The 71791-nt window shown below is 44.0% G+C and overlaps 1 protein-coding gene across 1 annotated transcript; it reads left to right on the top strand.

Annotated features, from left to right (window-relative positions):
* Window positions 1–16495: 16495 nt before the first annotated feature.
* On the top strand, window positions 16496–47306 carry ASMT (acetylserotonin O-methyltransferase). Its single transcript, XM_033950048.1, has 8 exons — window positions 16496–16567; window positions 24311–24485; window positions 26456–26585; window positions 33113–33181; window positions 36404–36522; window positions 39520–39660; window positions 42499–42621; window positions 47086–47306. Exons 1-8 carry the CDS (start codon window positions 16496–16498, stop codon window positions 47304–47306), a joined length of 1050 nt encoding a protein of 349 aa, XP_033805939.1.
* Window positions 47307–71791: the final 24485 nt, after the last annotated feature.

Raw genomic sequence — 71791 nt, 5'->3', positions numbered from 1 at the left:
CTTTTTGTGGCGTGTGCTGGGGGTAACAAGTGCTCTGCACATCAGGCTGGGCAAGTGTAAAAATGCAAATCTACTTAAGAAAGCAATGGGACATTAAAATTAAATGTATAATTCTGTGGGATCCCTTTTGGGGGGAGGGATGGAATGGGCTCAGGTATTAATTGCCAAGCAGCTCTTATTAACTAAGGGCTCCTTTTACTAAGGTGTGCTAATGGATTTAGAGCATGCTAACATAGGAATAAAATGGTTCTCCTTAGCCTTTAGCTCACGCTAAAGCCTTTAGCACATCTTTGAGGGCACCAATTACTAATCTCTTTAACAGTCCTTTTCCTGAGCTACTGGCTTAGGGCTAGATTCACTGACCTTGACTTCCGGGGCTAATTCACAACAGCCCAATATTGTAATGAGGGCGTTCAGAGGAACGCCCCCCCTCTGCCCGCACAGATCACTAGTGTGCGATCCTGATGCATACGCAGACCATCTGCTTTCCCTGCAGATGGTCTGCGCATGCGTTTTGTATCCGTGTTTTTTTTTTTTTTTAAATTTTGATGGGGTGGGGGTTTTTTTTCTCAGGCTCCGACTCTCCTGCTCAAGCCGGCCCTTGAAACCCTGCCTCCCTTCTCAAACACAGCACTGGCAGAGCTGACATTTTACTTTTGTAGCCCAGCGAGCCCGTGGTTTTAATCCGCGGGTTAAAACCACGGGCTCACAGTGCGGGGAAGGGCAGGAGAGATTTGGGGTGGCAGTCAGGAGAGATCCAGGGACGAGCAGGACGTCGATTCAGAGCAGAGCAGGCAGGAGAGATCCGGGGAAGAGCATCGGGGCAGCAGGCAGGAGAGATCCGAGAACGAGCAGGGCAGAGATTCAGGAGAGAGCAGGCAGGAGAGATCCGGGGAAGAGCATCGGGGCGGCAGGCAGGAGAGATTTGGGGCAGCAGAAAGCAGGGCTTCAATGGAACTGGAGAGTCAGAAAGATGTTTTCGACTGGTCCCCATCAGTTGCTTCTTGGGGTTGATCTGCCAGCCCAGTCGGTTTCAAAAATTTCTTTGGTGAATCGTGTTCCATGCGTTTCCCCTCATTTGCATGCATGGATTGGAAGTGGATCGCAGGAGAGGTTAGTGAATCGGGCCGGAGGGAAATCTGGTCGCAAAGGGGTTGCAAACTGATCGGTACACGATTGGTTTGCTTAGTGAATCTAGCCCAAAATCATACCATAATGATGCAAATGGAACAATTTCTGTTTTTTCTTTAAAAAGTTTAATTTTAGCACAGATGCTCAGTTGATCTGATTTTTTTTTTTTTAATTATTTTTTTACTCGACCATACAAGGGCATTTAATCAAACAATGCAGCAGTTTTCTGTTTCTGCGTTTGAATTTTCTGCATGCAGTGGTGTTTGACTGAGCATATGCTTTGTGCATTTGCCGAAGCTGCAGTTGCTAGAACTGAAGCTGTCATTGATTTTTACTAGAAATAGAGTTGTCAGGCAACTTGAGAGAAGATTGTGCCCAGTCAGAATTAAAATGGTTTTGTTAAATCAGTGCTTTGACGTGGTTACTATTCTAAGTCTCCTTGGTGAACAGCATCAGAAAGGAACATGATTTGTGTGTTGTTCTTGTAAAAAATGTGTTGATCTCTCTTTCTTTCTGCAAGTGCTGCAATGTTGCATTTAATGCTTCCAAGGATGCAAGAAGGCACAAACAAGTAATCTGCAAGCTGTTTTTTTTTTTTTATTTCTTACGAATGTATATTTTAAGAGGCAAAAGGTTGTATATTTAATAGTATACATCTGTGAAACTGATGTTCATTTAAAGGATGAAATTGTATAGTTTGACATGCTTTCGCTTTTTCTTGAAGAAAGCGTCCAGTGAAGAATAAGCACTTCTTTGATTTTCTTTGATCTTTTTGCTTCTGTAGTGAGGCTCAGAGAAACGGAGAAAACTATTGTTACCGCATTTAAAATGTTCATTGGTCAGTTTTGCATTGTCATTGTTTGAAATAAAAATTTATGTTTAAAATAACTTCAAATGAATGCAATAATTTATTGTGCTACTTGTCACAGGAGGGTTGGGCAAGGGGCAGGCATCTGCTAGCAGTGATTAGATCCCAGGAGCTATTCTTTACCTGTTTGATACTATTTGTGAGCCTGGGCAGTTGTGAAAGGTTACATAGCGTGAATGGAAAACGTAGAGTGATTCTATCAAATGAAAAAGCACAAAGGGCCTCAATGAACAGGCACAGTCTTTATTGAACCAACACAAGCCATGTTTCAGCATACAGCGCCTGCATCAGGGTTTATCCAAGCTCCTAGAGCAACATGAATAAAAGCGGAGGTACATAAACAAAAGGAGGGAAGGGGTAGAATATATAAAAGGGGGAAAAAAGAAACAGATTCTCCAATTGTCCTTAAGTGCCTGGGCCAATCGGGGCCTTAGGCCCCTGCACGGTGCAACCCATGATGCACAGGGAAAGGGAAGGCCCGCCATTCAGTGGAGACGAGCCTGATGACCGGAAGGAGTAAGCATCCCTAAGTTCCCTCGTCTCGAGGGTGGGGAGGTTTCTGGCAGGAGAGAATGATCATCCCTCCAGCTGGGGGATGTCTCAGGGGCTGGGGGTGTTTTCTGATGTCTTGGGAGTGGAGGGTTCCGGCAGGAGGGACTTGGCATCCCTCCTAGTAATAGTCTTTGTGGGGGGAGGGGGGCACGGGTTCTCTGCCGCGGTCATTAATCTGATCGTAGCATGGAGATTCCCTTGCTATGATTGGAACAGCGGCCGCATCTTATCTGAAATGTAGACCAGCATTTTTCTGGCCTACATTTCAGGTGCCTAGGGAGACACCTAGGGCTGCCTAAGCTCCCTTAAGATCACTTCTGCATGAAACTACGCCCACACCTAGCCTTAGGCGAGCGTAGACAGTCCTACATGCCTTCCTAGGCTTGCAAAAATGCCTACAATGTAGGCAACCTGTAGAAAGATTTATGGATGACTAATCAGTTACATAAACAAATACGTGCCTGTTTGTCAGATGCTAGGGAAAACCATAATCTCCTTACCCCAGGCTCGTTATTTTGCCAGTTTATACTAAGAATAGAGACCAAGGCTATGGGAAGAATTTTATTATGGAAATAGAAAAATATAATTCATAAGCCAGCAGCAATAACTAATTATTGTTCACAATGTCTCTGTACATACATATATGAAACTCAGTACACAATTATCACACTACACTTGCTAGATAAATGAGTAAAACTAATTCTTACACTAAATAATTCCTTATAATAATAATTCCTGATTAGCAGCAACTACAAATATAGCTTATCACCCCAAGCAACTTTACATCTCCTTATCCCGAACCACAATAGAATTCTTTTATCTAACCCCAGCTGATAAGATAGATAAGTTCCTTATTCTCACCATCTAATTAGGTCAGGTGAAATGGAAGATGTCTTCTATTCAGCACTGAAGATAAGAATTATTTTGGTACAGGACCAAGAGTCCGTTATTCACTGGAACAGCTGTAAATTAGTTTGGTAGCAAAGGTTTCCTTTATGTGATGGAATCCAGATCTGTTTAAAAGTCCGGTTCTCTCTCTTAGGCAGAGAGTCACAAGAGGTAACTTTCCAGGTCTTAATTATTATAGAAGATGTGCAGAAAACATCTATGATAAGATACGAGCTCCCTCACATCCTAACACAGACTAAATTAATAATTAGCACATTTCATTTGGATCTTGTCAGATGACCTCTCCGGACCAATCCAGAAACATAACTTAGATGAATAGCCTTTCTGTATAGAGTCTCGCTCAGGCCATGAAACAGAGGCACCTTCGTTAGATAAGAAGCACAGGACCAATTCCTCCCCCAAGATTCACACAGGCTGAGCATGTAGGCATAGCTGGATGTCCTTGACTAGAATACGGTTCTGGTACATACCCAGAATGCATCAGACAGAAACAGCAAAGATGTATTCTTTTTCTTCTTGCTAGGTTTAGGCTGGAATGATTTCTTGCAAACAATGGTTCAGGCTTGATGATGTCAGAGAGGCCTAACCTTCAGGTGCAAATAAGGAAACACCCCTATAGACCCTCAGGGTTTGTTTGTTGTTTTTTTTAAACGTGCGTCCCAATTGGCTGGCTAGACAGCAGTAGGACACCTACCGTTGCCTACAATCTGGATGACATTTATAGAATTTGCCCCAGTGTGTTGAACATAAGAATAGCCTTACTGGGTCAGACCAATGGTCCATCTAGCCCAGTAGCCTGTCCTCACGGTGGCCAATCTAGGTCACTAGTACCTGGCAAAAACCCAGAGTAGCAACATTCTATGTTTTCAAGTTTCAAGTTTTTATTAGGATTTTAAATACCGCCTATCAAGGTTATCTAAGCGGTTTTACAATGAGGTACTCAGGCATTTTCCCTATCTGTCCCGGTGGGCTCACAATTTATCTAACGTACCTGGGGCTGTGGAGGATTAAGTGACTATGCTGCTGATCCAGCACAAGCAGTGGCTTCCCTCATGGTGAATAACTTGTAAGTTTCATAGCTCCATGTCATCCCTTTTTGGTTGGGTTGAGAGCTTTTCAGCACCCCTTTGTACTGTCATTTACATGCCTTTTCTATTGCTTAAAATAAGGCGGCTTTTTTTAGTGCCTTTATTGTTCCCAGATTTCAAACTTGGGTGTGTATAACTTTTATTTTTTTTTTTTGTATAAATAGATGAGAGATTCTCCTTTTACTAAGGCGTGCATTCATTAAGAGAGTGCGTTTAGTGTAAGCAGTTTCTGATAAGTGTCTAAAGAGTTTCATAGATTGAAATGGCATTAATTCTCAAACATCACCCTACCGGTATGCCACAAAGGCAACTCTATGGAATGTTCATGATTTTATGTTTTGCTTTTAGAATTCATGAAATAATATATTTTAGCCTCTGTGCTCCATGTCTTAGGATAATGTAGACATAGATGGTTAAGTTTCTCTATAGAATGCATAGTCGGACATGTTCTGCTGAAGTTGATTGTAGACTGTAGAGGTTCAACAACCAATCAGGACCCTCCCTGTTCTTCCCACTTAAGTGAATATTGGATCTCCTTAGTTTTAATTTTTCCGCAATATGCAATGGACGTTGATTCCTCTTCTGAGAAAAGCAGAAGTGATATACCTTCTTTTTACACTTAAAACTATGGAATCCATAAGTGCCGGCCCAAAAGGCCAAATATTGGAACCGTTTCGATTCAGTAAACCAACAGCTGACTTAGGCTACAAGCTGCATTGCAATACTTTCTGTTGCCGGCACCAGGAAGCCAGCCCCCTCGTCCCCTCCCAGGGAAATGTTACTAAGGCTCTTATGAAAGGTGTTATCCCTGAAACTTGAGCACTGCACCAAGCTTTCTACCAACAGCCCGGCATTGAAAATTTGGGATCGGCACCAACTGCAGGACTTATATAGGCTGTCTCTTGCGGTCTGAATAATGACCCCCAATTATATAAAGGTCCCTTAGAGCCAAGAAACCTTTAGATAATAATATTTAGCGTGGATTCCCACACCCCACTTATGACTGATGAAACTTGGTGTAAATGCTGGTGCTCAACCAGTAGTCATAAATTGTAGCAGCGGCCTTTGGACATGTAAGTGACCCTAGTCTATAAAACTGTGCCTAAATTTTGGTAACGGCCCTGGCCATGCTTCCTTTTGAGTTGCATGCAAGACCATTTAGGCATACAGGGGGCTGATTCTGTAAGCAGCGCCTGCCATGGCAGGCATCTAGAAAACAGGTGTCTGTCGTGTATCAATTGCAAACAAGTGCCTCTTACAGAATTGTGGCTAGCAAGGACTCTAGGCGCTGGAAAGGTAGGCCAGGATTTTACAGGCCTACATTTCCAGCACCTAGCGTCCTTCCAGAATTACAGACTGGCATGTAGTCCCACCGAAGCCCCTAAACGTGCCCACATCTAGACATAGGTGCTGGTCCGGTAGGCTGCATTTATTAAAATGAGATTTTAATGGTGAGACCAGTTATCGTACCAATTAAAACACATAAGTTTTAATTGGTGAAACCAATTAAAACACATAAGTTAGGCATGATCTGGACCCCTGCTGGTGCCTAACTTTCGGTGACTTCAAAATCTGGCTCACAGAGTTCTAAAATAATGCATAGGCAGATCTGCCTATAAGTCCTAATTAGTGCCAATAAATATCAATAATTAACAAATCATTAATTTGTTTGCACAGAGAGCTGGGGGGGGGGGGGGGGGGGGGGTCCTGTGCCCAGATTTGGGGATCTTAAAAGAATGTTTATCCCAAAAATGCTCCCGTATGACGTGCATCCAACACGGTTGAATGAAAGATGGTGCTATTAAACGGAGAACTGAAAAAGACTGATCCTTCCTCTCAATCACTATGGCAGGAGGGACTAGGCATCCCTCCTGCCAGTAATCTGGGGGGGATCATAGGTTCTCTGCCGCGGCTGCTAATCTGATCACGGCAAGGAGCTTCCCTTGCCGCAATCAAATCAGCAGCCGCATCTATCTGAAATGTAGATCAATGTTTTGCTGTCCTACATTTCAGGCGCCCATCGAAGCCCTAGGAAATGCCTAGGGCCGCCTAAGCTCCTATAAGGCCACTTCCAGGCGAAACCACGCCTAGCCTTAGGTGAGCTATTAAACAGAGAACTGAAAAAGACTGATCCTGCCTCACAATCACTATGGCAGTCATTTAGACAAAAAAGGTAACCCGTTGACACAGAACTGGAAGAAATGAATTTTATTTTCGGTTTTAAGGTTTAGGTTTATTTCTATCCCGCCCTTATCCAGGGCAGGTTACAAGCGTACATGCAAAAATATAAAATGACATATAAAATACAAAACAAACAAAATACCAGCCAATAAAATACATCGGTGACTAGTACCTTACTGTCATCAATCTCTATTCTTTATTCATTCCATCTGGCAAAAAAGGTCTTTCACTGGCAACACTCTGGCTGAAATTTCTTACAACTGATAGTTGACCATCATGTATTCCAGTCGATATTCAGCTGCCTGTTGCTGGCTAAATTAGCCCTGGATAGGCAATACCAGGGCATGTCAAGGCCCTGGCTTTGAATATCTGGTTCTTATGGGGCAGCTTCTGGCTGATACTTATGTGGTCCCAGTCAATATCCAGCCAGTACCCATATAAGTGTAGTCCTAAGTTCCTCCCTCTTGTCCCCACTGAAAATAGTTGGATTCCCTTTCCCTCCTGCCCCCTAGGAAAGGATGATCCTCTCCCCCAAAGTCATAGTAGGCCTACCTGAAGAGGCCTTGTTCTGTAGTGGTAGTAAAGGTAAGAGCAAATCCCATTTACTCCTGCCCTGATAAAAATGGCTGCAGTTACTGCTGATAGTCTCATGATACTACAGCTGGAGGCTGATCCCAAAGAGGAAGGGGGGGGGGGGAAACCACTACTTTCCTCGGTGGGGGGAGGAGGCAGCTTTGTGCTGACATTCAGTGCTGGCACCTGCATAGCTAACCAGGCAAAGTTAAGACTGCTTTTTATTTAGCCAGAAAAGACTTGTTTTGCAGCATTATCACAGACACAGAATAGTGATGACATGTCTTGGATGAGAGCTGATTGAAAAGTAATGAGACTGCCTTTGGTTTTTTTTTTTCTTTCCAAGAAGTAGATGTGGTAATACCGTGCTGGTTCTTGTGAAGCTCATACATTGACGTGTCTGAACCTGCAGTTGGACTGCCCTAGTCCTCATTGTCGAGTCACAACAAGAGGAAGAACGTCGTACATTTTGTCTTGGCAGATGAGGAAGATGTGTTACGGCAAGCATACGGTGGTGAAACAATTAGCCGTGGTGGAAGCCTTAACGGAAGAGTTTCGTTACCGCTCTTTCCAAGTTTAGCACAAAATTCAATCGCACATCTCTGGCGTACTCTCAGACACGTCTTCGTCATCTACCATGACAAAACGTATGTTCTTCCTCTCGCTGTGACCCAACAATGAAGACTATGGCAGTCCAACTGCAGGTTCAGAGACGTCGATGTATGAGCTTCATGAGAACCAGCACAGCATTGCCACATCTACTTCTGGGAAAGAAAACCAGAGGGCAGTCTCATTACTTTTCAATCAGCTCTTGTATATCATGTTACTTAATGTAGACTGGGAAGACGGACCGTATAGGTCATATAGAATATTGTGAAATGGTGTAGCTGAATGGTGAAGGAAGTTCATTTTCAAACTCAAAGCTGCAACTATGCATGGAAACGTCATTCGGTCAGGAAACCGAAGGCTTGAGAATGACTGGCAGCAACATGAAATAATAATAATAATAACAGTTTATATACCGCAATACCGTTAAGTTCTATGCGGTTTACAATAGATTAAGCGAGGTACAAATTGATTGAATTTAAGAGGGGGAAGAGGAGAGTTAATAGGACCGGAAATGCGTTGTTGAGGAGAAAGAGATTAACAGGACAGAGGAAACACTATGGAGGAGAAAGAAGATGAGTGGGTCAGTTGTCTAGATACTTTAGGAACAGTTGAGTTTTTAGACGTTTTCTGAATTCTTCATAAGTAGTGGGCGAAAGCAGTTGATCTAGGTCTTTACCCCACAATGCTGCTTGATGTGAAAGAAGATGTTCATGGTGTTTTTTCAGTTTACAACCTCTAACTGGGGGGGAAACTAAGTAGGAATGAGAGCTTCTCTTGTGTCTGTTGGCAGAGAAGGAGAAAAGGTCAGTTATGTATTTAGGAGCAAGTCTGTTTAGCAGTGACGCTTGCTAAAAAGGGAAAGAATGTGGAGAGGTATGATAAAGACGATCTGGATTCCCTCTTCCCGTAAACAAGACTAATGCCTGCAGATCATGACTCATCAATGTGATAAGTCAAATCAGTGAATAAGCCATGGAACAATTCAGTCTACGTAGCATTCATAGGTGGTGTTTGCAGTACTGAACTGATTAGAAATGGACTTAATATAATGTTGCTGCAGGTGTTTTCGGTGACGGGACTTTTTAGGCGGCGCGCTGTGGGTGGGGGGTCTCGCGCCGATTTGTCCACGCTGCAATGTCAGCGCGTCGAAGTCCCGCGCGCGAATGACTATGAACCGGTGTTTTCAGTAGGCCTAAAAACTGAGCATGTTGCTTCTCCACGATGAGGTCCAGCTCCCAAATTTCTGCCCTGGACCCCGTAATGTCTGCGTGCGGATAACTTTGACTTGGCATTGAAACACCCATTTCGGTGTTGATTTCAACAAACAGAGCTGTGTCATTTCTCCACAACTAAAACAAGACTCTTAGGTCTCTCTTGCTACACATGTTTTGGTAGCACTTCACCTCCCTTAATAAAACTGTGCCACCTTTTTTTATTTTAAATTTTGAAATTGCCCACCTTGAATGAAGGTAGACAGGACACGTGTTAGAATAACATACATTCAGTGAAAAAATATTTCTTCCTATTGGTTTTAAAGTATCTTCATTGAGTGTCATCTAGTCTTTGTAATTTTTGACAGAGTAATTTGATGGCACTTAATCAGTTGGGGCTGGATTCTGTAACTGGCGCTGATATCGGTGGCTGCCTTAAGTGTGTCTGTCAATCACGCATTGGTGCCGGTTTCAGAATCATGCCTACGTGAAAGACAGGTGCTGGAAATTTAAGCCAGGGTTTTCCAGGTCTACATTTCCGGCACCTATCTCTGTGTGAATTGTGCCTACATAAAAATTACTCTGTCAAAAATTACAAAGACTAGAGGACACTCGATGAAGTTACATGGAAATACTTTTAAAACCAATAGGAAGAAATATTTTTTCACTCGGAGAACACGTTGCCAGAGGCTGTGGTAAAAGCGGATAGCGTAGCTGGTTTTCAGAAGGGTTTGGACAAATTCCTGGAGGAAAAGTCCATAGTCTGTTATTGAGAAAGACCTGGGGGAAGCCACTGCTTGCCCTGGATCGGTAGCATGGAATGATGCTACTCTTTATGGTTCCAGAACGTTGCTACTCTTTAGGATTCTGAATGGAATGTTGCCACTCTTTGGGGTTCCGGAATCTTTTATTACTCTTTGGATTCCGGAATCTTGCTATTCTTTAGGATTCTAAATGGAATATTGCTACTCCTTGTTTTTTGGCCAGGTACTAGGGACCTGGATTGGCCACCGTGAGGATAGGCTACTTGGCTAGATGGACCATTGGTCTGACCCAGTAAGGCTATTCTTATGTTCTTATACTTTAGGCCAATTCTAGTGTTGGCCACACCTACTTTGGCATTCGGCAGCCTAAAATGCCTAGTAGGCGCGATTCTGGCACCTTTTATTTAGGATCTGGTAGTCGCTTCTACCTCGCCGTTTTTTGCCATTTCTAATGGTGTTCTTCAATTAACTTAGGTGCCGGTAGGGTTTTAGAATTTCCCCGTTAAGGCCCGATTCTCTATATGTCACCTAAAAAATTGGCACCGACTAGTGCGGCACTAAGTGCAACTCTATAAAAGTTAGTTGTCTATTATAGAATCAGCCTTAGTGTCACACCCAATCTATGTCAGAGTTTTCTTGGCCTAAATGCCTGTGCCTAAGTCAGGTGCCCAGTGGCATCTAATTCAAAAACAGGTGCCTAACGGAAAACACACCTATCATCAGTGACGCGGCAACGGAAATTCACCGGCAGACAAGTCCGAAGCAGACTGTTTAGAGTGATGCCGGCCTGACGCTGATTTGGAAGGAGGTACCAGGGCGGCGGGGTTCGGATGGAAGGGAGGGAAGGATGGAGGGTCAGTGGGGGTTCAGCTGCTGGCGGGGGCAGGTGGGATGCTCAAGGGTTCTGCTGCACAAGGGATGAGAGGGAGGGAGGGAGGGATAGAAGCTGGGCAAGGATTCTGCTGCACAGGGATGGGAGGAAAGATGCTGCACAAGTGTGGAAAAGAAAGAGGAAGAACTGGGGTGAAGGAGAGGAAGGGAGAGATGATCATGTACATACCTTGAAAATAAGACCTAGTGTGTGTTTTTTGGGCCCAAAATTAATATAAGACACTTGGCCTGGATAAGGGAAGGAGATAAATAAACAAACAAACTTATACAGATTAAGTCAGTATCTCGCAACCTTTTTCCAGCACAGCACACTAAACTTGGGGCTGCATCTACAGGGCCTCTGAACGTGCACAGACGTCAACCGGTGACATCACATGCATGTGCATGTGCATGATGTCATCATGTTGGCATCCTTGCATGCTCAGAAGCCCTGTAGTTGCGTCCCTGAGCTCGGGGCCTTCCAAAACCCAGAATCTCGCCACCGCACACTATTGTGCCAGGGCTCACAGTTTGCAATACATTGGCCTAAGTTTAGCATTTAATAGGACCATGTAAAGTCATTCCTATCTTTATGCAATATTGCGTAGGCAGTTAAGTGCTGAATATTGCACTTAACCGCATGAGAGAGAGAATGATGGCCACAAAAACTTGCATATTCAATGCTGGAGCCTGGACATGACCTGGCATTGAATATCTGTGAATAATGCCAGCAGCGGCTAAAAAAACCGGGCCGGTTCCCTCTAAGCTGAGCAGGAGTCCTCCACCCACAGTCTCACCAATAGAGGGTGCTGTTTCACTGTCACATTTTTCAATTGTGAGGGACAGGCAAGTTCTGCAGGACTCCAGGGAACATACCTGTCCTTAGCGACTGAAAATATTCCACCCCCTAGTGGTAGCAATGCAGCTGGAGGACACCTGCTCAGCTTAGAGGGACCACCACTGGCTGAATATTGACTCAATAATAATGAAGTCTCAAGATCTGAAGCAGCTGTCTAGGTGCAGTGTCAGACGTTATGACAAGCAGCAGAAGTATACTGAACATAAGAGAGACTAGACTCTAGATGTACGCAACGAGGGGAGGGGATTTAAAGGGGACTTGTTTAAAGTTCTCAGCTCAAGCAAGGCGAGAATGTGGAGCCATGAAACTTACAAGTTATTCCACACTTTTCTTGACACTTTTTGTTTCAATGATATGAAATGAAATGAAAAGTGTGGAATAACTTGTAAGTTTCATGGCTCCACATTCTCGCCTTGCTTGGGCTGAGAAATTTTCAACAGCTCCTCATAGTTACATTATTTGGACTGTAAAGCTTTTGCTATTGTTAAAAATGTCTTCTAACAAATAAGAACATAAGAAGTTGCCCCCGCTGAGTCAGACCAGAGGTCCATCCTGCTCAGCGGTCTGCTCCCGCGGCGGCCCATCAGGCCTAGTGCCTGAACAGTGGTCCTTGATTAATTTTGTAATTTACCTCTAATCCCATCCCTATAATCTACCTCTACTCTTATCTGTATCCCTCAATCCCTTTGTCTTCCAAGTACCTATCCAAAGCTAATAAAAAAATGTAAAATTACTGTACGTATACACTTGTAGTTCATATCTTGGTACAAAGATGGCGAGTAAAATGCATTCCATTTAGAAATTGTCCTTAAAATGGTTTACAATCTTCTCTTGGACAGTATTTTAAAAAGTTTGCTCCCGGTCTGCCAGTACATTTTAATCCACATGATCCTGCTGAGAAAGCAATCTTCCCTCCACCTTCCTGATTACTTTTCCTATCTTTTAACACCAGCTCTAGATTACGCTGCAGAAGTACTTTCAGCTAATAGATTTCTCCATGTTATCGCTCTTGAATGTTCAGTCCTCATCACTCTTGTTTTGGTATAATCTCTTTAAACTGATTAACACTGGGCCTTTCAGCTGGCAGCTGGTGCTAAAGCCACTGCAGCAAAAAGTCAAGAAGCTATTAAATCATGATCAGAGTACGCTAGTAACCGCTTTGATTGGAACCACAGAAAGGTGACATATCAAGTGCCCTCCCCTTTTCTCTTTCCTAGGTTAATGTATCGTTACTTTAAGTTTCTATGGCCTGCTTCCATATGTATGAAAGTGCACTAGATTAGAGCAGTATAGAAACATGCTGGCAGATAAGGGCCAAATGGACCATCCAGTCTGCCCATCCGCAGTAACCATTTTCTCTTCCTCTTTCTAAAAGATCCCTCGTGACTATCCCAGTCACAGTCTCTGTCTCCACCACCTCTTCCGGGAGACTATTCCACGCATCTACCACCCTTTCTGTAAAAAAGTATTTCCTGAGATTACTCCTGAGCCTATCACCTCTTAACTTCATCCTATGCCCTCTCATTCCAGAGTTTCCTTTCAAATGGAAGAGACTCAGGTGCATTTAAACGTCTCTATCATATCTCCCCTCTCCTGCCTTTCCTCCAACGTATACAGCTTGAGATCTTTAAGTCTGTCCCCATATGCCTTATGACAAAGACCACGCACCATTTTAGTAGCCTACCTCTGGACTGACGCCATCCTTTTTATATCTTTTTGAAGGTGTGGCCTCCAAAATTGTACACAGCATTCTAAATGAGGTCTCACCAAAGTCTTATACAGGGTCATCAATACCTCCTTTTGTCTACTGGCCATACCTCTCCATATGCACCCTAGCATCCTTCTAGCTTTCGCCATCATCTTTTCAACCTGTTTGGTCAACTTAAGATCATCACATACAATCACACCCAAGTTCTTTACCCCCTAAACTGTACTGTTCCCTTGGGTTTTTGCAGCCCAAATGCATGACCTTGCATTTCTTAGCATTAAATTTTAGCAGCCAAATTTAAGACCATTCTTCAAGCTTCGCCATGTCTTTATTCATATTGTTCACACCATCCTGGGTGTCTACTGTACTCTATTGCAGATTTTGGTATCATCCGCAAAAAGGCAAATCTTACCTGACAGCCCTTCAGCAATATCGTTTATAAAAATGTTAAAAAGAACTGAACCTTGAGGCACAGCACTGCTAACATTTCTTTCCTTAGAGTGCCCTCCATTGATCACTACCCTCTGTTGCCTTCCACTCAACCAGTTCTTGACCCAGCCTCTCACCCCATCCCGAGGGCACTCAGTTTATTTATTAGATGTCTGTGTGGAACACTGTCAAAGGCTTTGCTAAAATCTAAATACACCACATCTAGCGCACTTCTCTCTATCCAATTCTCTGGTCACCCAGCCAAAGAAATTGATTGGATTTGTCTGACAAGACCTACCTCTAATGAATATATGTTGCCTTTGATCCTGCAATCCACAGGATTCCAGAAACTTGACCAGTCTCTGTTTTAAAAGCGTTTCCATTATTTTGCTTATCATAGAAGTCAGCTTTACTGGCCTGTAATTCCCTACTTCTTCCTTCCATTTTTGTGGAGAGGGACCATATCTGCCCTTCTCCAGTGTTCCAGACTCCTGACTCTAAGAGACTCATTGAAAAGGTCAGTCAGCGGAGCCACCAGAACTTCTCTAAGTTCCTTCAGCACCCCCGGATATACATCATCCGGCCCCATTGCTTTGCCTACCTTTGTTTCAGCTAGTTCCTTACGAACACAACCCTCTGAAAATTGATCAAGGTCTACCACTCCTCCATCCCTATTCACGTTTGTCTTCTGCGGTACTTCAGGATCTTATGCCTTCCTTATGCTCTGGAGTCATAGGTGCCAATGTTTCAAAATGATGGGAGTGCCCAACTCAATATAGATTACTCAATAATGGGGGTGCTCAGCAATACAGTTGGTTGCTATGTCTAGCGTTCCCTATAAGAGGTTTTACTCAATTGATTCAGTGAACGTGGACCAGGACAGCTCATTCTCACCTTATAATATTTACCTAAATCACATAATTTCTCATCTTCAATTTTTCACCTTCAGGAACCTATTACATATATAGTATTGATAAGGAAAGCAAAAGGATTGACTGCTACTCTTTCCCATAAATACTGTAACATAGTAGATGATGGCAGAGAAAGGCCTGTACAGTCCACCTTGTCTGCCCAACAAGGTAAACTCATAAGCTATGACGTGATACTGCTTATATATACTTGGTTCCCTCCGCTCTGAAGTGGAGAGAGACGACTTGGCATCCCCCCAGGGAGATCTCTCCAAATGCAAATTGCACGCAAATGCTCCAACAGCCACTTTCTCCCTTGACTATGGAACCAGCTGCCTGCACAAAGCAGGACGCTAGACTAACTGATGGCTTTCCGAAGAGCAGTGAAGAATGTCCTTTTCCATTAAAACTTGACATCAGTACAGACTCCCGCTCTAGATGCTCTGAGTCTAGGACAGGCCGGGCTTTTGAAAAGTATGGATCTGGGGTAAAAAGGCATATGAAATTCTTAAGAAGGCTGTTATAAGAGTCGTGTTTTGAAGAATCAATACAGAAGAAGTTGCACAGCCCCTGAGGAAACTAAGTTGTGAAACAGTTGAGTTACCATCTGGCTCAGCAAAGTAAAGTGCTTCTTCTTTCATACTGAAAACATACAGTCGTTTATGTTACAGCCTAATTTGAATATACTAGTGCACAGACCAGTGATGAATACACCACCCCAAGTAAGGGCATGAAAAAATAAAGTAATGCCTTGGGTGTAATGCCTTGGCCTGTTAATGCAGTCGGCTATATTGCATGAGTTTGCTCTCTTTGTCTTTTTCTTATATACGCTTCCTGTTTGTGCCTAATCATGTCCTTGGATATATTTTATGCCTGTCTTGTAATTTGTTCTGAGATTTTTGGGAGAGTGGGATAGAAATTGAAATAATAAATAAATAAAGCTTGATTTGTCCCTGCCATTTTCGGCGCATAGAAAGAAATCTGCCCAGCAATGGCTTTGCTTCTCAATTACTGGTGTTTGCTATGTAATTGCTGCTTGTTTGGTTCTGTGCCTTCCATACAGCAATGGGCCCCAACCCTGTCCTGGAGGACCACCAGCCAGTCGGGGTTTTGGAGATAGTCCTAATGAATATGCATGAGAGAGATTTGCATATAATGGAAGAGCATGCAAATCTGTCCCAAGCATATTCATTAGGGCTATCCCAAAAACCCGACTGGCTGGTGGTCTTCCAGGACAGGGTTGGGGACCACTGCCATACAGGATTCTTATGTGTTATATAACCCAGTGATTCCCAACCCTGTCCTGGAGGAACACCAGGCCAATCGGGTTTTCAGGCTAGCCTTAATGAATATGCATGAGAGAGATTTGCATATGATGGAAGTGATAGGCATGCAAATTTGCTTCATGCATATTCATTAGGGCTAGCCTGAAAACCCAATTGGCCTGGTGTTCCTCCAGGACAGGGTTGGGAACTACTGATATAACCCATGCATTTTTCAATTCTGCTAACTGTTTTCATCTCCACCACCTCCCGCTGCAGGAGGCCATTTTAGCCATCTACCACCTTCTCCATGAATCTTGGAAGTTGATTGTTCTTGGAATTTATATTATTAAATCGGAAAGCGTATACTGCCATATGGCATCTGGGTTTATACAGGAAATATGAAGGGATAACAGAGGAACAAAATGTGTCACCACAACTGAAGACTGTTTATTTTTGAGTTGGGATTAGGTTGTAGGGTCAGGGTTAAGCTCCCTGACTAATCCACTTCCAATACAAAAGACAGCTTACACGGCTAAAGAAAGCAGATTAGCTGCAGAGCATCGCAAGGACATGGGCTCCTCGGAAGATCTCGACTATCCCAAAACACTGCTCGAGTACAAGGATGGTTTTCTGGTCTCTAAGGTAAGAATGAGCACAAAAAAAAAAAAAGTGGAACATTCAGCTGTGATTATTTTAATGGGATTTTATCGACCAGCTGAACGGAAGTGCGATAGTAATTCTGAAATGCCTGTTACAGTGTCGGGGAATGAACAGGTGCAGCTAGAGAAGATATAGAGCAAAGGGAAGCCTATCTATAATTATATAATCTTGCACAGCCGTTTTCACGCATACCACGCACATTTATGTGCACAGGTTATAGAATAATGGCAGTTTTGCATGGAATGTATTTGTTAAATAGCAACTATTTGGCATTAACTACCAATTCTAGGCTATCTAGTGAATGCCCATGTCAAACTGTCTATTGTAACTTCCTGGATAACTGACCCAACCTCTTGTAATGTAATCTGACTTTGAACTAAATATAACATAACTTTATTCTTCTATACCGCCATAATCAAACAATTTCTAGGCTGGACAATCAGTGAAATACAATTAATTGAAATACAGCAGTTTTCCTAAAAAAATTCAGTATACAATTTTAGTTAACAGTAATGTCCTCATTTAGGTAATAAATTTATCAAACAACTGACTTGATTACTTTTCGAAATGCATCATAAGACAACACAACTCCACCAATACAATTACCCCACCAGGACTGCTGCTTACTTGCTTGAAATGCAAGAGTCCTGTCCAAAAAAGGTCTTATATCTGCAGCCAATAATTTTTGGATAGGCAAATTACATTACATTACATTAATGACTTCTATTGCGCCTGTACCTTGCAGTTCTAAGCGGATTACATCAAAAGATAATTGGACATTTCCAGGATGAGGGATACAATTAAAGACATTGGGCCTAATACAACAAGAAGATAGCTAGACGTTTCCAGGAAGATGAATACAATTAAAAGCGTTAGGTCTGAAACAATTTTGAAGGGAAGATACTGGGAGGGGGAGAGAGGGGAAAAGAAAAAGGGGTTAGTACATTTGGATGAATTTCTTAAATAGCAGTGTTTTGATTTCTTTTCGGAAAGCTTTGATGTTAGTTGGTGCTGTCAGTAAGTTGGTGATTGAGGGGTCCAATTTAGCTGCATGGAATTCCTAGTTATCCTTGTTGGACTATAGAACACAAAATGAGATAAAAGGTAATTTGGGGCAGATCCCCAAACCAGCCTAAAATAAATGCACGAAAGTTTGAACAGCACTTGTGCTTCCACCAGGAGCCAATGCAGCAGTCAATAGTAAGGACTAATATGGTCATTTTTCTTTAGCCCAACTAGCAGTCGGACAGCCGTATTCTGTACTATCCTCAATTTCCCTCAATCCCCAACAGGTAAAGGCGGAATAGAAAACCTGATTAACATAACACAATTGAGGCTAATTGGCATTTATTTGCAGTTACACATGTAACTGCCCTTAGCTGTAATTCTTTACCCCTGGATTTTTTATATCGTGTCCAAATTTCCATGTCCGACTTTGTGCATGCATCGGAGATGTGCATGCAAATGAGTTTAGAAACTGTGTACCTCCTGCGATTTCAGGTGTACCCCAAGATGCTGGGGAGAAGGAGAGGCGGTGACGACAGCTGACTGCCTACAGCACGTGCCTCTCGCGGCGAGAGGCGCATCCTGTAGTCAATCAGCCGACACCGGCGCCAGCACCTCTCTTCGCCACTTGTCTTCCCTGCCAGCACCCACCACTGTCGACCCAGGGCCCATCTGGAGGGCCTTCGCGCATGCGCGGATGTGGACATGACGTCATGCATGCGCATGACGTCATCATGTTGACGTCTGCATACTTCTGGATGCCTCAAGCTGTGGCCACTACGTTTAGTGTGCCGTGGCTCGACAAAAGTTTACGGGACACTGTTCTAGAACAGGGGTAGGCAATTCCGGTCCTCGAGAGCCGGAGCCAGGTCAGGTTTTCAGGATGTCCACAATGAATATGTATGAGATGGATTTGCATGCACTGCCTACTTGAGATGCAAATCTATCTCATGCATATTTATTGTGGATATCCTGAAAACCTGACCTGGTTCCGGCTCTCGAGGACCAGAATTGCCTACCCCTGTTCTGGAGTAATAGATACCAAACTGAGATTTTGGCACCCTTTATCATCAGTGCCTTAAGCCAGTGCTTTACAGGGTCTAGCAGGACGGGGAGACTTGAAAGAGAGGAGGAGATTCCAGGTCACAGGTTGGGGGTTGGGGTGGGGGAGAGAGAGACAATGCCAGATTGTGAGGGGTAGAGGGGCTCCAAAGCAAAAGTTGGCTCAGGGCACTATAATCCCTTGAGCCAGCCCTGGCTATTCTATAAAGGATGTTCTTCTTTTATAGAATAGCACCTGGTGCTCAAGTTTTTAGGATCCAAATATTTGCACCATGTATTGAATTCTCTCTTTAGTATATAACTGCTATGGATATAGGTGGAATGTTATAACACGGTAAACACGTGAGCAAAACAGCTCGTGAATGTTTAACCACAATAACAGAACAAATTCTTCACACAATGTGTAATTAAATGCTGGAATTCGTTGCCAGAGAATATGGTGAAATCAGTTAGCTTAGCAGGGTTTAAAAAAAGGTTTAAATAATTTCCTAACAGAGACATCTATATCTATATTATTGAGATGGCATGGGGAAATTCACTGCTTAATCCTAGGATAAGCAGTAAAAAATCTGTTTTACTACTTGAGATCTATCTAGGTACTTGTGACCTGGGTTGGCCACTGTTAGAAACAGGATACTGGGCATGATGAACCTTTGGTCTGTCCCAGTGTGGCAGTTCTTATGTTCTTAGGGAATGGAAAAAGTACTTACATTGGTATGATATATAGGCCTCGTTCACAGACAGAAGAAGCAGACAGAGGACATTCAGAATATACACTTCCCCCTCCCAATTCGCGGTTTCAGTAATCGCGATTTCACATATTCACGATTTTTTGGGGAGAGGGAAAAAAGAAAAAAAAAACATCCTTAAGTCTTCCCCCTGGCATCCTGGCCTTACCTGGTGGTCTAGCGGGCTTTCGGGGCAGGAGCGATCTTCCTACGCTCCTGCCCCGTGCAGATCGCCATTAGGAATAGCTGTAGGGAGTTCCCATCGTAGTCACGAGAGACTACGGGAACTCACAGCAGCCATTTCCTAATGGCGATCTGCACGGGGCAGGAGCGTGGGAAGATCGCTCTTGCCCCGAAAGCCCGCTAGACCACCAGGTAAGGCCGGGAAGGCGGGGGTGGGTCAGAGCCGGATATTCGCGGTTTTTCACCATTCGCGTTCCGGCTCTGCCCCTATCCCCTGCGAATCTGGAGGGAGAAGTGTAGCTGTAAAAGGGGAAGTGTTACTAATAGATGACATTAAGTTTCAAGTCTTATTAAATTTGTTATACCGCCTTATCAGACTTCAAGGCGGTTTACAAAAGTAAAATACATAGTCAAATGAACAGTGGACAATGTCATAATAAAATACAATAACACATGGAAGCAATAGGATAAAGGGGAGAACTACAATGTTTTTAAGAAAAAGGAGGAAGTAAGGAAGAATGAAAGGAAGGGAAGACAGAACGATGCATCTAAGACGTCCTTAAAAGGACGATTAGAGTGAAAAGGCATCTTTGAACAGGAATGTTTTTAAGCTGATCTCAAAGGCATTTAAAGGTTTCTTTTCTCTTAGGTGGTTAGGTGCTGAATTCCAAAGCGTTGGGGCTGTTACAGCAAAATGGTAGTTCGCATTGTGTTGACATGTTTCAGTGAGGGAATGGAAAGCAAATTTTGAGTAACCGAACGAAAGGATCGATGAGGAGAATAAGGAATCAAGAGCCTATTAATGAAATCTGGTTAACATATGTTAATTGGGGGCATCCCTATTGTGGGGTTTTCTAGAAGTAGAAAGATCCTGGATTCTCTATATGAAGAACTGTTCCATGTGGGATGAGGCCATACTGGACTTATTGCTTACAAATGGGGAAAGTGTTTCTGATGTTAGTGGATGGTCATCTGACATCCAGTAATTACCACATGGTGTGGTTTTAATATTAAAACAGGTGCATGGGGCTCATTCGAAAGTAAAGGTTCTAGGTTAAAAAGAACTAACTCTACCGATGGGCAGGGCAGGATTAACCAATAGGCTAAGTAGGCACGTGCCTAGGGCCCAAAATTGTCAGGGGGGCCCGATGAAGGAGGGCATCAACGGCTGTTTTTTCCAAAGTGCGATGGGCCCCTCCAGCATCGATCGTCAACACGCCCCCCCCCCCCGATCGGCAATGCGGGCCCCACCCGAATCGGCAACGCAGCCCCCCCCCCATCGATGGAAAGTAAGACAAGCAAACAACACCGCTAAGAAAGGCAATGGGAACTGTAATTGTGCAAGCGGTGCTGCTTCCCTCGGACGCAGCTTCCTGTTTCCGCCTGAGCGCATGGTGGGGTCGGGGTGGGGCAGGGGGCCCAGTGTACTTGGGTGCCTATGGGCCCTCGACGAATTAATCCTGCCCTGCCGATGGGGGATTATGTCAAGGAATTGTCTGGATGCTAAAAAAAAAAATTTTCATTCAAAGAAAAATTGAACAGATTGGGCAGTGTGTCTGGGAGGGAATGCATGGATGGGAGAACATCTCAGGGGAGGAGACATAGGCATCCTGGGACTGTCGGCCAAGTCTCTTCCCTGAAGAAGCCCTTTCTGGAAACGTCAATCGCTCCTCCTACACTTACTTGCTCCACTTCATCACTTCATCATGCTTCTATTCCTTTCTCTCCTCTCTTCTACCTTCCAAAGTATTTAGATCAATGCTGTCTTGTTAAAATGTTTATTTTATTTTTATTTTTCCTCTAACTCTACTTTTCACTTCTCTATTACCCTCCAGGTACTTTAGTTAGATTGTGAGCCTTCGGGACAGTAAGGGAATTTTTCAAGTACTTTTCTTATTTCTAATCTTAATGTATATTTTCTGTAAACCGCTTAGAACCTAACGGATGTAGCGGTATATAAGAAATAAATTACATTACATTACATTACATAAAAGGTTGAACCTCCAATTTCTTAATTTCCCTAAAGCTGATGGGATGACACCGGGCAACATGCTTAAGAAGTATTTGTCTGGAATTTTTAAATTTCCACCAGAAGCTATGCCACCCATAAACCAAATGTATTATCTTCCGGAAAAAAAGAAGTTGGAAAATACCCCCTGAAGTTGAAAAATTACAAACTGGTGACTTAAATAATTGATCTTTGTTGTTGGAAAAATACATAGAAATCCAATCTCGTTCAACTCTTCTTACCTCATTTGTATTTGAACAAGACCTAAATTCTGTTATACGTATGTTTTTTTCAGTTTTCTCAAGCTTTATTCCTGGGACAAAGAATTTGGGTCTTTCCCGATGTGACTAGATCTACTCAAGATCATAGGAAAGCATTTCTTAATATGAGACAAGAGGTTAAAATATTGGGGGCTACTTTCTTGCTAAGCTACCCATGTAAATGCTTAATTAAATATTCTGGGACAAAATATGTTTTTTTGTCCCAGAACAGCTTAGGGCTTTTTTGGACACTAAGAGCTAGATTCACTAAGCAAACCGATCGTGTACCGATTGGTTTGCGAGCCCTTTGCGACCAAATTTCCCTCCAACCCCATTCACTAAAGCCTGTAGCGATCCCATCCCGACCCTCCCATGCAAATTAGCCAAACCCCATGCAAAATATCCAAGCGACTGATTCACTAATAATTGCTTGGCTATTTTGAATCGGGTTTTACTATTGGCAAACCCGACTGCTGCAGACCTGTCGGTAACTGAGTTACCGACGGGTCTGCAGGTTTTTTGACAGGCCTGGCTGTCTTTTTTATTCATTTTTTTACCATGGCACAGATATTTTGTGTGTGTTACATACGCAAAATATCTGCCCCTTATTAAAAAAAAAAAAAAAAAAAGAAAAGAAAAGACAGGCAAGCCTGTCAAAAAATGGCTGAGGGCCCCCCCCCCCCCCCGGTGGCCCACTCCCTCCTGCAACCACCCGATGCTGCCCTCCCCATGGGCTCCCTGCCCGACAAAAAAGTTAAAAAACAGAAAAAGTTTTTAAAAAGGCGCAATGCCCCCCCACGTCTATGCCCCCTGCGATGCCCCCCCGTGCCAATGCTCACTCCCACGCCGATGCCCCACAAAAGGCAGGAGGGATGCCAACTCCCTCCTGCCATGTTAAACCCCACCTGGTCTGGCTGGGCCGGGCCCACCTCCCTCCCTGTTGCAAAATCTGGCGGACCGGGCCCACCCACAAAAAAACAAATTGCAGGAGGTATGCCAACTCTCTCCTGCCACCCCCCTGGACACCCCTACCCATTCCAGGCCCCTTTTCCACCCCCCTTCCCTGTACCTTTAACGGAGCAGGAGGGATGCTCAACCCTTCCTGCTTCAATGCCTCCCGCGACGACTCTGAGGCCTTAGGCCCCCACCCCGGCACATCATGCGATACACAGGGTGGGACCTAAGGCCCTGATTGGCTCAGGCTCCTACTTTGCGGGGGGGGGGGGGGCAGGGGCACCTGAGCCAATAAGGGACTTCCTTAGTCTCAGCCCTAAGAAAGTCCCTGATTGGGATTGAGAATTAAAGAATGTTTTTCTGATAAAGGCTGCATGATTTTGGGCTGACTGATCCATTTGATAATTAAATAGTATTTATTTTAAAAATTTCTATACCGTTAAAAACCAAAATCATTTACATGATATTACATACATAAATTTATAAAACAAAATAAAAACACATAAACATAAGTAAACAAATTCTCAAAAAATCAGCAGCAGGAAAATCGATGCCAGATAAGGCCTATACAAGCACATACAGAATCTCAGGCGTCAAGAGGAATCAATGTCTAGAAAAAGACATTTACAAAATAATTGTATTTTAAGTTATTTCCTAAATGTGCCTTTTTCACCACATTTCCGTATTTGCCCCACAGTTTCACCCCTGCACCACAAAAGGTCATTGCGCTGGTTTCAACATATTTTGGATTAACATTTGCTTTAATAGGGCTGCATTCTCAGAGCGCAATGTTCTTTTCGGTAGATAGTTGGCCATCGTAGTAATGTAATTGCTTAATTTAACTCTTCACCTCAAGATGACAGGGAAATATTATATGGAAAAAAAATACATGAGCAAGAGAGCATAGCAAAGAAAATATGTAGACTGTGAGCCCTATTGAAAATCGTAAGGAAAACGTGGCGTAGTGGTTACAACAATAGCCTCAGCACTCTGAGGTTGTGGATTCAAATCCCACACTGCTCCTTGTCACCCTGGGCAAGTCACTTAATCCTCCAATGCCCCAGGTATGTTAGATTGTGAGCCCACCAGGACAGATAGGGAAAATGCTGGAGTACCTGACTGTAATTGTATTGTGTGTTTATGAATTATTCACATTACATTAGGGATTTCTATTCCGCCATTACCTCGCGGTTCAAGGCAGATTACAAAAGAGTTATAGAAGGTGGATTACAGAAGATGTCTGGTCATTTTCAGGGAGAATAAAGAGTAGAGTAGGTTGTTTCTGGAGGTTGGGGAGTTAGAGGAGGGAAGGAAGAGGACTTGTGGTGTTAGGCCTTTTGCAGGGATTCACCTTATACAAGGCGAAGTACAAATTAACAAACATAATAAATATCATTACTAACATCAAACCATGCAAAAGTACAATCTAAAAAAACATAACTTTGATAGGTGGTATATAAATGGCAAAAAATAAATAGATGCTGTGGAGAGCTGACGTGATGCCAAGAACCGTTTCATCTCCTAGACTATGTTTACCGCCTGTGAGCTGGGAGTGTTTGATCTCTTGCTGGAATCGGAGGAGCCTCTTTCTTCGGCTGCCATTGCTCAGCATGTGGGCAGCAGTGTTGATGGGATGGAGAGACTGCTCAGTGCGTGTGTCGGACTGAAATTACTGAAGGCCGAGCTGAAAAACGAAGAAGGTACAGTTTAAAGCTTTAACATTCTTATATACTGCAGATTATAAAAAGGTAGTCAAGCAAGATAAAATGGACAAAAACAAATTCCAAATAAAATATCAAGTGATCCTTAAACACACAATTCCATATGTTAACCAGTCATTTAACACACAGAGAGGTACATAATTGAAACAGAAATATGTCTAAAATCCTGCCCAAATCGGCACTTAGACAACCAAAAAGACAGGTCGATAATCGAAACAGGTTTTTAGACATATCTAGAGACATTTTAGGCCTCTGACTGCAGCTGTGTGGCCAGAGCGAAAAGGGGCGTTTTTGGAGGAGTAATTAGGGCGGGATATGGGCCGACCTAGACTTAGGGCTCCTTTTACTAAACTGAGTTAGGGCATTAACGCGCGGAATAGTAAAAGGAGCCCTTAGTCGCCCTGCAGGGATAATCGAAAGTTTAACGAGACTGCCTGGACGGAACTTATATGTTGTGACTTAGGCGATCTAAAAACAGGTCTAAGTGCCCAGAAGGAATCCAAAGTAACCAGATAACCACTGCAGGGGCAAAGCACAGACCCCCACACATTCCCCCAGTGATCACTGACCCCCTCACACCGCCATAAAAATTGGAATAAAAACGTACATACCTGCCTCCGGAACATCAGCACCTGGCATTGGAAAGCCTAGTAGAGCTGCACAGAGGTGGCTTAAGTAGTCTCAGGGGTGGGCTAGTGAACCATAGAGAGGAGGACCTAGGCCCATAAGCCACTCTAACCACTGCATTCATGGTGGAAAATATGAACACACCAAACCCCCCTCCCCCCCAACCCTACTGTACTGCCATATAGGTGGCACCTGCAGCCATAAGGGATATTGTGGTTGTAGACGGGTATAGTGGGTTTTGGGGGGCTCACCATGACCTGTGGTGAGATGTTTATGTGGCACCCGTTTTGTGAAGTTCACAGCAGTGCCTTGTAAGGTGCCCCACTACTCTGTTGCCATGTCCAGGTGTCCAATCTATCGCTTTACTGTCCCCTCCCACGTCCAAAAGGTCTTGTTCTGGGCATTTGGAACTTGGACCAATTTTTGGTCGAGAATGTGGTGTAAAGATAGACGACTTGGTGGCAAATGGCTGGATGTATAAGCAGACGATTCTCAAAAAAAAAATATATATATTTTGGACATATTTTTCAAGAATGGACTTTGGACACTGCCGACATTGGGCAACTAGCACCCTAGGCCCGAAACGGACTGAGATGGTTTGTTTTTATTATGCCGCTCCACATTATTAAAAATGACAGTATTATTCATACTGGACTATTAACTTGCAGCATGGTGTTTGTAGGTTGCATCTTCCCACAATCACATCTGCTCCGCTGACCACCATCACAACCCCCGTAAAGTCTACCTGCATACATCTCTGGGGACTAGAACTCCCTGGATCCCAGAGGACCTTGCTGACCCCCAGAAGATTCCCACCCTGTACACCAAAGACTGGGGCTGGGGGTTTGGACTTCCAGGGAGAGGCTTTGACCTCTGTGGGGTTTGTGTAAGGGGGACTTCAATGAGGGGGGCTTCAGAGAGGGGGGGGGGGTCTCTTTGCTAGTGATCTGGGAGTATCAGGCTGCAGCTGGATGCTAAAATAACTAGCAAAAAGCTTTTTTTACTGTGCATTTTGGGTCCTAACTCAACTTGCGGTATATCATCGCAAGATGTGTTAGGACATTTGCATGGTAATAAGATGCAAACCATGCATCTGCATATTTTGCATCTCATTACTTACTGATGCACGGCGACTTAAATATCACCTTGCTATTTTTAGAAAAGCAGCATTAGGGATGTTTAAGTCAAGATAAGAGCCAATTACTATAACTTAAAGCCCTAACGCCCCTTGATGAATTCCTTCCTAAGTGAATAATTGACTAAAAACTCAGCAAAACATTTTGCAGTATTGTCAACCTGACATTTATGGGTTTTTCCCCCAGCTTTTTACAGAAATACAGAGCTTTCCAGTTTGTATCTTACGAAATCTAGTCCCAAATCTTTACATCACATGATGATATACTCCTCCCAGACCTTGTACAGATGCTGGCTTTACCTAGCAGATGCTGTGAGGTAAGAACTATAAAGCTGGCAATTTAGAATCGTATCAACTCATTGAAGGGTTCATCTGTTCTGTTTGTTGTTGCTTCTTAAAAAACAACAACCCTCCCCCCCAACCAGTACAAACTAGAGAAACATAACTGATGAGAAATAAGGGGTGGTATATGAAGAAGCAGAGTTTTGCTTATCAATAAACAGAAATAAATGGCCATAATATCATCGATAGGGAAAGGGAATTAATTTACAGGAAGGATGTGGACCAGTGTATCACAAACTGTGTGCCCCGGAGAATTCCAGGTATGCCTCGAGATGCCGGCAAGGAGGAGAAGGGGAGGTATTGAATTATTGGCCAGCCCTATTCAAGATGCAGCCTACAAGCATCGTTAATACCCGGAGGGATACTATCTTTTCAGCTGTAGCTCCTCAAACCCGGAATTCAATGGCAAAACAACTGAGGGAAGAGAAGTCATTAGATACATTCAAAGGATCACTACACAGCTTTCTGTATAAAGACGCATTCGACAGATAGGATTATTTTTCCTGTCCTCATGTTTGGTCCGTTAATGTTATCTTTCCTATTACAATTGTAGTTCTCCCCGCGTCCCTTTCGTATCTAATAGTTGCGGTCGTCTACATTAATGTTCTTAATTGTTTTGTCCCCATTTTGTATTGTACATCGCTGTGACTTTTTTTGACATTGCGATTTGAGAAAAATGTTTATTAAACTTGAGAAACGCCGGCTGACTGCTTACAGAAGGTGCTTCTTGCCGTGAGAGGCACAGCCTGCACCTCTCCTCCTTGCCAGCGCCTCTGCTCCTTCTCCTCACCTCTCCTTCTGCAGCACCCCCCCCCCCCCCCCACGACCGGTGGTAATAGTAGGCTCAGGGCAGCGGCGGGAGGACATCCGCGTATGCCTGGACATTGACGTGACGATGGCACGCATGCATGTGACATCATTGCCTCGATGTCTACACATTTCCGGGTGTCCTCCAGCCATAGCCCGAGATTAGCGTGCCGCAACTTAAAAGGTTTGCAATACACTGGTAGACAGTATATCCAGCAAGAAGCTCATCTTTTTACCTGGGAAAAGGACACAATTCTTAGTACTCCTTTTGACCTTAATACCACTACCTTAGAGCTGGTGCCCTCTTTAAAAATCTTAGGTGTCATCTTTGATGACAAACTTTCGTACCATGACCATATTAGTAATATAGTCAAATCATGTTTCTTTAAATTACGTTTGATACGCTCGATATCCAAATTCCTTGAGCCCAAATCCATTAACATACTAATTCATTCTCTGGTTATAGCCAAAATTGACTATTGCAATTCCCTTTTACTTAACATTTCTCTAAAAGAAAAAAGAAGGCTCCAATTAATACAAAATACGTCCGTTAAACTGACCCATAATGCTAAAAAATACGATCACGTCACGCCCTTTATGATTAATTCCCATTGGCTCCCAACCAGCCATCGCATCACTTTTAAAATAAAAAAAAAAAAAAAAAATACCTGGAACCAATTCACCCTACCGAAACAGATTGCCTACCAACGTATGGAAACAGAATATTTGATATGTATAGTAATGTAACCTGATTTTTCTTCCATTGTTATTATGTCTACACACTCTCTCTGTCATTAGTCTATACCCTCAAGCTGTATTCTCCAATGTCATGTACCCTCCTGGAAATGTCCAGCTCTCTTCTTATGTAATCCGCTTTGAACCGCAAGGCACAAGCGGAATAAAAATCACTAATGTAATGTAATGTAATGTAATTTTTAGATTTTAAATCTTTAAGTTTTAACGAACTTCAATTTGTCACCAGGATGCTTATCCCTTATAACTCCTCTCGGTCTCTCCGTTCGACTACTCAGAACCTCCTTACTGTTCCATCCCTAAAAATTATAGGCACCAGAAGACACGACATGTTCTCGGTTACGGCCCCTCAATTGTGGAACTCATTACCACAGTATATTAGAGAAGAAAAATACTTTTTATCTTTTAAAAATTTTTTTAAAAACTTACCTTTTTAAAGACGCATTCAACCTTTCATCTTCTGTCTAATGATCAGAAGTTTCAAGTCTTGAAACTATTTTACCCTTCCTCTCGTCCATTCCCTATTTTGTGTTTTCCTCTCTAACAAAGAATTGTAACTTTTCCCCCCTTTCCTCCACGACTCATGTAAGTTTGACCCAACAAGTCTGAAGCCACTTTGTTTGTTTTGACACCCTATTTTAATAAGTTGTACATCGCTTAGTAAACTAAATAAGCGATCCATCAAATACTAATAAAAACTTGAAACTTGATCTAAACAGGGTGCAAAAGTTTCAAGTTTATTAGGATTTTATATACCGCCTATCAAGGTTATCTAAGAGGTTTTTTACAATCAGGTACTCAAGCATTTTCCCTCTCTGTCCCGGTGGGCTCACAATCTATCTAACGTACCTGGGGCTTTGGAGGATTGAGTGACTTGCCCAGGGTCACTAGGAGCAGCGCGGGGTTTGAACCCACAACCCCAGGGTGCTGAGGCTGTAGAGCCAACCACTGCACCACACACTCCTCCGCTTACATACACATTGATTACATGCCCATACAACTTAGGCCCCATTTTACGAAGCCATGTTAGGCTTTTTTTTTATCGCCAGTTGCAGTGGTATTAGCTCTGATGCTCATAGGATTCCTATGAGCGTCGGAGCTAATGCCGCAGCGGCCGGCAATAAAAAAAGCCTAACGTGGCTTCCTAAAAGGGGAAGGGGGAGTTAAGGAATCAAGGCAATAATATATTTTATGCTAAAAGCCTGAAAATGTAGTAGCGGTATGTAAATCCTTTTTTTTTTTTTTTTCAGTTTCAATTTGGTGGGATGGATTTGAATTTTTCATTTCTTTTTTAAAAATATTTTGTTTCTGGTTTTAGCACAAGCTATTTGCAATTAACACGCCAAAACAAAAATATTAACAAAACAGACGACGTTTTCTCATGATATTATTTTCAAATAAAACATCCTCTTTTCAATGCAATGTTCACGGCGCAGCTGTCAATCAACCGCCCGGCCTCTTTTTCCTGGTTGAAGTCCTAATACCGGCACCCAACACAGACGCCTACCAACGCCTAAATCATAACCCTATTCTCCGCCCTGAACCACGCCCACTTTTGGGGTAGATGCCTCAACGTAGGGGTCAGTAGGTGCTGTGCCGATTTTCGAGCAGAACTTTAATCATATTTTAATAATGTTTTAATTGGACTTTAATGGTGTTTTCAATTATCACATTATCTAAGCCAATTAAAAAAATAACCTAGATTCAGGCCCATAAAGACCATATGGCCTATCCAGTATCCCATCCATACCTTCCCAAGCTTGCTTAAGAACATAAGAATTGCCGCTGCTGGGTCAGACCAGTGGTCCATCGTGCCCAGCAGTCCACTCACGCTGCGGCCCCTAGGTCAAAGACCAGTGCTCTAAAATGAGTCCAGCCTCATCTGTGTACGTCCAAGTTTAGTAGGAACTTGTCCAGCTTAGTCTTGAAACCTTGGAGGGTGTTTTCCCCTACAACAGACTCTGGAAGAGCGTTCCACTTTTCTACCACTCTCTGGGTGAACAAGAACTTCCTTACATTTGTACAGAATCTATCTCCTTTTAACTTTAGAGAGTGCTCTCTCGTTCTCCCTACCTTGGAGAGGGTGAACAATCTGTCTTTATCTGCTAAGTCTATTCCCTTCAGTATTTTGAACGTTTTGATCATGTCCCCTCTCAATCTCCTCTGTTCGAGGGAGAAGAGGCCCAGTTTCTCTAATCTTTCGCTGTACGTCAACCCTTAACCATCTTAGTCGCTCTTCTCTGGATCCTTTCGAGTAGTACCATGTCCTTCTTCATATACGGCGACCAGTGCTGGATGCAGTACTCCAGGTGAGGGCGCACCATGGCCCGGTACAGCGGCATGACAACTCTCTCTGATCTGTTCGTGATCCCCTTCGTAATCATTCCTAGCATTCAGATACAGTCTTCATCTCCACCACCTCCACAAGGAGGCTGTTCCATGAATTCATCACCCTTTTCATGAAGAGGTATTACACAGGTTACTCCTGAGATTGTCCCCTTTCACCTACATCCTATTCCCCCCTCATTTCAGAGCTTCCTTTGAAAGAGACTCGCCTCCTGTACATTTATCCCAGTGTCTCGCAAATTCTCCAGAACCAGCAGCACACTAAACTTGGGGCCCACCCCGGGGAGGGGGGGGAGGAAGGCAATATCTAGTGCCTTGAAAGCTGGCATGCAGTAATTCTCATGTTAAAGAGTTGGTGTTGAATAGGCGGGGGACTGTGTTTAGTTAACATGGAAGTTGTTACCTGGGCCAACACAGCAAATAATGTGCTGCAGTTAACACCATGCAGTTACTGTTACCTCTAAACCAGTGGTCTCAAACTCAAACCCTTTGCAGGGCCACATTTTGGATTTGTAGGTACTTGGAGGCCCTCAGAAAAAATAGTTAATGTCTTATTAAATAAATGACAATTTTTGCATGAGGTAAAACTCTTTATAGTTTATAAATCTTTCCTTTTGGCTAAGTCTTAATAATAATAATACAGTCAAACCTCGGTTTGCGAGTAACGCGGTTTGCGAGTGTTTTGCAAGACGAGCAAAACATTCTCACAAATCGTGACTCGCAACCCGAGCGTTGACTCAATTTGCGAGCACCCCCCCCCCCGAGAACCGGCATCGCTCCACCCACTCGCAAATGCCCCCCCCCCCCTTGCGAACCGGTACCCCCTGTCCACCCGAACAGAAGTCTTACCCCCATCTGGCACTGATACGCAGCCCACAGGATGTGCCGGTAAACAAAGATCCTTCATGTTGCCTGGGCCTTGAACATCTGCGCATGCTCAAGGCCTTCTGGCTCTCGCTCTCTCCGAGATTCTCAGTAGACATTACGTGTGCGAGTGGGGCCTGAAAATTCAAAGTGTTCTGACAGGTAAATTGGGGAAGAGTCTGTTAAGGTTTTGAAGCAGAGGCAAGCAAATTTGAAGATGATCCTTGCCTCCATCGGCAGCCAGTGCAGTTTTTTGTAATAAGGGCTTACATGATCTGATTTTTTGAGATCGTAGTTGAGGCGAACGGCAGCATTCTGTACGATTCTCAAGCGTTTGATGGTTTTCTTAAAGGATCCCAGGTAAATAATGTTGCAGTAGTCTAAGATGCTTAAGATTAATGATTGGACCAGCAGTTGAAAGGAGAGGAAGTCGAAGTGGCGTTTAATGGTGCGAAGTTTCCAGAGGGTACAAAAGCATTTTTTAACCTGAGCACTAGTATGATCTTCGAAGGTAAGGCAACGGTCCAGTATGACTCCAAGGATTTTGATGGTAGGGTTAATTGGGTAGTCTAGGCCATTTCATTTCAAAGATGTGTATTTGTTAGCTTGTAGGTAGGACTTGCCAGGAAAATTTTGTTTTTTTCTGGGTTCAGTTTTAATTTGAATAGTGTGGCCCATTGTTCTATCTTGGTGAGGATGGAAGAGGTGAATTGTTCCATCTCTTGTGTCAGAGAGGTTATGGGAATGATAATAGTGATGTCATCTGCGTATATATATGTACCCCGTTTCATGACCTTCCTCAGGAGCACAACCCGCTGCTGTCAATCCGTGCAAGCTCTGAATTTATGTGACTGGTTCATGCCATGGGTAAGGCCATGGATATGATAGTCCACCTTTTTATGGTACAATCAAAGTGGTTTACATTTATTTTATGGAGGTACTTTTCTCTGTCTCTAGCGGGCTCATAATCTACCTTTTATGCCAAGGTTTCACAGTTATGACGATCTGCGTCGTTTCTCTGTTTCTGTGTAAGGCTAGCCGAATTAAAAAGTATCATCTATTTTTTTTTATTGCTAACATAACTCTCATTTTCATTGTGGAGGAATCTTGGAAAGTAAAAGCAGGATAAATTGAAATCCGAGCTCTTTTGCTCCTGAAATGCATGAAAGAGGGCTTGTAAGAGGAAAATGAGCTGTTTCCTTTAGTACAGAATTACATAAGTTTCAAGTTTCAAGTTTAATATATATTTGATTGATCGCTTTATCGGTTGCAAAGCGATTTACATATGATTAAAATTACAATATAAAAGAAGTTTTAAGAATAATTAAAAACAAACCAGACATGGACAGTTACGAGATAAACTGGAAACATTAGGATAAGTAGGGGGAGAAATTACAATATATTTGAGCAGAGGGGGAAACAAATAAAGGAAAACACATATGGATGGGATAAGAGAAGGGATATTTGAAAAAAAAAATGTTAAAGAAAGGAGAATAGAAATTGGTTCCAAGACTTATAAAAAATATATTAAATGAGACCGAATAGTATTAAATAACAAAGGCGTCGTTAAATAAAAAAGTTTTTAGTCAAACAACTGGACTGGAAAAATGAACACAAAGGTTTAAAATCATCACAGTACTGGAAGCCAGTCGTGGGTTTCATTTAAGCACAAATTCAAATGTTTTGCGATAGAAAAGCTAACGAACTTTGTGCAATATGTTTTATTTTCCAGAGAGGGCAAAAACCAATTCGAGAAAGCGTTTGGAATTTCTCCAAAAAACATATTTGAAGGTCTCTACAGGTAACATTAATTACTACAGTGTTTCTGTTCCCTTTTTACAAGATTTTTATGAACAGTGGCAATCTTAGGGCTCCTTTCACTAAGCTGCGCTAGCGGTTTTAGTGCACGCAACAGTGCCGCGCCCAAGACGCTAACCCCTCCATAGAGCTGGCGTTAGTATTTTCCGCTTAGTGCGGGGTTAGCGCAGCTTAGTAAAAGGAGCCCTTAGGTTGAGAGAAACTGGACATTTAAGACATTTCCCCAGATTCTATATCCCATATGACACCAGAATATGGGCACCCAAATTTGCATGAAAATCCAAAGATATGCGTGCAAATTAATTAGCTAACAAACCTTCAGTGGCATAGTAAGGGGGGATGGGGGGTGGGTCATCCTGGGTGTCGTCTTCGCTGGGGTGCTGGCGCCTCTCCTCCTCGCCATTCCCTACTATATGCCTCTTGAAATGATCTCCAGTGCGAGCAGTATCTTAGACAACCTGGGCCAATCAGTGCCTTAGGAAAGGGAAGGCCCATTTTGAAGAGGCAGGCCAGGTGGCCGCAGGGAGTAGGCAAGGTAAAAGGGAGAGGGGTCAGAGGCAGGGAGAGGTGTTGAGTGGCCGTGGGAGTGAATGGGCCTCTCTCCCACTGCTGGGGGTTGCTGCCACAGAGGTGTGTATTTGTGGTGGGAGAGAGTGGGTATCTATTCCGCTGCTGTGGGGGAGGGCGTTATTGTGATGGGAGAGAGTGGGTATCTCTCCCGCTACTGGGGGGGTGTTTGTGGCAGGAGAGAGTGGGCATCTCTCCCGCTGCTGGGGTGGGGGGAATCGCAGCTGCTGCAGAGGAGGTGTTGTTTGTGGCGGGAGAGAGTGGGCATCGCTCTCACTGCAGGGGTGGGGGGGCTCGGTTGATTTTCTAGCAGTCTCTGACACTGCCAAGCTGAGGTTTTAAACGGTGCTGTCACTGTGCCGGCATCCCTGGACCAGATGCCAAAAGCCAACGCCGCTCTTAGAAAATGACTCAGCAATTGTTAAGAATCCGTCAGCGTGCTCAATGTTGAAGAGCCCATTTGCATATCAGTGTCGGAAACTGCTAGAAACCTCGCTAAAGACAGAGATAAGCTATTTTGATAATCCGTCGCTAAAATGCGTGCAGGCTAAACCGTTGCAAAACAGTTTAGCGATGGTGTTAAAGTTTTGAGAATCTGGGCCTAAGTCCATAAGGAAGAAATACGTCTTTATGCAAAGAGGAAGAACCTGCAGAGGAAGCAGCTTTGGAGAGTTCTCCTGCCTTCAATAGGGTAGGAAGTTGCAGTGCCATTTGAAGTAGAGGAGTTCTTGTGGCAGATCTAAGATAAGTCCCATCCAATAGTGGACTGACACTGAGAATACTTTCAATTTTCCCCTTGAGCACATGCTAATCCATAGGTCCCTCCAAATTGGGAGTAATATAACAGCATTGTTGGACACTGCTTTTCTCTTGTCCATTACTCAAATGAAAAAAATGCAGATACAAAGGAAACTCACCCACACAGGAAAAAGAATGTTCCATTTCAGCAAATTTCCATCTTCCTTGGAGCTCAAAGGGGCTCCCAAGGGGCAGGGTATGCCCCTTTGGGCATGCCCTGTGGCCACTTATCCATGGCCATACATTGCAGTGCTCAGCAGATTTTATAGAAGCATCAGGCACTCTTGAATGATATCAGAAGCCACGGAAAAACTGGCTGTCTTCAAGATGTTAATATTCTAAAAACAAACCCAAAGTCTACAAAGAAGGACCAATGTTCCATAACAAAATCAAAGATTCTAAAAACACAAAAAGTGGAGCACAAGTTTCTGGAGATACAGGAAGTTTATGATAAAATGTTTATTCCACAAAATTTCTTATAATAAAAACAAATGTCTGTGAGGAAGGCAAAATACTGCCAAAACACAGCCCTTGTAGGGTATGGCTTCTCACCCTATGAATATATGGTGCAATCATTATAGCATCTTTGACACAGATATTTGTTTTTATTATAAGGATTTTTGTGGAATAAGCATTATATCATAAACTTCCTGTATCTCCAGAAACTTTTGTTCTACTTTTTTGTGTTTTCGGAATATTCTAAAAACTTCAGAGCAGGGATAGACCAAAAGGATTCCAAGGAAAGAGGCGCCAGAGGACTTACTCCAAAAAGGCCTTATTCAAGGCCCTCAGAAAAATGGCCAGAGTACCTAAAAAATAAGTTGGTCCTCTACATACCTTTGAGGTCTCTAAAGTCTCAGGAAGCATTCTTAATTGAGCCCTCATCAAAGAAAATCATGCAATATGACACCCACTAATGGGCCTTCTCAGGAGTGGCTCCTATAGCCTGAAACATAGGAGAAACACCAACATTTAGAGTTCCCCCCCCCTCTTATTTCAGATATAAAACAATGATTCAAAATGTTGTGTGATCGTGGCATCGAGGTACTCTTCAAACCCAGCACGCACCCAAAAAGAGGGAGAAAAAGCCTCAGACTAATGTAGCAGTATAGAACCAAAAGGTACAAATCAAAACTGCTTTTGATACTTTCACTGGCAAAAGGGGCTTCACTTTTCAAGGCTGTATTGTTTGTTCCCCTGATGAGCCAAACATTGGTGAAACAAGGTCGCTTGTTGGGAAGATTGGAGAAGAAGTGACTGCGTTGGAGCTCAAATTGTCTTTTGTCAGCTAAGTCCTTGAACGTGCCTCCGGGTGACTTTGCCCTTTTCTATACCTGAGCTGTTCTGTGAGGGAGTTTTTTTTTTGCCAGTGAAAGTATCAAAAGCAGTTTTGATTTGATTTGATTTTGGTTCTATACTGCTACATTAGTCTGAGGCTTTTTCTCCCTCTCTCATAGGGGAAAACACCCTCCAGGGATTCAAGACAAAATCAGACAAGTTCTTGCTGAACAAGAATGTACGCTGGTAGGGCTAGTCTCAGCTAGGGCACTGGTCTTTGACCAGAGGGCTGCCGCGTGAGCGGACTTCTGGGCATGATGGACCCCTGGCAGCGGCAATTCTTATGTTCTTATTATATGAACATATTATATGTTGTGTGTCCTTGTATAATTTGTTATCACATTAGATATAAAACAATACAAAATGACATGAGAAGTATATGTGGACTTATTTGGATAAATATTGACATTTTCCATATTATTTCAAACATCCCTAATATAGTTATCTCAAGATGTGCTGAATGTAATGGAACCTTCAACTAGTTTTTGTTTGAAATCCCTAGATCAGAGGAGGAGATGATAAAATTCATGCACCTTATGAATTCTGTTTGGACTTTGTGCAGCAGAGATGTCATGAAACTCTTTGATCTCTCGCCTTTCACCACTGTGTGTGACCTGGGAGGTAAGTAGCCTCAAAGCACACAGAGTTGTACAAACTAGAGGTCTGCACGGGAACGGGGATCGTGGGAATCCCGCGGGACCCGCGGGAATCCCCCCTAACCCACGGGACTTCCACGGGGACCCCCCTCTTGCCAACGGGACTCCCACGGGGATGGAAGGCTTTGGAAGCAGGGTTCGTCCATATAATATAATGGACACGTCAGCCTTAGTAAAAGAGGGGGTTTATAAGTTAATTACCTGAACAGAAAACAAAAAAAGGGTTCCACCAAAGAGATTCCACAAGGAAAACAGCAGCGCAAACACAAAAGAAACTGTGGGATGAAGTAATTGCTGCTTTTAATGGGGACGGGTGGGGATGGAGATAATTCCTTGCGGGGATGGGTGGGGACGGAAAGGATCCTGACGGGGACAGGTGGGGATGGAGAGGATCCTGGCGGGGACGGGCGGGGATGGGTGGGATTTCTGTCCCTGTGCAACTCTCTAGTACAAACCTCTGTGGAGAAAAGAACTGCGCCAGAAATTGTCGGCTCAGTATTCAGAAAATGCTGAGCTCCTAAATTTATGCTCCTAAGATAACCTGCTAAATTTGTGCCAGCCTCCGTTACTAATCAAATCTCACTGGCTTCCTATCAACCACCGCATTACGTTCAAAATTTTATTATTAGTATTCAAAACCCTTGATACTAACGAACCCCAATTTATCAATAATGCACTTATTCCTTATAGTACGTCGCGTTCCCTTCGGTCCACCAATCTAAAACTCTTAGTTGTTCCTTCCCTGAAAATTATTGGAACTCGTCGACAAGATATGTTTTCGGTAATAGCACCACAACTTTGGAACTCCTTACCTCTGCAATTGAGAGAGAAAAACAAACTGAGTCATTTTAAAAGTAATTTAAAAAGCTTTCTTTTTAAAGACGCTTTTAATTTATAAATTATGTCTTAAAAATCTTACTTCATCCTTTCTATCGTTATCTTCCTTTTCCTAATGTTTTTCCCTTTGTTTATGGTTCTTCTTTTTACCCTGGAAAATATTGAACTGTAGTGTTGCCTTTTTTTGCCAAGTGTTTCGGTTGGTCTGTATTAGAGAGTTACGCGAGGACAGAAATCCCACCCATCCCCGCCCGTCCCCGCCAGGATCCTCTCCGTCCCCACCCGTCCCCGTCAGGATCCTTTCCGTCCCCACCCATCCCCGCAAGGAATTACCTCCATCCCCGCCCATCCCCATAAAAAGCAACAATTACTTCTGACAAGATCATCAATTCCACAGTTTCTTTTGTGTTTGCACTGCTGTTTTCCTTGTGGAATCTCTTTGGTGGAACTCTTTTTTTGTTTTATGTTCAGGTAATTAACTTATAAACCCCCTCTTTTACGTGTCCATTATATTATATGGACGAAACCTGCTTCCAAAGCCTTCCATCCCAGTGGGAGTCCTGTTGGCTAGAGGGGGTCCCCGTGGGAGTTCCGTGGGCCAGAGGGGGGTCCCCCTGGGAGTCCCATGGGTTAGGGGGGATACCCGTGGGATTCCTGCGATCCCCGTTCCCGTGCAGACCTCTAGTCTGTCGGTCCCAATTATTGTTTTAAAAATAAATTTTGGTTGTTTTTTTCTTTTAAAAAACATTATGTATAAATAAATGCTTTCTTTTTATGCTGTAACTCACTTAGTAAAAATTAAGTTAAGCGATTCATCAAAGTATAATAAAACTTGAAACTTGATAACTTTTCGGCTGAAAATTCATCTTAAAGAGCCCAATATTCAAAGGGGTTTAACTGGGCAGGAGAGGCTCCTGCCTGGTTAAACCCTGCTGACCTGGCAGGCCACTGATATTCAGCGACACATAGGGGGAAATTCATCAATAGGTGTTAGGGTTTTAAGTTTCCGTATAAAAAGAATAGCTCTAACGCTGCAGGGCCAAAAATAGCGTGCTGATATTTAAGTTGCTGTGCATTACTAATGGCCTCTTCTATTAAACTGCGCTAAGCAGTTTGTAGCGCAGAGAGCCCGCGCTGCTCCCGGTGCTCATAGGAACTCTATGAGCGGCAGGAGCAGCGCGGGCCATGCAGCGTGGCTCACCGCGCTAAAAACTGCTAGCGCAGTTTAATAGAAGAGGGGGTAAGTAATGAGTTTCACAACATGCAAATTCATGTTTTGCATCTCATTACTATGAAAATCACCTAGTGTACGCAGACTATGGCCTCATTACCACTACAAGCACCCCCTCCCCCAAGGGGAAGTGGTTCACCTGGAGGAGGGGGGTGCTCCGTCCCGAATGGCAACCAAACCAGGTACGCCAATGCTCCTAACTTCTTTTCCCCCAACCTATTATCAACCATATTTTTTGCTCCTACCTTTAAGAGTTTAGTGAAATTTTGAGTGAACATTTATGTATCCAGACTAGTAAGTTTTCAAAGCATCCACTTTATGAGGATAATTCTCAGATTTAGGAGCACAAATCCTTTGACTATCGGGTTCCTATAGAAACAGAAGAATGATGGGACAGGAAACTTTTGCCTAATAAATAATGTGTCCCACATATGGTGGCGATTCGGTGTAGGATGGGCTGGGGAGGGCATTAATGGGAACTCCACAAACTTGGAACATGAGGACGTTACTGGCCAGACTTTACAGTAGATATCCTGCAAACAACGGGATGGTTGGATGGACTGGAGTAGGCTTAGATGGCAACTTCAGCAGCTGGAACCTAGGACAATACCGGGTGGACTTTAGTCTAAGGCCCAGAAATATCAAAGAAGAAACAAGTTAATTCAATCATGTATTTAATGAGAATAACTAATGGGCAGACTGGATGGACCGTTCAGGTCTTTATCTGCCGTCATTTACTATGTTATGTTACTGTGTAAAAGTGCAAAGACAATTAGTGATATACTGTAGAAACTCTGCATCTGGTAACATAAACCTTAGGACTGCTGTATTTTGGCTTTTTGCTTTCCACTCTCATATATGTTCATGTCGTATTTTGCTTGCTTTCTATGTGAGGGTGCTCGGGAGCTCTGGCAAAGGAATGTATTTCCGTGTACCCAGAATCCACAGTGATAATCTATGACCTTCCTAAAGTTGTGGAAACTGCAAAGAAGCACTTCGTATCCCCGGACGAGCATCGGATCGGTTTCCAGGAAGGTAGATTTGTGTCATGTTATTCTGGTTTGGTCAGATGATTAATGAATTCATTTCAAAACCATATCTATCCTGCTGTTCTAACATTCTCAGCAATCCCAATACAACATCAGAAAAATAAAATTGGACAGCTACCATAAAGCAGTAGACAAAACAGTAAAATCAACAGCAATCAATAAATCAACTAAAAACATGCAATAAAATAATCAGCAATCAGTTCATTAAATATACAACAATCTGCATAATTAGTGACAGGATTAAGGAACAGGTAGAGACAGTGCTAGAAATGATCTGTTTTGTAAGGCATCGTTAAGGAATTCAATAATCTTCATGTTTGTTAAAAAGTTCTTCACAATGTCGCTTCAAAAATGCCCATTTCTAGTGCCCAAATATCAATTAATATTTAATTTTTTAAAAAAGGTTCCAAAAGGTGAAACAAACTTCTGTTTATCTGTAGTATTACAGGCCAGCATTCAATCCATTCAACTTGATTTTCACACAGCAAATGGCAAGAGGTGTATCAACCTCTAAGCCTGCCTCTGAGGTTCATTTATTAACTCTGAAAAAAAGAATATCTTTCTTTTTATTTTCTCTTCCATTGAGAATGCATTTGTCTTGTAGAATTTGACTTTTTAGCAAACCTGTGTGCTCATACAACATTTGTGGTGTTTGAGAGGCCGCTGAAAGTTCTCAGCCCAACCAAGAAGAGAATGATGTGGAGCCATGAAACTTACAAGTTATTCCACACTTTTCTTGACACTTTTCAGTTCAATGAGGCAAATCTATCCACTCCCTCCTGCCTGAATGACCTCCAACCTTCAACCCCCTCCTCCATACCTTTACTGAAAGACCGGCATGAGGGATACCCACTCCCTCCTGCTGGCAGACCTGCCTCTTCAAAATGGTGGACCTTCCCCTCCCGGTGCATCCTGGGAAGCACTGGGAGGGGCTTAAGGCCCTGATTGGCCCAGGTACCTAAGGCCTCTCCTATGGAAAAAAATCTGAAAGATAAACCTCGTTTAAATTATAACTACTATTTTCACAAAAACTTAAAAGATAAATGGCAAAATATGAGGACTCAAACAAGACTACTAATGTTAATGATGTCATTTATCGGGAGGCGGCAAAAGTTGCAATCAGGGGCATTTTATAGCGTATACAGCCACAGAAAAAAAAAAGAAAAGAGATGGAGAGATACTAACCCTATCAAAAGAATTGCAAATGATCAGAGCTAAGCATATTTCCCAACTTATTACAGATCTTAGAGATAAATTAGGAAAAATAAAATTGAGTTTAAACATATTCTTACAGCAATGGGTTGAGCAGAATATCTATAACCAAAAATTCCCATTTTATACATGGGGAAAGAAGACTGGAAAACTATTAGCATTGTATAAAACAAAGCATGTCATTACTTGTATAAAAGACAAAAAGGGAAGGGTGTATATGTCCTGTCCAGACATCACATCCCGATTTGATCAATTTTAGAAAGCATTATATAGTGAGTAATCAAGCGCCAATTAATCAATAAAAAAAAGAAGAAGTTAGGTGCCTAACTCAGTAGACACCTTGATCTAAATGATGATGGTTGGGGGGGGATTCCGGCAGGAGGGATTGGGCATCCCTCCTTCTGATAGTCTTCACGGAGGGGGGATGGCATGTTGTTGCGGCCGTGGCTGCTACACTTATTGCGGCAGGAAGATCCTTTGCCACGATAAGCTCAGTGGCTGCGGCTGCTTGAAATGCTGGCTTACATTTCAAGCACCTACCGCAGGCCTAGGGTGGCACGTAGGGCCGCCTTGGCCCGCCTAGGGCCACTTGCAGGTGAAGCCATGCTCACACTTAGCCTTAGGCGATTGTAGGCGGGCCTACACGCCTCCCTGGGCTCCCAGAGGCACCTACAATGTAGGCCACCTGCCTCAGGCTGTTTAGGCAGCATTAGGCCGCCTACAATCAGTGCAGATATGAAAGCTGCCAATCAAGTGGAGAAGGCTTCATCTAAGGCAAGACAAATGTTAGGTTGTATCCGCAGAAGTTTCGTCAGCCGGAAGACTGAGGTCATCATGCCGTTATACAGAACCATGGTGAGACCACATCTGGAATACTGTGTGCAATTCTGGAGGCCACATTACCGTAAAGATGTGCTAAGAGCAGAGTCAGTTCAGCGGATGGCCACCAGGATGGTCTCAGGACTCAAGGATCTCTCACACGAAGAGAGGCTGAACAAACTGCGGCTCTACTCTCTCGAGGAACGTAGGGAGAGGGGGAGATATGATTGAGACATTTAAATACATCTCCGGACGTATCGAGGTGGAAGAAGATATTTTCCTTCTCCAAGGACCCTCAGCCACAAGAGGGCATCCGCTTAAACTCAGGGGCGGGAAATTTCATGGGGACACCAGAAAGTATTTCTTCACCGAAAGAGTGGTTGATCATTGGAATAAGCTTCCAATACAGGTAATCGAGGCCAACAGCGTGCCAAATTTTAAGGGTAAATGGGATGCCCATGTGGGATCCTTAAGAGGGTGGAGTTAAGGATGAGTCATTAGGAGAGGGATCTCCAGGAGAGCAGACTCAGGGGGGTGGGTCTGTGAAGTGGGCAGACTTGATGGGCTATGGCCCTTATCTGCCGTCATTGTTCTATGTTTCTATGTTTCTAATCAGGACGCCGTTTATAGAATTTGCCCAATTGTGTCTGTTTTACTTGCCTAGGATGATGAAATATATAAATAAAATGCTCTGCTTGTCCCTTGAAAACTGGGAATCTACCAGTACGTCTGAGTGTATAACATTTTACATCAGAAGGCCTTGCAGACTTTTTCTTTTCTTCTTCTGTTGCAGGAGACTTTTTCGAGGATTCAATTCCAGAAGCTGACTTGTACATTTTGGCTAGGATCATTCATGACTGGACAGAAAAAAAGTGCTTGCAGCTCCTGGAAAAAGTTTACACAGCCTGCAAACCTGGTGTGTGTCTAACACTAGAACCTAATTCCTGAACTCTGTGCCTCTGAAAAAGTGTAGCAAAGCTCACAGGAAGCCCTTCTTGGTACAGTAATTTAGGGCCCCCTGTAGAAAGCTTCGGTAGTGAGTCCGCCATGAATGGGCTTTGGTGCATTTGCTATGGGAGGCTCGCTACTGCAGCTTTGTAAAAGGGGCCCTTAGGGCCTCTTCCATCAAACTGCGCTAGCAGTTTGTAGTGCGGTGAGCTGCGCTGAATGGCCCGCACTGCTCTCGACGCTCTACAATATGGGTGGCAGTAGAGGCTCATGCCATAATATCGTCCATGACTGCAAAGCAAATTGTGCAGTTAGCACATGGCCATTAATTCCTGAAATAGCAAAACGGCTTAATTTCTGGGTGTGGCACAAGTGGCCATAGCAGGAAAGACCCACATAAGGGGCCTGCTAAGGCCTTTTTTGCTGTGGCTCTGGTATAAGAGCCCCTTGGAAACTCATGATTTCTTTTCTTTCTTTCTTTCTTTTTAAAATACTATGTTAATAGGAGGGGGAAGGAGGGAGGGGAGTAGGGGGGTTGATATGGGTTATATGGAAATATATTTTGGAGGAATGATAGAAATATGTATGAAAAATATCATAATTGTGAATCTATTTGAAAGTAAAATCTATTTGTATTATATTATATCTACTTATTTCCTTCAATAAAATGTTATAAATTAAATACAACTAGGCAATGATCCCACAGAAAAATGTTGAAAAAGAAAATAGACGGGCAAACGGAAGAATACCTCGCCTTGGGATATGGACACTCAAGCCAAAAGGCAAGAGAGGAATCTTTTCAACCAATGATTGAGTCTATATTTATTTCAGGACCATTGGTTTAAATAAAGACTCGCTCATTGGTTGAAAAGACGCCTCCCTTGCCTTTTGGCTTGACTGCAAAAGAAAGTAGAGTTATGATTAGCCTGTTGCCAACATTACAAGCGTCAAGATTTTATTGTTGGTCAAAGTACAAGATACTTAGCAGAGGTTTTGTAAACATGCAAGTTATCAAATGCAAATAATTATTTATTTGGTTGTATATCCCATCCTCCCCAAAGAGCTCAGAATGGGTTACAGTTCTACAGTCACGGAGGTACAGGTTATTCTGCATGGGGATACGATTGTACAAAATTACGACATTACGAGGGCATCGTGTGCACATAAATGATCGAGGATCTTCTAGTACAGGGGTGGGCAACGAGGGCCACAATACAGTCATGAGAACCATTTGCATACAATGGGAGGCAGTGCATGCAAATAGATCTCATGCCTATTCATTGGGGGAAATCCTGAAAACCCGACTGGATTGCGGCCCTCGTTGCTCATCCCTTGTTCTAGCATCACGGCCCATGGGGTATTCTGCAGAGGCAGATGTGGAAGAATGGGGAGGAGGAAGCTTGAAGTCTAGAGCAGTGTTCGTCAACCGTTTCACACCTATGGACCGGCGGAAATAAAATAATTGTTTTGTGGACCGGCAGTTGAAAAACACTGGGCTAAGTCTTGGGCCAGACCCCGCCCATCTCCACCCAATCTCCGCCCCAGACCCTGCCCCATAATAGTACTAATTGTAACACCATTTTTTCCATTCATTTTTCATATACAGTATATATATATATCTATATATATAAAATCGGAGGTATGTATGTGTGTGTGTATGTGCCGCGATCACGCAAAAACGGCTTGACCGATTTGAACGAAACTTGGTATGCAGATCCCTCACTATCTGGGGTGATATGTTCTGGGGGTCTCGCGGCCCACCTGCACACGTGGGCGGAGCTACAAACAGAAAATCAGATTTCACCCATTCATATCAATGGAAAAAATGTAAAAAGCTGCCATTCTCACTGTAAGTCAAAAACGGCTTGACCGATTTGAACGAAACTTGGTATGCAGATCCCTCACTACCTGGGTTGATATGTTCTGGGGGTCTCGCGGCCCACATGCACATGTGGGCGGAGCTACAAACAGAAAATCAGATTTCACCCATTCAAGTCAATGGAAAAAATGTAAAAAGCTGTGGGACCGATTTGAACGAAACTTGGTATGCAGATCCCTCACTACCTGGGGTGATATGTTCTGGGGGTCTCGCGGCCCCCCTGCACACGTGGGCGGAGCTACAAACAGAAAATCAGATTTCACCCATTCAAGTCAATGGAAAAAATGTAAAAAGCTGTGGGACCGCTTTGAACGTAAATTGGTATGCAGATCCCTTACTACCTGGGGTGATATGTTCTGGGTGTCTCATGGCCCACCTGCACACATGGGCGGAGCTACAAACAGAAAATCAGATTTCACCCATTCAAGTCAATGGAAAAAATGTAAAAAGCTGTGGGACCGATTTGAACGAAAATTGGTATGCAGATCCCTCACTACTGGGGGTGATATGTTCTGGGGGTCTCGCGGCCCACCTGCACACGTGGGCGGAGCTACAAACAGAAAATCAGATTTCACCCATTCAAGTCAATGGAAAAAAATGTAAGAAGCTGTGGGACCGATTTGAATGAAACTTGGTATGCAGATCCCTCACTACCTGGGGTGATATGTTCTGGGGGTCTCGCGGCCCATCTGCACACGTAGGAAGGGTGGGTTCACCCAAGAATGTATATGTTCTTGCTCCTGGAGGTGAAACTAAAAATGTTGTTTATAATCAAGTTTTGTGTTAGTTGTATTGTATACATTTTGTCAAATATTTCACATTATAATTTGATTATATTGTACTTTTTATAAAGCTGTAAAAAAATATTTTCATTCACCACTATAAAGTATCTTTATTTGAATCCATTTACAGTGTTATTGCTATAATTAAATACCCGTGCAACGCCGGGGCATCAGCTAGTATATATATATATATATTCACACACACACACACACACACACACACAATATAATCGTATTAACAACACATAATGATTAACCACAAAATTAAACTACACAAAGCACACTGTATGCTTCTCAATATTCATTCCTACCAGAACACGGATAACCACATGCAAATACAGGGCCAAAAACTAAAAGTACTAATATATACAAACAAGCCCTAAGGTGTAAGACTCTGCATGCAGTACAACCCCAGAGGAAAAGAAAATTGTTCCTGAACCTGAACAGACAGCAGATGTAAATCAATCACTAAATTAAAAAATAAAATCATTCCCCCTACCGTTGTTGTCTCCCTCCCTCCATGCTGTGCCTTGCCTTCTGGTCTGCCCCCCCGGTGTTACCTTCGGGACGGCTCTCTCTTCCTCAGTGCTGCAGTGCACAAAGCCATGGGCAGCGGTGCGTCCCACGCCTCATCTGGAAGCCTTCCCTCTGATGTTGCAATGTCAGAGAGAAGGCTTCCGGTTCAGGCGCAGGACGCGCGTAGGAGCCTCTGCCCGTGGCTTTGTGCAGTGCAGTGCAGCACAGAGGAAGAGGGAGCCGGCCCGAAGACAACGCCGCATCGATCGCACTGTGGACCGGCGGCTGAAGAGCACTGAATGGGGCCCGATGCACGTGCCAGCCCTGTTGACCGGCAGGAAATTTCTACGGACCGGTGGTTGAAGAACACTGGTCTAGAGGATGTGGTTAGGTAGAGATATGGGTTTGGAGGGAGGTTGTTCTATAGGTTTGGGTAGAAGGGGGAGTACAGAGGCACCATGTTGGTGGCCGCACTCCTCCTCTTCTCCGTCCCAGCCTCACCACAATCCTTCCCTCACCATGCATGCGCCCCCCCTTCCCTTCCCCTTTGCCTCTAGTTGTTCATCGCCTCGAACAATAACTTTAACATGCACCTCGCGACTGCGTCCTCGCTCCCGTTGACGTCACTTCTGGGTGCCGCGCATAGGAAGTGACGTCAGCGAGAGAGACGATGGGGTCGTGAGGCGCAGATTGAAATTCTTGTTGCTCAAAGTGGTGAACAACTAGAGGTACGACCCCGCCCCCAGCCCCACCCATTCCCACCCTAACCCCGCCCCCAAGCCCGCCCTAGCACCCCCCCTGCTGCCTGCTTTGTCGAGCAGGGAGGAAGTCCGCCCATGCATGGCCATCTTGCAATGACATCACATGCAGGCGTGACATTATCGCATGACAGCCGCGCATTCGCGGACTTCTTCCCTGCCTGACACAGCTTTTCAAAACCCAGACAGACCCCTGGACATGTCCGGAGAAATCTGGACGTCTGGTAACGTCTGGTACGAGGGAAGGGAAGCGGGGCTTGTATGCAGCAGCGGGGATCGGGGATAGTGCGGGGTCAGAGACAAGGGCAGGGGAGGGTTTTCCACTGCCCCGGGCGCCTCTCACTCTTGCTATACCATTGTGGGAATAAGATCGCCCTCAGGCTGTTTGGAATCGGAGGGCATTCCCTGAGGGTGTATTTGGCCCTGAGAGTGCAGTTATCAAATAGCAGTATCGTGTTTTCTAAAGTCTACTTACATTTGTGTCTCAATCAAATTAGGTGGTGCTATCCTTCTGGTTGAAGTCCTTTTGAATGATGACGGAAGTGGGCCGGTGACTTCCCAACTGTATTCTCTGAACATGTTGGTACAGACGGAAGGGAGGGAACGTACCTCGGCGGAGTACAGCAAGCTCCTCACCGCAGTGGGATTTCAGGAGATTCAAGTTCGGACAACTGGGAAGACGTATGATGCAATATTAGGACTAAAATTAGGACTCTGATTCGTGTACTTTTCTGCTGGGCCCATAGCAGGGCATTAGCCAATTGCGCCAATCAAATGAGTGCACTTTCCAGTAGCATAACAGGGCGTTCATTGCTTGTTTAAATGATATATTATTGAGAAATAACTTTAAATTTGAACATTGAAAATAAGGGGCTGAACAGCTTCTTTGTGATTGAAACAAGAGTTGGCAAGTGCTAATTGACTGGAGGAATGTGATGTTGAATAAACTGTTATGAATTATACATCAAAAAATAAGGAAATGTTGTTCAGAATATGTTCACGTTGTTCTATATTTTGATTGTGTTGTTAGTCACCTCGAGTGGTTTTTGTAGAAGTGGAGAAGAGGAGACTTAGAGGGGATATGAGAGACTTACAAGATCATGAAGGGCAAAGAGAGAGTAGAGAGGGACAGAAAGAGAGAGAGAAAGGGAGACATAGAGAAATAGAGAGAGATAGAAAGAAAGAGAAAGGGAGAGAGAGACAGAAATAGAGAGAGATAGATAGAGAAAGATTGGAGAAACTGGGTCTCTTTTCCCTGGAGAAGAGGAGACTTAGAGGGGATATGATAGAGACCTACAAGATCATGAAGGGCATAGAGAGAGTAGAGAGGGACAGAAAGAGAGAGAGAAAGGGAGACAGAGAGAAATAGAGAGAGAGAGAGAGATAGAAAGAAAGAGAGAGAGAGAAAGGGAGAGAGACAGAAATAGAGAGAGAGATAGAAAAAGATTGGAGAAACTGGGACTCTTTTCCCTGGAGAAGAGGAGACTTAGAGGGGATATGATAGAGACTTACAAGATCATGAAGGGCATAGAGAGAGTAGAGAGGGACAGAAAGAGAGAGAGAAAGGGATACAGAGAGAAATAGAGAGAGATAGAAAGAAAGAGAGAGAGAAAGGGAGAGAGACAGAAATAGAGAGAGATAGAGAAAGATTGGAGAAACTGGGACTCTTTTCCCTGGAGGAGACTTAGAGGGGATATGATAGAGACTTACAAGATCATGAAGGGCATAGAGAGAGTAGAGAGGGACAGATTCTTCAAACTTTCGAATAATAAAAGAACAAGAGGGCATTCGGAAAAGTTGAAAGGGGACAGATTCAAAACAAATGCTAGGAAGTTCTTCCTTTCCCAACGTGTGGTGGACACCTGGAATGCGCTTCCAGAGGACGTAATAGGGCAGAGTACGGTACTGGGGTTCAAGAAAGGATTGGACAATTTCCTGCTGGAAAAGGGAATAGAGGGGTATAGATAGAGGATTACTGCACAGGTCCTGGACCTGTTTGGGCCGCCGCGTGAGCGGACTGCTGGGCGCGATGGACCTCAGGTCTGATCCAGCGGAGGCATTGCTTATGTTCTTATGTTAAAACCAATCATTCACTGCTGCAGGCTGAATATTAACACCTGAGTATTATACCTTTTTTCCTATTCTATATTCTGAATATAATCTTTATTAAATAATGCCACCAAGTCATTGAGAGGATACAGTATGGAACAGCTCACTGTGAATCTGGTGGCACAGATGCTTTCAGTCTCAAGTTCATTCTCATCATTACCCTTCCAGCAGCAGATTAGTAAAGGTGCGTGCTCAATAAATATCTATTTTCGTAACAAATTTATGATTATATAGCTGATCTTATGGTTGTTAAACGCTACGTCTTCCTGTCCTATTCAATATTGTATTTCTCCCCTTCTACCTTCTGAGTCAGTCTATAATGTCTAAAATGTATATTTATACCGTCATGGAATGACTATTGTTCGTATATCCCTCCATTTTTATAAATTTTATTACTGTAAGCCGCTTAGAAATCTGATAAGCGGGATAACAAATTGTTACCCAAGTGTATATTTTATAAAACTCTTCAATAAAGATGATTGAACTAAAAAAAAAATAAAAAGCAAACAAACTTGGAAACTTGAAGAAATGGACGCAAACGAAGAAATGCAGAGAAATGAGATGCATTGCAATATATAACTCAAAAATGATCACCCAAAGTGGCTGGAGCTCCAGAAGCAGTGGGAGCACCAGCCTCAGAGTACACACCGCTCCCAACCCAGCAAGCCAGAGCCAGTGGCAAGACACAGATTGCCAGTCCAAGGAATTAAGAAGCCACAGTCTACCTCCTGGCTACCAGACCAGGCAGAGATGCGTGAATGCTTCTGCCTTTAGCCCTGAAGCAGTGGACCAATTGCTATATCCACGAAACGTTGGCAGGCAGTGGCAGTAATTTGGCAGCATGACAGCACACAAAACAAATGCTGAGATAAGTGCCTAGTTGCTAGTTTTTTCAGACTAAGGAAGTGTTGCATCCATTGCTATACAAAAAAGCAGTCATCTTAAATATTTAAAACTATTTATAAAAATTATTTAAAAAGTATGTAAAGATATTTATTATAAAAATTATTTGAACTATTTATTATAAAAAGTATTTACCCTCAGGTTTTTTGGCCAATGATTGGAGCTACGGAGCAAATAAAAACCACACTGAAAGTTAAGTCTGTGATAGGACTGAGCGTGGGCTCCTATTCTGAGGCCTTTTCCTGAGTGAATTATTTTGAAAAAAAAGTTTTGGGAAAAAGTTTGGGAAAATAAGTTTTGGTGGTTGCAGCTTCTTCATAAGTGGTATTATCTTATATTTTTGATAGAGCATTGCAATATATGGCATACGAGTGACTTTGACTTGGTAGCTGAGGAAAGAATTTGAGAAGGAAGAGAGTATCCTGTGAAAATAGAGATTTCTAAAAACTCGAGGGCTGTGTACGTGACAGCAGAGCTAGTTCAGGCAAACACGGGACGAGGGATAAAGCCACAGAAGGGCAAATTCTATAAGAAGCGCCCAAATGTTAGGCGCCGTTCAGCGCGATTCAAGCAGAATTGGGCGCTGTTTAGTGAATCACGCTGAGCGGCAGCTATTGTGGAGGCGCCCAATAAATAGGCCAGCTCTAGGCACAGTTAGGCGCCCGTGCGAGCGCTTAAGAGCAGTAATTCTGTAAGAAGGCGCCTAACACGTAGCCACGCCCACGCCTAACTTGGATAGCGCCCATTTTTTTGAAGGCCGCCTAAATTTTTAGAGGCGCCTTGTACCAGAATCGCGCTTTCTTGATAGGCACCTAGGTTTCTATCAGTGCTAATAAAAAAAGCTTAATTGAGCTCGTGGTTCAATTTTGATAGGCGCTGGTTACAGAATTTGGGACAGAGCGCTCTAGTGGATTAGTAAGTAGGAAGTTGTTAAGGGTGGCAGGTTCAGACCCTGACCCACTTTCCTGCAATCTTGACAGTGAGGTAGAAGTCTTCACAAGTAAACGCGATACATACATCAAAATAATATGCAGGGACCACATAAAAAACAATCCACAATTTCTAATTGAGGCAAGATGAGCCTTAGAAATATGAGGTAAAGCTCCTCTGTTATCAAGGAATGCAGAGAGAGGGGAGACATGATCGAGACGTTCAAATATGTCATGGGCCATATCGAGGTGAAAGAGGATCTCTTTTTCCTTAAAGGACCCACGGCAACAAGAGGGCATCCGTTGAAAATCAGTGATGGGAAATTTCATGGCAACACCAGAAAATATTTCTTCACCGAAAGGGTGGTTGATCGCTGGAATAATCTTCCACAACAGGTAATTGAGGCAAGCAGCGTGCCAGATTTTAAGAAAAGATGGGATTGGCATGTGGGATCTCTTCATGGAGGTAGTTAGGGGGTGGGCCATTAGTGTGGGCAGACTAGATGTGGAACATTGCTGCATATTAAGCCCCCCATGGACCGCTATAAATGCAGGCTTTTCCTAATTATGACAGGGATAGTCATGCAAATGGTAACTCGCAATTGGAGAAATTGCGATCGCCTTAATTTTCCTTTTTGGTGGGCAAGTTTATATTTATGCTATAGATATGAGAAGATGAATGCTGATATGTTGGGACATAGTAATTGGTTTAAACTGGTTTGGGGTCCGTTGGCATCTTTCATTACTTCATTATAATTGTCTTTTAATTTTAATTTATTTCTATACACATCCATGGGGGGGGGGAATATCTCCTTGGTTTATTCTTTAATCAAATGTGTTGGAAGGGATGGGAGGGATATTTTTCTTCTGCATTGCTATTGATTGAATATAAGTGCTTATTTTGATTATTAATGTTTGTATAAATCTTGGCACTTTGTATTAGTTTTGGAAAATTAATAAAGATTTTTTTTAAGAATACTAGCCACCTAAGCAGCGAAACTAGACCACCTGCTGATCACAGTCCAACTACAAAACCTTCAGGAGAGAATTAAAAACCAAGTTATTCAGGAAATGTGTCAAGTCAAACTAACCTTCTCAATATATCCCTGGACCCTAATGCTTCTTCTAATTATCTATTGTGTAATCTCACTGAGTATGCCCAGACCAATTCTTTTGTAATCTGCCTAGAACCGAAAGGTATTGGCAGAATAGAAGACACTATTGTAATGTAATGTACCAGTAAATCTTATTTGTTCATGTTGATTTTTTTCATGTTCCACTAGTTAGCTGCCACTAGGTGTAGCTGTTGAGCTATACTTAACTGAGGGTTGGTTCTCTGTTTATTCTAGCACTGTTTGATAACAATTCCTTGTTGCTAAAAATGTTTAGCATGTGTTTACATACAGCGCTAAAACGTGAATTAATAACTGCTTTCAAACAGGATAGACTCTGGCTGAAATGGAGAGGGTAATTTTCATAGCAGTCTAGCTGCGTTAAAATAGATCAATGCACCTAGTTTGTCTGTCTGAAAATTGCCCCGTCTGTGCACATATTTTTAACTATGCTCAGCCATAGGAATAAACTAGCATAAACATAAAACATATTTCCAAAACTACAAGAATTATCTTACCCCCTTTCAGTCAGCTGCATAAAACATCTCTATTTTTAATTAGGATAAACAAACTAAATTGAAGCTATAAATTGTCTATATGTTGAGGATGGGGGGGGGGGGGATGCAGTGGAAATGGTTGGTTTTTATTTTAATACAGTGTCTTTGGGTGATGTTTATGGTACTTAACTAAGGGGTCCTTTTACTAAGCTTTTACTAGTGTGTGCTTACCATGGGACGCTAGAGTTGGCCGGAAAACCCCAAAGTTTACTTGGTAAAACTGTGCAAACTGAAGTTTTTTCCCATGAGTTTGATTGTGCGTGATCAGAAAATAATTAAAATTGGTCAGTGCTTATCTGGTGAGTTTAGGTGGGTTTTTGTGACTTAGATCATGTTTTACATGGTCTAAGTCACAACGTCCAAGTTCCGTCTAGGCTCTCTTGTAAAACTTTTGGTTATACATGCTGTACGACTAAGTCTAAGCCAGCCCATGTCCCGCCCAACTCCCACCCCGTTTAGCTTTAGTTGCTCAGCGGCACTATGAAGGCCTAGGTCGTGTAGAAATACATCCAAAACCTGTTTTTTGTATCGGCACTTGGATGTTTTTGAGACATGTTCGTCCAAGTGCCGACTTAGGCCGGTTTTTGGACGTATTTCTCTTTCGATTATGAGCCCCATATTCTCCCTTTGGACTAAATGAAAATGTTGACAAATGCTTTTCTTTTTCTATTTTTTTTTTTTAATCTTTATTAAGTTTTCAAAGCTAACAAAAAGTGCAAAACAATATACATGCATATATTAACAATCATAATCTATAATAATAAAATGCTAAGCGCGCATGCGCACTCTCACCGCGTGCTTCCCTGATTCCTGTTCTGTCACGCTGTGCCGGCAAGAGTGTGCATGCGCGCTTTCTACGTCACCAGGACGCGCAGAATGGCGGCTGTCGGGAGGAGGCCTGTCGGCGGAGGGCGGACGCCAAAAAGGGCTAAGAAGCTGGCGGGAGCGGCGAAAGCGCACAAGGCATCGGGTCCCAGCGTCTCCGAGCTGATCGGAATGTCCTTGGCTGCCCTGAAGAAGGCTCTGGAAGCAGCCAGAGGCGAAGAAGAAGAGCCCTCCGGAGTGAAAAAGAGTCCAAAGAGGGCCAAGAAGCCGTTGGCAACCGCCATCAAGAAAACAGCCAATAGCCCCCAAAAGGCTAAAGCGGTTAAAGCCAAGAAAACGGCGAAGAGCACGAAAAAAAAAAAAAAAGCTGACAACCTTTAAACTCTGCCCTTGCCCTAGCACCGTTTCTACCATGGAGGTGAGGCTGCCCGGTTCCCTACCTTGGTGCCAGGGTGGTGAAGTAAGACCTTTTTAAAGCTGCAGGGGGGTGGGAGGAAGAGAAATGCTGCTGCATGGGGGCAGGGAGAAAGACAGATAGTGGGAGGGAGGGAGACAGAAAGAAAGACAGACGGACATATATTCTAGCAGGAGGGAGGTAAAACAAAGGGAGAAGGGCTGCTGCTGCATAAGGAGAGCTGTGAAGGGGTGGTGGTGGACACAGGGGAGGTAAAAGGAAGGGAAAATGGACAGGGGGAGCAGGCAAGGGGTGGTGGTGGACAGCCAAGGAAAAAAATGACAGAAATACAGAAAGCGGCTAAGGAGAGAGAGAGAGAAAGAAATAAAGACAGACACACACACATATATTCTAGCACCCGTTAATGTAACGGGCTATAAGACCAGTAATCATAATAACAATCATGATTTGAAGACAAATGCTTTTCAACATAGGTCTCTAAGGGTGCCTCCTAGGGCTCCTTTTACTAAGCTGCGTTAGGGCTTTAACGCGCGGAATAGCGTGTGCTACATTGCCCCCCCCGCGCTAGACCTTAACGCCAGCATTGAGCGGGCGATAGTTCTAGCCGCGTAGCGCGTAGTAAATTTCCTGCGTGCCCTAAAAACGCTAGCGCACCTTAGGGCTCCTTTTACTAAGGCGCGCTAGCGTTTTTAGCGCACGCAGGAAATTACCGCACGCTACACCGCGCACTACGCTTCCAGAACTAACGCCAGCTCAATGCTGGCGTTAAGGTCTAGCGCGCGGGGTAAGGTAGCACGCGCTATTCTGCGCATAAAAGCCCTAACGCAGCTTAGTAAAAGGAGCCTTTAGTGTTTACTAGCACTGATATTTAAATTTATTGGGGACATTATGATGTACGGGGCAGAGTTTATTTAGATCTTTTAAGTCCGGTGCTGGTCACCTGTAGGCACTTGCCCAAGGCTAAAAAAGAAACGCTTGACAAACATCTATCCCTAGAAAATCACACCGACCTCACTGTCAAGAAAGGCCTTTCAGCACTCCGGAAACTCCGTACCATAAAGAAATACTTCGATGACACTGCATTTCGACTTTTAGTTCAATCCTCTATCCTCAGCATACTGGATTATTGCAATATCATTTACCTAAGCTCCACAAAGAAAATCACCAGAAGACTAAAACTGATTCAAAATACAGCTGTCCGCCTCATTTTCGGCCTGAATAAATGGGAACACATCACCCCCTTCTACCACCAACTGCACTGGCTACCCTTCGAATCCCGAGTCCTCTTCAAGTTCGCCTGCATCTGTTACAAGACAGTATTTGGTCTCTCACCAAAATACCTCTCCCCACATTTCAATATGTATTGCACCAACAAGAAATCCCGCAGAATCCAGTTGTTTACCTTCCCCTCCATAAAATCATGCCAGCTCAAAAGATTCATCGACAAAACCTTCGCCTTCCAGGCGGCTAAGCTGAACCCTTGGCTAGCCCAAATGATGCTAGAGGCCCCGACCTACCTAGACTTCAGAAAACTTCTCAAAACACACCTCTTCCGCGAACAAGACCCTTAGTCCTTACTCCCCGCATACACTCCAACCCCCCCACCCCCCCCCCCCTCCTCCCCCCCCCCTCTTCTGGTTTCCCACTCCCTCCTTTTTATCTTCTAACCCAACTATGATAAATCTGTGCTAAAACTACTTTGCCCCCTTCCGCGCTACCCGCAATTCCGACAAAATTTTTGTAAATCCGTGTTCAGACCGGATCCTAATGTAACGGATGTGAACCGCCTAGAACTCTTTGGGTATGGCGGGATATAAGAACCTAATAATAATAATAATAATAAATAAGCCTGTACTGAGGTTCCCTTATAATTCTTTATTAATTTTTCTAATTACGTCGGTGTGGATTATCAACAGGCTGTTTAAATCCTTTGCCAATTTTTTTTTTTACTTGTTATAACAAGCATATTGGAGGCTCTAGTGCAGGGGTGTCCAGCCTTTTGGCTTCCCTGGGCAGCATTGGCCGAAAAAAAATGTTTCTGGGGCCGCACAAATGTGCAAACGCTGCAGCAAGACAGAGGAGGGAGCCGGCAAGACAGTAAATACCCCGGGGGCAGCAGAGGAAAACACTGCATCGTCCTCGGCCAGGGCCACACAAAATACTTCACGGGGCCGCATGAGGCCCTCGGGCCGCAGGTTGGACACCCCTGCTCTAGTGTTATTTCTGTACTGATTTATTGTTCTTTTTCAATAAAACAGACGGCATAAAACGTCTTTTTATCAAGGTATCATTGCTGAGTGTGAAAGCATAAAAGTTAGAGCTGTAATACCAAGACATTTGCTCCGTTAAGCAAAAATAATGGCAAATTTGAAGAAAAACAGGGCTTTATGCAATCGGTGGCTTCGAGGGACCCTAGGATGGGCTTTACAAAATTTAAAAAAGTTATTTTCTGATCAAGCGCAATCAAATTCAAGGGAAAATCTTTAATCTGCCCCGTTTTTCCAACTTTAGACTTTTCTGGACAGCCCTAATGGGACACGCTCAGGTATCCTGCAGTAAGTTCTAACAATGCACAAAGATATTCTACAGACTTGGGGCTGAGAGTAGACATTCCTGCACTAATCAATTGGTACATTGGCATTACAACATGCCGGTTATCACAGGATTGCCAAGCAGTAATTCTTTTTTTTTTTTTTTTATATAAACCTTTTTATTCACCAAAATGAAAGATACACACAGAACAGAGAGAACACAATTATTTTCTCATTGCAATGCCTCAATACGAAATATCAGGTTAGCACCCAACTATAAATCTCAGATAACAGTGAGAGTCCAGGCCTGTACTCTGATAGCCTGGAGCCCTCCAAATCCAAACTAGAAGCAACCACCCAACCACCCCATCCCAACACCCCCCCACCCCCAAAACCCCTCCCTCAACCCACTGGCAATACGGGGACAACTGGCTTCCGCAAGCGATTGACCACCTGGCTCTTTATCACAGGGGGCATAGTATCCAAATAAGAAGCCCAAACGGACAGAAAAAGCTTGCTCCGAGATCCAGAAAACCGAGCGGACATGGACTCCCAGATCGCATACTAATGGCCACAATATTCCCCAATGCCAAAAACCATTCACCGTTAATATCTGTGCACTCTCTATATTTTCATCACCACTCATATTATAACCAACTAGTCTTATAGCCCGTTACATTAACGGGTGCTAGAATATATGTGTGTGTGTCTCTCTTTATTTCTTTCTCTCTCTCTCTCTCCTTAGCCGCTTTCTTTCTTTCTGTCTTTCTTTTTCCTTGGCTGGCCATCACCACCCCTTGCCTGCTCCCCCTGTCCATTTTCCCTTCCTTTTACCTCCCCTGTGTCCACCACCACCCCTTCACAGGTCTCCTTATGCAACAGCAGCCCTTCCCCCTTTGTTTTACCTCCCCCCTGTCCAGCAGCACCTTCCTTCTCCCACGGAAAACGGACACACGCATAGGAAGTACGCATGCGCGGCTTACCGTTTTATTATATTAGATATTAGGTTGGAGTAAGGTGGATGACACAGCGGCTCTGGGGGGATCCTTGAAAGCAGTGCATGCAAATAGATCTCATGCATAGTCATTGGGGAAATCCTGAAAACCCGACTGGATTTCGGCTCTCAAGGAGGGACTTTGACACCCCTGGTGTAGAACATAAAGAATCAATGGGAGTGCTTGACTCATTTTTAAGAAGTGAAGTGTTAAAACACTATCCTGGCGTTTTTCCTTTTGAATGTTATATTTATGGACATTTTCAATATGACATCTAAATTTGAGTTTAGACATTTTGCAGAGCACACACAAAAAACTGTACAGGCAAGCGTGCCCATTTTCAATGCTAAAAAACATCTATCTTGGTTTCGGGTTTTTCTAAATTTTAAATGGATGTTTGTGCTCAGTGTGTCTATCTTTTTGATCCATTTTTGAAAAAAAACACATCCAAAAGAAAAACACACATAATAAAGCCATTGGGAAGTAGGAGAGACCAGCGTTCTTAGCAGCCTGTCCACACAGACATTCCAGTAGAGCAGTGGGGCCCCCTAGGGGGCACTGCTGTGAACCTCACATAAAAGTCATCTCACCTTAGCCTTCTTATATTGCATCCACTGTACCCATCAACAATAGCCCTTATGCCTGCAGCTAACCCATATGCCTATATGTTGGTACTAGTACTGCCCGATTCAGGGAAAACATTTTCAATTAGATTAAATTTGCTTTTTTTGCCCAATCAGGTGGTTTTTTCAAATGTCCTGGCAGGGTTTATTTTGTAACCTCTTCATCCACTCTGCCCCTTTGCCCTCTCCAATCCCACACTTATGCTGTGGTGTAAACATCGTAAACAAAAAAGACTTTTTCTCTCTCTGTTAGGTCCTAGCTAATGCTTGCTAATACCTTGGGTAAGGGTGGGATATAAATAAATAAACCATAAACCAGCTCTGGCAGGATAGACATTTCGCATTTGATAAACTGAAATCATAAAATAGAAATAAAATTATTTTTTTTACCTTTTGTTGTCAGGTCAATTTATTATTCAAATCATGTTGGTCCCAGGCTCTGGTTTCTGTTTGTCTTCTGTTAACTTGCTCGCCAGGGTCTCCTGCCCATTTGATGTTTTCTTCTTTCTCCATGCTCACCATCCATCTTCCATCTCTGTACCTTCCCTTCCACTGCCATATCCAACATATCTTTCTCACTGTCTACCATTTCTCTTCTCTCTCTCTCTCTCTGCCTTCTGCCCTGGGTCAAACCTCTCTATTCTCCTTCATGCAGCATCTCCCCCTTTCCTCCCTCCATTATCATGTGCAACATTTCTTTCTCTCCGCCCATGCATCATCTCTTCCTGCCCTCCACCCTAGGTCCAACATTTTTCCCTCTCTCATTCCTGTGCATGTCTCCCTCTCCTCCACCAAAATGCAGGATTTCTCCCTTACCACTTTTTACTTCTTTTTTGCATCTCTCCCTTCCCCTCCTCCACCCTTTGTCCAACAATTCTTCCTCTCTCCCGTCATATGCAGCAACTTTCTATCCCTCTATGTGGCACATCCTGACCACCCCTGACCGTGTGATCTGACAAGCCGTCTGACTTCTTCAAGCAGCAGCAGCAGCAGTGATAACTGGTGGGCAGAGGCAGTGCTCTGAACAGGCTATTTGCAGCCTGCCCACCAGGGCTTTCCTCTGCCATGTCGTCAGTGATGCAGCAAAGGGAAGACCCCAGCAGGACAGGCCATGAGTAGCCTGCTCAGAGCTCTGCATCTGCCCACCAGACATCGTCACTGCTGCTGCTGCTTTAGGAGGCCCTGGAGGTATGTCAGGCCTCATTGGGGGAGGGGGAGGGTTGGTCACTGAATCAGTGAGTCTAATTCGTGAGGAAAATGAATCGATTCGAATTGATTCACTGAAGTGAATCAGTGAATCGATTCAAATCTGCGAATCGGGCAGCACTAGTTGGTACAGTGGGATTAAGACATTGTTTTGAAGGCTCACAAATTCCATTGTATGTGTAGTGGTTAGAGTAGGATATGGGCCTGAGTCCCCATCTCTATGGTTGACTACACTACCCACTAGGCTACTCCAGGAACCTGCCTGCTGCTTTACTAGGACTGGCCATAACATCTGAAGCTATCATACAGGCAGGTATGTACTTAACATAGTAACATAGTAGATGACGGCAGATAAAGACCCGAATGGTCCATCCAGTCTGCCCAACCTGATTCAATTTAAATTTTTAAATTTTTTCTTCTTAGCTATTTCTGGGCAAGAATCCAAAGCTTTACCCGGTACTATGCTTGGGTTCCAACTGCCGAAATCTCTGTTAAGACTTACTCCAGCCCATCTACACCCTCCCAGCCATTGAAGCCCTCCCCTGCCCATCCTCCACCAAACGGCCATACACAGACACAGACCGTGCAAGTCTGCCCAGTAACTGGCCTTGTTCAATATTTAATATTATTTTCTGATTCTAAATCTTCTGTGTTCATCCCACGCTTCTTTGAACTCAGTCACAGTTTTACTCTCCACCACCTCTCTCGGGAGCGCATTCCAGGCATCCACCACCCTCTCCGTAAAGAAGAATTTCCTAACATTGCTCTTGAATCTACCACCCCTCAACCTCAAATTATGTCCTCTGGTTTTACCATTTTCCTTTCTCTGAAAAAGATTTTGTTCTACGTTAATGCCCTTCAAGTATTTGAACGTCTGAATCATATCTCCCCCGTCTCTCCTTTCCTCTAGGGTGTACTGTTTCATTTATATCTTTTGGGGGCTGGAAAGGGGTCGTGACCATTGGGGAATGTGGGTAGGTCATGTTTATATCCCCTCCAGTGGTTTTCTGATCAGTTTGGGTACCTTTTTGTCCCTTATTCATTGTTAAAACGGGACCAGCCCCAAACATCCAAACTATACCCTGGACGTATCCTAAAATGTTTGATTATGACAGAAAACCATCAGAAAACAAAAGAAAAAGGCAAGAGAGACATCCTCCCCCTTTATTCAGTGCAGCCGAACTGGCAGCCAAAAGGCCGCAGGCAGCCTTCCCTCTGAAGCAAAATCCCAGCCTCAGAGGAAAGGCTTCCAGGTCAGCCTCAGGCAGAATGTATGAAGCGCTGCCCACTGCCTTTTGAAGACGCTGAGTTCAGAGATGCAGTGAATAATGAAGAAGGCAAAAGGAGACAGTACTTGGACGTTTGGAGCAGAGCAAACCAGGTACTCTGACGTAGAGAATGATATGGTGACAAATTCATCACCGTTCCCATCCCCGTGGATAACCGCAGGAAATAATCCCATGTCATTTGTAGTGTCTATCTCAACTTCAATCCTTCTACACCAGCATTCTTCAAAGCAAAGCTTGCAGGTCAGTGGTTGTGGCCATTCATACTCTGATTCTTATGTGAGCCAAGGATAATGAAGCAATTGTGACATCACTGATGTGATTGGTTCTTAGGCACTGGTGGAATGAGGCATTATGACATCACAATATCTGCTCTGGATACCAGAGACTGTCATTCTTTAGTGTCTGTTTCAACCTCAGTCCTTCTACACCAGCATTCTTCAAAGCAAAGCTTGCGGGTCAGTGGTTCTTCCCTCTCTCCTTAAAGAATGACATGGTTTCCCGCGGTTATCCTCAGGGACGGGAACGGTGATGAATTTTGTCACCGTGTCATTCTCTACTCTGATGTCATTGGAGCAGGCAGCGCACCAGGCTCCCTCCCCCCCCCCCCGAACTCTTGAGGCCCAAGACATGCGCCTTTTGTCTACCCTGTAATCCAGCCCATGTGAGCGTTCATTTTCAGTTCTACATGGACTCGTGCACTTTTGTTTCTCACAATGCTTAAAACTTTCTTCCCTAGGGTTACCAGATGTCTGGATTTACCCAGACACGGCCTCTTTTTAGAGGATTTTGCAAACCCGGCCCTTTTTCCGGTATTTGCACAGTCCTGGCTCTGCCAGAGCTTGGGGGCAGCGTCTAGAGGGCCTCCTAGTTTTCAAGTTTTATTAATTTTTAATATACCGACCATCAACGGGGTATCTAGCCGGTTTACAATAAAATTTTAAAATTGAGATAAAAGGTTAAGCTTCTAAAAGTAAATTTTGTGAGGAAGAAAAAGGGGGGCACATTAAGGACATAGACAGGACAAACGTGAAAGTGAGGATAAGGAGGAGGGACAGGGGTAAAGTTACAATACTAGAAAGGAGAGGGAAAGAAGAGAGGGGGGGGAAAAAAGAGTTGAAAGGAAACGGAGGGAGAGGATGTGTGGATGTGATGATGTCACACACATGCGTGACATCATCGTGTCACATCCGTGCATGCTTGGAGGGCTTCCAGACGTGGCCCCCAAGCTCCAGGAAGAAGTGGAGACGAAGTTTATGTGGGAGCGGGGGGCTGGAACAGGGTGGGGCCACGTGCGCTCTTTTTTCCTACCAAAAATATGGTAACTCTATCCTTTCCCTCGCAAAAGAGGACAAAACCCGCACTTAACTGTGCTCCATTGAAAAGAAATCTGAAAACCTTCAATGCCCCCCCCTTCCTCGAGCTAGCGGCAAGTTTTGTGGTTTAAGGCCAGCATTTGCTTTTGCATGGCCATCTGAACACTGGGAGAGAATGTCGACTGACCTTATTATTACCAATGAATGCATTTAAATACCATCTGCTGTCCTCTTCGGTGTGCACGTCTGGCACCAGCTGCTTATAAGGCTGGCATTAGCTTTTGAACATTGGCTCCAAATCGTAATGCATTGAGCATGGATACCTTGACTGTGTGAGTCTAGGTCATGAAATATTTTGCATAATTTTCCAGCCGACTAGCGAAAGCCCGAAGAGGTGCATTAAAAACACTGCCTGCATGCAAGCGTCTAGGTCAGGGGTGTCAAAGTCCCTCCTCGAGGGCCGCAATCCAGTCGGGTTTTCAGGATTTCCCCAATGAATAGGCACGAGATCTATTAGCATACAATGAAAGCAGTGCATGCAAATAGATCTCGTGCATATTCATTGGGGAAAACCCGACTGGATTGTGGCCCTCAAGGAGGGACTTTGACACCCCTGGTCTAGGTAAACAGCAGTTTTATGCGTGTACTCGTGTTTCTGAGTACACGCTGGGATCCATCGGCTTCTGATTTCTTGATTTTAGTCTTTTCGGGTGTGTAAAGTAATTCCTATGTGACGAACGCAAGCAGACTCGAAAAGGCTGAATTCTATATCCTTTACGAGGAGCAGTCTGCTTACTGGGAAAAAAAAGAGGTCTAATTATGTGCTTGGGTGATTTCTTTTTCCATTTTAATTTCTATCACAGCGATCAGAGGTATCGGAGGGAGATGAATCTCTCTCCCCACGAGCCGCATTTGCATTGTTTTGCACGTCGATCCCTGGCTGCAGCTTCTTTCTCCTGTCAGCGTGTGAAAACAGTGTCAGATGGTGGAACAGACTGCATTCACCGGAATTCTCTGAGTCATCCTCGCAGACAAACAAGAAAACCCCCGCAGAGCTCCCTCCTTTGGAGTAATGCACAGTAGCAGTCTTTAACTCTGCTCTTTTTGATGGTCTCCTGGAAATGTCAGATTGGAGAGAGTTCACCAAAAGTCCTTCAAGAGGTAAAGTCCATCTGAGCTGCCCTGCGTACGGTAGATAAGGAATTGGTCCTCTGCCACTGCGGATGAAAAGCCTCTGCTTTTGTTATTTCTTTGTCCATTTAATCCGTTGTCGATCCTGTTCTCCCCAGGGCGGCGGTTCTATAACTAGGCTCCTGAAGGACACGGGCCTAGATTCACGTGTCTTACCAGTCGTGTCCTGACCAGTTTGCGACCCTGACCCGATTCACTAACCTTCCTCCCGATCCGATCCGCACCTGATCCGATCCACGCATGCAAAAGTTGGAAGGCGGCGATTCACTAAATAAATTCAGGAACACCGACTGCTGAGGACCGGTCGTTCACGTCCTTTCCGACTGAAATAAAACATCTCCCTTGTGCAAAAACCCTGCTCTCTGCTGCCCTTCGAGCCCGTGGTTCTAACCCGCGGGTTAAAAGTGTGTTCTAGGAATGATAAAGAAGGGGATCACGAACAGATCAGAGAAGGTTATCATGCCGCTGTACTGGGCCATGGTGCGCCCTCACCTGGAGTACTGCGTCCAGCACTGGTCGCCGTACATGAAGAAGGACAAGGTACTACTCAAAAGGGTCCAGAGAAGAGTGATTAAGATGGTTAAGGGGTTGGAGGAGCTGCCGTATAGCGAAAGATTAGAGAAACTGGGCCTCTTCTCCCTCGAACAGAGGAGATTGAGAGGGGACATGATCGAAACGTTCAAGGTACTGAAGGGGATAGACTTAGTAGATAAGGACAGGTTGTTCATCCTCTCCAAGGTAGGGAGAACGAGAGGGCACTCTCTAAAATTGAAAGGGGATAGATTCCATACAACGTAAGGAAGTTCTTCTTCACCCAGAGAGTGGTGGAAAACTGGAACGCTCTTCTGAAGGCTGTTATAGGGGAAAACACCCTCCAGGGACTCAAGACAAAGTAGATAAAGACAGACTGTTCACACTCTCCAAGGTAGGGAGAACGAGAGGGCACTCTCTAAAGTTAAAAGGGGATAGATTCCGTACAACGTAAGGAAGTTCTTCTTCACCCAGAGAGTGGTGGAAAATTGGAACGCTCTTCTGGAGGCTGTTATAGGGAAAAACACCCTGCAGGGTTTCAAGACAAAGTTAGACAAGTTCCTGCTGAACAAGAACGTGCGTTGGTAGGGCTAGTCTCAGATAGGGCGCTGGTCTTTGACCTAAGGGCCGCCATGTGAGCGGACTGTTGGGCACGATGGACCAGTGGTCTGACCCAACAGCAGCAATTCTTATGTTCTTAAAAGCAACTTGGCACCATATATAGAATTTGGGGTGATCAAACTGCCCTTTTTTGGTGCCCTAATCCAAGAACACCAAATTTGACGCTTGACATATACTAATTAATGATATAAGAGGGGATGGAGTATAGATACTTAGCCAGATGCAAGGAATTTCTTGACTTCTACCTAAAAATAGATTTTTAAAAAATGTCTCTGGACATTCTTTTTTTTTTAAATTCTTTATTCATTTTTAAAACTTACAATAAGCGAAACAGTATATAACATCAATTTGCACTTAAATACATCACTTAATCTATATATATATAAAATCGGAGGTATGTATGTGTGTATGTGCCGCGATCACGCAAAAACGGCTTGACCGATTTGAACGAAACTTGGTATGCGGATCCCTCACTACCTGGGGTGATATGTTCTGGGGGTCTCGCGGCCCACCTGCACACGTGGGCGGAGCTACAAACAGAAAATCAGATTTCACCCATTCATGTCAATGGAAAAAATGTAAAAAGCTGCCATTCTCACAGTAATTCAAAAACGGCTTGACCGATTTGAACGAAACTTGGTATGCAGATCCCTCACTACCTGGGGTGATATGTTCTGGGGTTCTCGCGGCCCATCTGCACACGTGGGCGGAGCTACAAACAGAAAATAAGATTTCACCCATTCATGTCAATGGAAAAAATGTAAAAAGCTGCCATTCTCACAGTAATTCAAAAACGGCTTGACCGATTTAAACGAAACTTGGTATGCAGATCCCTCACTACCTGGGGTGATTTGTTCTGGGGGTCTCGCGGCCCACAACTCTATGTTGCTTGCTCAAGGGTGGGTTCACCCAAGAATTTATATGTTCTTGCTCCTGGAGGTGAAACTAAAAATGTTGTTTATAATCAAGTTTTGCGTTAGTTGTATTGTATTCATTTTGTCAAATATTTCACATTATAAGTTGAATATATGTGTGTGTGTATGTATGTATGTTCCAGCATAACTCTTCAATGCATGGACAGATTTCAACCAAACTTGACATACACATTACTTACTATCTGAGGACAAACACTGTGGGGGTGGGAAGGGGGGGGATATGTAAAAATGATTGAAAATGACAGATTTTAGTATCTACCCCATAGTGTTTTCGGGCTCACAGATGAATACTCAGCATAACTCTGAAACGCATGGAGGGATTTCAACCAAACTTGGTACACATATGACTTACTATCTGGGGAAAAATATTGTGCAGGTGGGACGGGGTAAAATACTGTGGGGGTGGGAAGGGGTGATATGTTAAAATTATCAAAAGCGACAGATATTAATGTCCAACCCATAGTTTTCGGGCTCGCAGAGATGAATACCAACACTCCCGATGCCGTTTAAGTCTAAGTTCAGCCCCATAGAGAGGGACATTCCTTTGGGACATGTGGAGGGTAGGGGATTGGGACATGGGGGTGGGGCATATGGGACATGGGGGGGTAACGTGGGGGGTGGAACATGTGGGACATAGTGGGGTGGGACATGTAGTGGGTTGGACATTTTGCGAGACCTCCAGAACATATCATCCCAGGTAGTGAGGGATCTGCATACCAAGTTTCGTTCAAATTGGTCAAGCCATTTTTGCGTGATCGAGGCACATACACACACACATACATACATACACACATACATACCTCCGATTTTATATATAGATTGCAATTTATAGCTACAGAGACATATGATCAAGAAACTGTTTTATTTTACTTTTATGATTATTATAAATATACCGAAGGCCTCAAAATAGTACCTGGCGGCCGCATGTGGCTCCCAGGCCGTGAGTTTGAGACCACTGCTATAAACCATTATCTTTGGTGCACTAGTAAGGCATGTTCCTGCTTTTACCCTCCTTAAAACCTCAAACACCTCTTATAAATTTCATTTGCCTAGGCGCTTTCTGATTACCCTCTCCCCTCCCCCTCTCCCCAGTGAGAGACCTACTACTGCATATCACAATTTCATCTGTAATGTTTCTTTTTTAGCTTTAAAAAGATTTTGCCAAAAGATCTCAAGACGCTTCCCCGTCCTGCACGCACACATTGACACAGTTATTACCAGTTGCAGTATTGGCTTTCACTGACTTTTAATTTGTTTTTCAAATTAACTAGCTTTCAGACTGTTAAAGAGAGATGCTTTAAATGAGCTCCGTGGTCTGCATTTTATTAAACCCATTAAACAAATCCCCAACATCCTACTCTGGTCTGGACTGGAGCATCCCAAACCAGTCCTGGGGAACCCACCATCAGTAAGCTTTTTGAGATATCCATAATAAATACACATCGTCTATAATAAAACCCTTACCCGCACATGCGCAGTTAAAACGGCATGATCCCTGCCACCGTGATTTGTGCTTCCGTGCCGTGTTCCATTTGCGGCGCGTGCGGCGGTGAAAGCAACGGCAGGAGGGTGTCCTTTGAGGTGCTGCGAGGTGTCCGGCTGCAACTGCTGCACAGGGAAGTGGAGGGGGGAGAAGGAAAAGGGGCTGCTTTGGGGGGAGGGGTGTGCTAGGGGGCAGGCAGCAATCTTGGTTTGCTCGGGGGGCCAGGCCAGGGAGAGAGACAGACAGAAAGACAGACAGACAAGGGGCCAGGGAGAGACACAGACAGAAAGAATGACAAACAGACAGGGGGCCAGAGAGACAGACAAGACAGCCAGCCAACGGCCAAGGAACGAGAAAAAAAGACAGACAGACAGACCGGGGGTGGTGGGGGGGGGGGGGCCACGGAGAGACACAGAAAGAATGACAAACAGACAGGGGGACAGAGAGACAGACAGCGGCCAAGGAGCGAGAAAAGAAAGAAAGACAGACAGACAGTGGCCAAGGAGAGAGACAGAAAGAAAGACAAACAGACAGCAGCTAAGGAGACAGAGAGACATAAGGAAAGACAGACAGACAGCGGCTAAGGAGACAGAGACAAAAGGAAAGACAGACATTCTAGCATCCGTTAATGTAACGGGCTTAAAGACTAGTGAGATATATTTGCAAACATTTGATATTCAAAGTTTATGAATTTATATAATTGAGTGAGAAGGTGACAATACAGACGGTCCACTACATCCAGTGTGGGAAAGACAAAGAGCAGATCTTGTGAAGAAAAGCAGTTTCTATTGGTACATTAAGGGGTTCATTTTCAAAGCAGTTAGACACACAAAGTACCATCATAACCTAGTGCTTTTAAATTGAGCCCCTAAAGTTTCTAGGGAATAAAAACAAAGGCCTGACATTTCACCAAAATCCAGCTGAGTCAGTGGCATAAATACCATGGCTGTAGAGCTGGGGATTCACTTAACCCCCCTGAAGGTCCTTACAGTTCTGATCTGGAATTTGATTGGTTGAGCAGCTTCTGCCTGTTGCCTGCTCAACCAATCAAATTCAGAGTAGTGTCCTCAGGGCCTTCAAGGGGTTGGGCAGGCAGTTTGGGGCAGCGGGAGGCGTTCGGGGCAAGCAGATCAGGGCAGTGGGAGGCAGGAGCAGGTAGGAAAAGAGCATCGGGGTGACAGGCAGGAGAGATTAGAGAGCAGGGCTTCGGAGAGTCAGAAAGACGTTTTCGACTGGTCCACAGCAGTCGCTTCTTGGGATAATCGGCCGACCCAATTGGATTGGAAAATTTGGCTGATGAATCGCGTCCCTGTCTACTTTGCATGCGTTTCTCCTCATTTGCATGCACGGAAACGAAGCGGATTGCAGGAGAGGTTAGTGAATTGTGCCTGAGGAAAATCTGGTCGCAAAGGGGTTGCAAACCGATCAGTACATGATCGGTTTGCTTTGTGAATCTAGCCCAATGTTGCCAGTTAGTTGATTCTATAGGTTATTCTAAGATTAATTCCCCTTAACTAGTAGAATGACTAGGAATTAAGACAGTAATGTCATCTGCATAGCTATAATTTATCTGGTAAATTCTATATACTGTATATACTCGAATATAAGCTGATCCAAATATAAGTCAAGACCCCCCTTTTTCCCCTCCAAAAGGAGGAAAAATGGTTGACTCGAATATAAGTCGAGCAGCTTAATATTCAAGTGCCCTTCCCTGTCAGGCTCTGCATCCAGCTCCCTTTCTGACAGGCACTGCACCCAACACTCTTCCCTCCCTCCCCTGTCAGGCATTACACCCAGCCCCCTTCCTTCCTTCCCTCCCCTGTCAGGCATTTCACCCAGCCCCCTTCCTTCCTTCCCTCCCTCTCCTGTCAGGCATTGCACCCAGCCCCCTTCCTTCCTTCCTTCCTTCCTTCCCTCCCTCCCCTGTCAGGCATTGCACCCAGCCTCCTTCCTTCCTTCCCTCCCTCCTCTGTCAGGTATTGCACCCAGCCCCCTTCCTTCCTTACCTTCCCTGTCAGGTATTGCACCCAGCCCCCTTCCTTCCTTCCCTCCCTCTCCTGTCAGGCATTGCACCCAGCCCCCTTCCTTCCTTCCCTCCCTCCCCTGTCAGGCATTGCACCCAGCCCCCTTCCTTCCTTCCTTCCCTCCCCTGTCAGACATTGTACCCATCCCCCTTCCTTCCCTCTCCCGTCAGACTCTGCACCCTCCCTACCTTCCAGGCTCTGCAGCCTGCCGCCCTCCCTGTCCTAGCCTCAGGCTCATACCTCTACTGATGATCGTCAGTGGAGGTGCAGCGGGCAGGAACTAATTTTCAAAGTTCCTACCCCGCTGTGAACTGGCTGCCTGTGAGCATCTTCGGCCACTGAGAAGAAGCCCGAGCAGGTGCGCGATTTTGCGCTGCTGCTCATTGCTGAGTGGCTTCAGTAATGGCTCCTGCGAATTCCTACCTAACAGTTGACGTGGTTAAGGGTGGCTCATGGGCGTGTTTTTGAGTTTAGGCGCCTCTTTGTGAATTAGGTGATGCTAGACTTAGGTGCGGGTATTTAGGCGAAGAAAACCCTGGCCTAGAGTGCATCTAAAATTAGGATGCCTCGAGATACCTAAGCATGCGTAGGCAGCACAAATTGCGAATCTGTAAGGTGCGCCTAACTTTTATAGAATTGCGTGTAGCCCCACACTAGTTGGCGCTGATTTCGGAGGCCTTCTATGTGTGCATCTATGTTGTTGCACAGTTTATAATGTACCTTTTTTTGTGTATTTCGGGTCAGAGGAGAAGGATGATTCTGTTGTGCGAGCAACCGTTTCCCACCCCCTCCGTGATAAGTCACACTGTATAACAGTTGTGAGCTGCAAGGCAAGCTGTGGTAGGAGGGTTGGAGCGGTGACAGAATCTTTGGAGCTGTGGGAGGATATGATGTGTTATTTGTAGATTTAATGTTCTTCCTTCATGTCCACTGCAGTGGCTAAATTAATCATGGCAGCAGAGGAAACACATCCACACACAATGTACTAAACTAAACCTTAAGTTTATATACCGCTTCCTCTCCAAAATCATAGAGCTCGGCACAGTTTACAAGAGCTTAATATAAGGAAGGAACAGCATAATGGGGTTGGAGGTTGAGTATAGGGGAAAGAGAGCATTACATTTTTGTGAATGGCCTAGTTTTCAGATGCTTTCGGAATAGTTGGAAGGAGCCCAGATTCCGTAGTGGGGCAGCAAGGTTATTCCAAAGCTCAATGATACTGAAGAAGAGAGATTTCCCTAATTTTTCCGCATAGAGGATACCTTTTAGTGAGCGGAAGGGTAGTTTAAGTTTTTGGGTGGATCTGGTGGTATCAAGACTCAAGGAATTCCAAGATAGTGGAATTAGGGGAGGGAGGATGCCATGAAGGATCTTATAATCTATGTCTTTTCCTTCAGAAGATAAGTCAAAAAGTATCGCGCTTGATATTAAAATCAAAACAGCTGAGCCACTAAATGTAGATACCCTTGTTACCGCCCACAATTGAACCCAGTGAAACTATGAACATTAGTTCAGGCACTATCAGAGAATGATAGAATTCATCACCGTCCCCCATCCCCACGTATAACTGCATGAAACCATCCCCCATGTCATTCTTTAAGGAGAGAGGGAAGAATCAGAGTATGAATGGGCACAGCTACTGAAGAATGCTGGTGTAGAAGGACTGAGGTGGAGAGAGACACTAAAGAATGACAGTCTCTGGTATCCAGAGCAGATATTGTGATGTCATAATGCCTCATTCCACCAATGCCTAAGAGCCAATCACATCAGTGATGTCACAATGGCTTCATGATCCTATACTTGGCTCACATAAGAATCAGAGTACAGCCACTGACCCTCCAGCCTTGCATTGAAGAATGCGGGTTTAGAAGGACTGAGTTTGAGATAGACACTACAGAATGACATGGGATGGTTAGAACCTAAGACCATAAGCATTGCCATACTGGGACAGACTGAAGGTCCATCAAGCCCAGTATCCTGTTTCCAGAAGTGGCCAATGGCTTTATTATCCTACTAGTATTTTAGCCCGTTACATTAACGGGTGCTAGAATATATGTCTGTGTGTCTCTATTTCTGTCTCTCTCTCCCTCCCGCAGTCTGTCTCTCTCCCTGGCCCCCTTTGTCTGTCTGTCTTTCTGCGTCTCTCCCTGCCCCTGTGTCTTTCTTCTTTTCTTTCTATCTATCTGTCTCTCTCCCTGCCTCCTATGCAGCACCATTTCTCTCCCACTACTTCCCTGTGCAGCAGCCACAGCAGCATTCCCTCCCCCTCTATTTCCCTCCCCCCACACCACTTCCCTGTGCAGCAGCAGCGTTTCCCCTACCCCCCTTTCCCTTCCCACGGTCTGGCCGGCTCCCTTAATCCCTTCCCGCCCCCCTTCCCTTCCCGCAGTCCCGACAAACCTTCCGATTTCAGCAGCGTCTGCAGCACTGTGCACACGCTGCTTCGGGCCTTCTACTGCCCAGCAAATCAGGGCAGTAGAAGGCCCCGAAGCAGCGTGTGTAGAGTGCTGCAGACGCTGCTTGAATCGGAAGGTTTCAGGACCTGCAGCCCTTGCCGGACCCGAAGCGAGCTCTGGGGTTTTTTAAGTCCATTGGGGGAGGGGAGGAGAGCAACTCCTCTCTCTTCCAGCTCCGTGCTTCTTGGCTTTATCCTTCAGACGGCAAGAGCCGCCGCGGCCGACAGGCTCTGCGCTGCCGCGTGCATGCACACTCCTACCTGCGGGTCCCTACAGCGCACGGAAAATGGGAGCACGCAGGTGGGAGTGTGCATGCGCGCTTAGGGCTTTATTATATTAGATACTTGGCTGACTGGTTTTGATGTTAAGTTCAAATATAATACCTTATTTATATAGAGGTAGAATGTTTGCTGTATAGATTCTGTATGTGTTTTCACAGGGTTTTTACTGGTTGTTCTAGCTGGCACTGCAGAAAATACATGTCATAATAGGTGATAGTTTACCACCTCAGAAAGCTATATTGTTAGAATGTCCAATTAGTTCTCTGCTATATTTCGAACTACGCATGACATAGCAGTACAATCAGTGGGAGAACGACTCACAGAGATGCATCATGTTAGTTTTGTGCTTGGCTTTCCCTATAATGTTCACAGTTAGCGGAATGGAACATAAAAAGCAAATCATGGGCCACTGCTTGAAGCCAGAGCAAGTTCTACTGCAGGGGGTTTCCAAAGAAATTTCTGTTTCAAATTAATGCAGTGAATTATGAGCCAGCGCAAAAGGAGTTTCAAAATGTGCATTCCCAGGGGTAGAAAAATGTTTAGAATACCTAGTAACCAGCTACAATTCTTAGGAGCCATGAGGAAACTTCTATTAGGCTATTGGACATTTTCAATATGACATCTAAATCCAAGTTTAGACGTTTTGCGGAACATGCACAAAAATCCAGTATCAAACAAGTAGTTTCAAGTTTCAAGTTTAATCAAAATTTGTTGAATCGCTTATTTAAATTTACTAAGCGATTTACAAAAACAAGAAAAATAATACAAATACAAGGTTAGTTAAACTTTAATACAATGTTAAAAAAAGAAAATAAAATAGAATAAAATTAAATTAAAATTATACAGACTAACGGACACATAAGGAAAGAAGGGT

This window comes from Geotrypetes seraphini, chromosome 6 (genome assembly GCF_902459505.1).
Source record: "Geotrypetes seraphini chromosome 6, aGeoSer1.1, whole genome shotgun sequence".
Lineage (NCBI taxonomy): Eukaryota > Metazoa > Chordata > Amphibia > Gymnophiona > Dermophiidae > Geotrypetes > Geotrypetes seraphini.
The sequence above is the reverse complement of the archived record's forward strand: the minus strand, read 5'-3'. Positions and strand labels throughout refer to the sequence as shown.

Coding starts and splice junctions, on each gene's coding strand:
- ASMT (XM_033950048.1), top strand. CDS start 16,496: ATGGGCTCCTCGGAAGATCTCGACTATCCCAAAACACTGCTCGAGTAC. Junction 26,586..33,112: donor TACCTAGCAGATGCTGTGAG/GTAAGAACTATA, acceptor TTTATTTTCCAG/AGAGGGCAAAAACCAATTCG. Junction 42,622..47,085: donor TTACACAGCCTGCAAACCTG/GTGTGTGTCTAA, acceptor CAATCAAATTAG/GTGGTGCTATCCTTCTGGTT.